The sequence below is a fragment of the Antrostomus carolinensis genome, unplaced genomic scaffold (genome assembly GCF_000700745.2).
Source record: "Antrostomus carolinensis isolate BGI_N321 unplaced genomic scaffold, ASM70074v2 scaffold13119, whole genome shotgun sequence".
Lineage (NCBI taxonomy): Eukaryota > Metazoa > Chordata > Aves > Caprimulgiformes > Caprimulgidae > Antrostomus > Antrostomus carolinensis.
Window position 1 is genome coordinate 584 of NW_010338104.1, and position 70,257 is coordinate 70,840.

Sequence of the window (70,257 nt, forward strand, 5' to 3'; positions counted from 1 at the left end):
GATGATTGGCAACAAATGTGGCCTATTTTCAAATTGGATGTTTTTATTGGTAGGTGATGCTAGAATACCTGTGAAGAAGAAAGCTTTACATAGGATATAGAACTAGAAAAAGCTTTGGGTTTTTGCTTTTATGCATAGATAATTTCTTACTGTTCATCTTGTTTTCAAGAGCTTATTAAGAGTACATATGCAAAGAAGTGGTTTCCTCAGTGGTACCATTGCAGTTCCTGGAGCAGCTGAAGTGTATTGTATGATTTCCAGCCATCTAGCATGAATGAATTGCCTGCGAATCTGCTTACGCCTGCCCTCTGTAGTGCAGTCACTACTGAGTCATATAGGCTGCTTTCTGGAGTTGTTTATTATGGATATATTTAGATCTTTGGGCTCTAGGGAAGGACCAGTTTATTGAATCTCAGCAAAATGAAATCTATATAAAAGTGTTTACAAGCAAATGTTTATTATGCTAGAATTAAGCAGTTCTTGCAAGGCATGCACTGTTAGGAACTGGGTTAATGAATGTTGGGGGGTTTTTTGATAGCTGTGAGCATATCACAAAAAGTGTGAATTTGGCCGCTAGTTAGTTTTGTACTATTGCTGATCCTTAGAAAGAAGGAATCTGAAACAAACTTACAGGAACTAGCAGTCATTGCTACATAATGCAATCAAATTTTACCTTGTGGAACACGTTGAAATGTTAAATAGACTAATATTTGCCCCTTTTACTCCTAGCAAGTGAGAAAAAAAAATCCAGCTTTGAGGTCTTAACAAAATAAAATCAAAGGAGGAAAAGTCCAGTCTTGTTTCACATTTTTTCCTGAATATTCTAAATTACTAGAAAAGTGGTAGAATGATGGCATGATTTTTCAAGTGACTGGCTTTCACATTTTTTCTTGAATATTCTAAATTACTAGAATGATGGCATGATTTTTCAAGTGACTGGGAAGAGAAGCTAACCTGAATGCTGGAGTAGTGCCTCGTAGGCTAAGTATCATCTAAGTCAGCACGTTCATCTGCCTCTTTGTGATGCACACCTGAGGCTTCCAACAAAAACAGGGGAATGGCAAGATGGCATCTTAAGCGGACTTAGTGATAAACTGAGGTATTTTTCTTCTGTACAATTGAGAAGCAAGAAAGTACAGATTGAGTTTTGGATACTGAAACTTCTGTACAGGTTATTGATGGTCCTCGAATCATCTTTCTATGAGAGCTAGTATTCCCATGCAGTGTGGGTGGTTGCACTATGGATATGTAGTCTGATTTCTGACTTTTATAAACAAATAGCATGTTTAGAGAATGCATGTTAAGATGCTACTGCAGATATTCTTGTACTTGCAGTAGTCCTCTTCCTTGTGTGCTGTTCTGACCAACCCTGGTCTCTTTTAAGGCTCTTAACTCCCTGTCTTTGATACCATATTTGAGTAATTCCTTTGCAGTCTGTGCCTTCAGTCTATCATTGCTCTTTTTATCCCACTACCAACTGTAATGCCAAACTAGTGTCTTTGTCTTGCTTTGCCTGCCTTGCTTTCAAGGGCACAGTATCCTGGTGCAGCAAGCTTTTTTTCCTCAGAATGTGTGTGTCATGAAAAAATGTACTACTTTTCTTGGATTTTGTCTGCTTTCAAAATTCCACTGAAATGCTGTAGCTTTTGGTCCATTCCTTCTCGATAGTGTTTTCTAATTATGTCTTAAAATAAAAAAACAATGAAACCTGGTTCAGATCAGAGACACTGCCTTTTATATATAGGGCTGAACTGCACTTTATGATGAATATACTGATACTAAATTGCATAAGCTCTTGACTTTAGTAACCAATGAGGTTGTGTACATCTTCTTTGTCAAACTACATTGAAGCACTAACTGGGATGCTACAGCTTCTGTAATAATGCAAAGTAGCTGTTGTTTTAATACACATAACAGTATTATGTAAGAGCTTGAGAGGATTTGAAAAACTGTATATTCACTTACAATTCTAGGATGACTTACCCTGGCAGAGTTCTAGTACGCAGAAGTTGATTAAGTCACCAGTGTTAAGAATGTAATGAGGAAAAAGTGCTGTGTAGTTCTTACACTTGTAAAATACAAACCAGCATGTTTGCTTTCTGAAAAGTGGGATCTCTCAGCTGTACAGTTATCTTCTACAACAGTATTGGGGCATGAATGTTGCACTGAATTTGACAGGCTGTTTTTTACCCTTTTCTTATGTGTTTCTGTGTTTTTCTGCAGCAGTCTGCTTTATAGTTACTGACTGAACTTAAACCAACTTTACTTGAGAGATGATAGCCTAGATATTAATAGTTTTAGTTCTTGTTGAAGCATGGTGAATTTCAGGTGTCTGCCAGTTCCTAACTAATTTAGGATGCTATAAGTGAGGATAAAGTATTGAAACTGAATAACTGTAGCTTGGGTTTGATCTATTTCTTAAGGCTTAAGTAGTTTGTATCCTAGATGGAAAATGTCAGTATCTCAAAGGTAACTTAAGTCAATTCAGTGCTTAAGTTTTACGATACCAGATGTATTGCTAAACAAATGAAACTATCTGACATTTGAGCTCAGACATAATTCTTGTTAGAAATTTATTAGAAATTATTATTACTTGTAACAGGTGCTAACAGTATGTGCACATATTTGCATCTGAATACTCATACTGGAGCTAGCATTTTATTCTTTCAGCTCCCTTGATACGGAATAAAAATAATGTTTGTGATTCTGAATTTGCACAACAAAGGTGATGTAGGTGTTTCAACAGTGGTAACTTAATAAAATTTTAAACCACTGAAGTGTTCATTGAGATTAATAGTGGAATGCTTAGAGCTCCTGTTAGTTATCTTTGCTACACTGTCTGGCATGAGAAAATTATGTGGTAGTGTTAATAAATAGACATTTGAAAAAGGTGAAACAGTTCTGAGAATTCATGACTATCAAATTGATAAGGTGATTCCTCTAAAAGAGTCCAAATTGGTGGAATAGAAATAGAAATCTGAGTTGTCTGTTTCCTGCAAAGTTCCTGCAGTAGATTTTTCTGGAAATACAGAAGTAGTGTCCTGTCTAAAAGATAGTGACACCATCATGAATCACAATAATATGAGTTCTGTCTGATATGCAAAGTATTTCTTCATCAGTTTCATATTCCAAGTTATTTTGTCGGGGAAAGAATTAAAAAACAAGGAAGAAAAAGGGAAAATGTGGTGAGATTTAGAATATTAAAGCCTTCAAGAAGCTACTCGGATGCTCCTTACCAAGCTTGGAAAAGTATACTTTTGGGCCAGGGAGTCCAACTACCATGAGTTATTTCTGTTGCTTTTAAGATGGTTGACTGAAAAGCTTGTTGGTTTCTGTGATCTTCAGACTTCTTTGATACCAGATCTTGATTGGTTACCTTTATGAAGGTCTGTAACTAAGATACTCATGTTAACTTCCTGTAGCTGAGGAGAAGTTTTTTCTTTCAATGGGAACTGTAAAACGTGGTAGTTTCAATTGAAACTAGGTTGGTTTTTTTTTTATGTATCATGACATCACAGGGTCTGAACAAAGTTTTATAACTGATTTACAGATACAAAAATAAAGTGCTAGCAGCTGTCACAGAATTTGGAGCAAGTCCTTTCCAAAAGATGTTATCGCGTACTACTTTGCAGAAGATAATTTAGGGGATATGGCTGCTTGGGGAGGTCTGGTATTCTCTTCCTCTGCAATAATACTTTAAGAACAGCTTTAGATATTAAGTGGTGTATAGCTGTAGCATCTGCTATGTGAACAAGGGTGGTGGTGTTTGTTTGTGTTGCTTTTTTTATTTGTTTAGCTACATACTGGACTTTGAGAGTAGGCACAAGAGGAAAACGGAGACAATGTGAAATTAATTGCTTCTGGAGCTTTGGCTGGTGTGAGGACTTTAAATGGTGTAAAGCTATTGCTGAGTTCTTAAATCCATAGGGCAGATTGCATTTGTCTTGTGTAATACCTCCTTAGAAATGGAAAGTGCCTTGTGAACTACAGCGATTATCAGCATGGTTATGAAAGTATCTTTGGCTTTTAACACATTTCACAACTAGAGGCAATTGGAACCAATGCCAGTGACTGCTAATGATGGGTTTGTCAGTGGATCATAGTTTGATCACTCTTAGCACATCTGTCTTCTTAATAGCTTTGGTGTCTAGTCTGTAATCATAATCTTTCTATTACTACTGCTATCTTACTATTGCTTTGCAATATAAGCCTACTTCAGTGTTGTCTGTATTTTTTTTTTTCTTCATTCACCTTCTTGTTGTGAAAGAAAAAGGAAATGTCCATTCTTGACTTTTAAAGTGAGGGGGGCTTGAAGGACCAATTCAGATCCAGTGGCTTTTTTCACTTGTCTGTATTGAAGGTAATTCTCACAAAGATGTCAACCATATAGTGGGATTTCTACAACACAGTTCTCAAATTTAAGTTTGCTCTTTACAAGTGTTCTGTGAACCACTTACCACAGCTTTGCCAACCCATGTGAAAGAGGAAAGCTTAAACTTTCCATGCTTGATGTGACTGTACTAAACTTCAAGAAAATAGAATAGTAGACAGCAATGTATAGGTCTAAAATTTTGAGAATTTCTTGTCTAAGAATTAAATGTATTCTTTAATTGATGGTATCCTGAATCATACATCATATATTTTAAGTTTAATTTTTCTCCTACATTGGAGCTGCCTCAGTCTTGCCCTTAGACCTCAAGTCAGGCAGGCTCTTGTAATTTTCTTTGCAAAATAAGGTTACTAACTTTTATTTCTTAAATTTGTAGTGCTACCCCTCCTACTCCAGCCTTTTGTTTATAGGTCCAGGAGGAATGTTGTATTAAGTTTATTGGCCTGCCAAATATTTCTGCCACTGGCTGTTCACTGTATAATGGACCTTCGAGTTGAAGGATTCTTGTTAACATTTTTGTTTTTATTTCTGGATTCTGAGAAGAGATAAGGCTAGACATCAGTAGCTCTGCCTGCAATACACTCTAAAATAATGAAACACTAATATTTCACTACAAGCTTCCCAAATGTTTAATGGCAAAACTTTATCGGCAATTGACAACTCTCGTTGTCAAAAGCAATTTTTGCTTTTCAGAGCAAAATTCTGAAGACTATTTAAAGGTAGGGAATACCATTACATTGTGCAGGTTAATTATATTTTTTTTAATGTTTGGAAGGTAGAACTACTTGATAGCTCTTACCTTGATAATTTTAGGTGTAGCTATGCTGGGTAATAGAGAGATTTGCTGATACATCTTGACGTTTTAGTAATGCAATATGAGGTGGATGCTGATGTTGTGGGAGGTGACAGTGAGGCCTGATATGAGAATAAAAGTGCATGTACACCTTGAAAAATCTCCTGTAGTGTTTTATCGTGGAACTTGTCAGGAGCAGGAGAATTTATGGGGTTTGTGTTCAGTGAAGGGGAAGATATAAAGGCTTAAAAAGTTTCAAATATTCTGAAGGAATTCAGTCATGACCAGTGTTCAGAGCATGTAGCATGCATTAGGTGTGTATGTTCTTCACTCTTGCAACACTTTGTACCTGTTTCTAGCGTGTTGGCTCTCTTACATAAAAGAAAAGGGGATTGAAAGCCCTCTTGGGGAAAGTGGATTGACATCTTGGTGAAGGTGTAACATCATTACATGTAAGTAGTGGCTCATATAGTAACAAAGATAAACTATTTTTAAAGGGTCATGGATTAGGCTGTGAAGGTTATCTTGCAGTAGGATAGCAGATAAAAATTGATAGGAAATATTGAAGAAAAATGTGAAAAATTATACTTGCGCAGTTTGTATACTGAGTTGATATTTCCTTCAGTTTGCTCTCAGATACTATTGATTTGTACAAATTGCTTTCAGAGTGAAAAAAATGCTTCAGGATCTCTGTGATCAGTTTATGTCAAATTTTGGTTTGCTGTTTCTAGGAAGAAGAGCAACATAAGTCTCGACATATAATTATGTAGTAAATAAATAATTGATATAGATGCTGTTATTCATCTGAGACGAAAGCAACAGGAGAAACAGGGTGAAACGCATTTAGTCTGTCTTGTGGATGTGTATAATATGTACGTCCACTGAAGCAGTAATCCTAAACTCCTGTTACAGACAATGACAATATGTGCTGTTAAAAAATGATTAATTTGATCTCTTTAGCTAATCTACTTTAGGGTGCAACTTGTTTTATTGTAAACTCTTATCTGTGTTGACTGAATCTCCATTTGTCATGAATGGAGACAGGAATGGTTAGTTGTCTGTGGACAGACGAGTCCCAGTGAAGATTACTTCAGCTTTTATGTCTGTTAGCCTGCTAAGGCAGGGAAGTTTTTGTATTGATAGCATTATAACATTTTGTTGAAATGGGACCTTGAATCTTCATTTTCTAAAGTCAGAAGCTAATACACACGTTAAGGTAAGATGAACTAGGCTGGTCTATAATCTAATGAAACTTTTTGGACAGGGCAAATGGCTTAAAGAGAAACTGGTGTCTCTGAAGCATGCTGTTTTTCTAAACAGATCTATTGGAGATCTATTCATCCATCTTTCAGAGATGGTTGAATCAGAGTACTATTTTTAAGCCTCTTAATAGGATGCGTGTGATAGTACAAAACGGCTTCTGCAGATCTCCATTACAGAGGCCGTTTGTTGTGTTTTGTGGGATAGGATACATGAGCTTCTGTAGAAGAAAGGATCTGCTCTAAACCTGTTTACTGGTAAATGTCTGCATTGCATAAAATGAGTATCGGGGCCATAGGTGAAGTCTGGTATACTTAGGGAAAACTGTATTTTTAAAACTATAATTAGCCACATGCATTAAATGCTGCTAATGGTCAGCAAGCTCACCAATTAGAAAACCCAAACTCTCCAATGCTGAAAAATGAATTTATAAAGGACTTGAGATAATGTGAATTAAAAGAAAGACAGGTAAATATTTTCTGTGATAAAACTGTCTCTTAAATGTTTTTCCTTAGGCTGTAGTTTGGCTTGCTGGCAAAGAAGTGTTGATTGTCACCTGCTGCAGTTTGCAGTGCCTTTATTTGGTAAAAATGTTCAAGAGGTCACATTGTAAACTGGGTCACTGAAATGATCTGTCATTAAAACTAACCTTGTTTTGGAGTGTGGTGTGTTAAATCTGGAAGTTTTACTGATGTCATGAAGGAGACAACTGCAAAGAAAGGGTCACAAAGAGGCTTCAACTTGAAAGCTGGTACTTTGTGAAACTGCACTCTTAGCTGATCCTTGAGTACTTTCAAATTTCTACTTTCTTACTCCAGAGAGAAATTGAAAAAAAGAAACTACTCTGAAAAACATTGGTATAACAACTGTGATCCTTCAGGTAGCATATTTAAATTGTAGTCGAGGTTTGTATCTATGTGCAGTAGGACAGTTTTGCACCCATTTGCTACTGTGAACCAATTCTTGATTTTGGTATGTTCACTTCAAATCATGTGTGTCTAAGATCCTTGTGTTTAGCTGTGTGAGCTTCATCTCTGACGATTTGTTTTTGAACCACAGAATTAAAAGTTAGTTGGTCTGTTATTGTGGAGACTTTATGTTAAACTGTTAATCTGCATTAATTTTATTTCAGCTAATGGGGCTGCAATATTAGTAAGCATAGCTTATCTTCCATTTCTTTAAGCTTTTATCCTGTTGATTACTGTCTGATGTATTTCTCCATGGCTTAAGCATAACTGATTTTTGCTGTAATTTTGTTGACAGGTTGATGTTTGTATGTATTCTGTCATTTAAAGATCAATCACTTGAGTTTGTACAAAGATGTTTGAGAATCTGCCAAGTGAACAAAATAATTAGGTGTAAAGTTCTCCTTATTGCTGAGTGTTGTAGTTACTTAAATTCAAACAAGTTGCATTATATTGCATCTGTCTGGGTTTGCCCTCTCGCTTGTGCTCTGACAGGGATGGAACCTTCTTGAATTTAAGAAAGAAAAGCCAAGTCAAAATTGATTGAGGCGTTTTTACCTCCCATCTTCCTTACCTCTTTCAGTAACAAAACTTTTGTTCTGCCATGCACTAAGAAAGCTCCGTCTTGTGTGCAGGTGTTGTTTTTAAATCCAAGACTTAACAAAAAGTCTCTCTTAAGGCCATCTATCCTCCTAAAAGAGTAAAGGTGTTTCATGATCTGGCCAGTTTGTAAGATGTGATGAATTCATGTGAATAGAGATGTAAGTCTTAAGGTTTGACTTAACATTCAAGAAAGAAATGGTCTGTAAAACTTGAGCACTGGAGTTTGTTGTTGGTAACTTCGGTTGCATAAGGAATGACTCGCTGGTTTGTTTGGGTTTTTTTGACAGGGCTTTTACATTTTCTTGAAATTTAAGCATCCTAAAACTGTTAAGTCATTTAGCATAAGGTATTGACTATAGGGTGTATTATGGGTAAAACAGATTTGTAAGGAGGAGTGATGTCCTAGTGACAGTTAAAAAAGTAAGTTTGTGTGCTCAAAGCAGCAAAGAGTCTGATTAGGGTGCTGTGGAGACAGCAGTTCTATAAAGTGTGTTTGTGTGAGGTGTTCTTTTAAAAAATCTTTACAGTCCTTCTAGGATTGAGACTCTGGAGTGGCACAACCATGTGGAGCACAGCTGATTAGTATCTCCCCTGTTGCTTCATACAGTTTAAGATTAGGTGGTTTACGTGTATACATGGACTGTTTTTCACTAGCCTGCATTTTGGGGGTTAGGTCAGTACAATGGAATATTGAAAAACTATAATAAAGCATTACATGAAAACATTATGTCAGTGCTCAGTAGTAGTCAATTAAAAAAAAACAAAAAACAAAAAACAAACCCAATGAATTTGCCTAAGAAAGTAGTATAGAACACACCAGAAAATATGCAGAGAAAGGTGGGAATAATGCTGAAGCCTGTGGAATAGCCTCTGTGTGAGGAGTGACAGACCAGGGCTTGAACAAGATTGAACTGAAGCTAGGAAGGGAGGAAGCTAAAACTGTGAGTTGCTTGAGGCAAAGTAAGTAGAGCATGATAGTTCTTATTTTGGAAGAGATGGTGAATGAGAAGATGCACAAATTATCAGAAGATTAAAAACAAACAAGAAGTGGTTCTTCTCACAGCGCAAAGTTAAGCTATTAAACTCCTTGTTGAAGGATGTTCTTGATACTAAAAGTTTGCATACTTTAATAAAGCACCTGGCCGGTTTCACAGGGAGGGGTAGGGTGGAATCCATCAAGCATTATTCAACACAAAGCCACTGCCCTCTGATGTAAATAAGTTTTTTTGAATCTCTTAAAGATAAGGAGAATTTCATTATTTATTGTTAGGTATGACATTGTACTATGTTCTTCCCTCTGCATCTTCTAATGGTTACTTACCAGGTAGGAGAGTGTTTGACATGGGCATTTAGTTTAATGTAGCATGCTCTAATCTAGTTTTGTACTTTCTGGAGTAAGGATGGGATGGTTGGGAAGTGGATATGCCAACCCCAATTTTGATACGATGGCATCTTCTAATGAAGTAAAGCAGCTTATGGAAGAGCATCTGAAGCATAGTGCTTAGTAGCAGAATGAAAGGGAACAGTAAAACAAAACCCAATGAAGTTGTTTGGTTTTTTTAAAGCTTGATTATTACCTTTAAAGAAAAACAAAACCCCAAATCCCAATGTTTATATGACTGTTACACTTACCCTGTTCTTTGTCGAAGTTATGAAGTTTTTCAGAAGTTTATTGATTTAATTCAAATTTTACAGGGGTGGAGGTCTCAAACTGAATTCACGCGGACTTTGTGGAAATAGACAGCTGGATAGAGAAGAGGTTATGCCATGGCTCCAGCTGAGAAAAGCAGTAAGGTGAGCTTGTTAAACATCAGAGAATCCTCTTAGGACCCCCAACCTTGTAATTGAATCCATATGAAACCAGGTTCATTAGTTTCACTGCCTGTGAAATAACTTGTTTAGCAAGGAACGTTTTTAGTCTAGTGCTTGCATTTCGACTTGAGAATAACTGATATAAGGGGCTGTTTGTTTGCCAGCTTCCTCTTCAAATATTTTCTTTTTGAAGTTCAGTTTTGAAACTGAAAATATATTCTAAAGAGCTGTGTTTTCTGTATTTGAGTTGGCAATAAGCCATCTAATTCTCATACTTCTGGCTACTTTGCACTCAAAGTGGGAGAAATGGTAACCTTTTTGATAGCTACAGATTTTTACTTAAACCTTAATCGAAGTTAAGGATGCAGAAGAAGTTTTTGTGAGGTTTGGTGTGGGGAAAAAAGGCAATGGTACATAAGGCCTTCAAAGCCAGTTTTGAATATGAATATTTTATAAGTTAGTTGGCTCCCTTTTGCATAAATGCCAAATTAACTGGTAAGCAGGAGTATGGCACAAATATGCTGAACTCTGGAGTTCTTTCCCCTTCCTTCCCACACTTCTTCCCCTTCTCCTGACTCGTTCCCTGCTGAAAATAGGAAGCCTACATGCAGTTTTTATCACTAGTTTTTTAGAACTCCAGTCAAAATATTTAACAAGACATTTTATTTAGCACTAAGAGTACATCCAACCCAAATGTTTCATTTCAGCCTATAAAACTTTGTTCATTTGTTGTAATTACAGTATTGATTGATAATGCTTTCACAAAGCTTTGCTAATTTTAACAGTCCTTATAACACCGATTTCAAGTGTTTCTTGCAAGATTTCAAGCTCAAGAACATGAAAGCCACTGAGATTCAGATAAATTTTCTTTATTGCACTGTTGAAATTCACTTCCCTCAAACATACTTGATAGTGTGACTTCAGAAATTTGTTGGTTACCACAGCATGACTTATCAAACCCTTTCCAAAAACCCCTGAAGAATTTAATAAGTAATCTGTAATAATGTGCCAATGTAACTTTAGGAGAATTACAGGATAATAATTTTGCTTATCTTTATACAAATATATAATCTTGTCTCTTTATTTTTAGGTATGCTTGGCAGTGACAATGGACTATTTATTTGCATCAGATACTCTTATATGAAAAGATCACATTTCCAAGGAACTTAAATATTATTTCATCTTCTGAAACAGAATGGCAGGCTTCAAACGAGGATATGATGGAAAAATTGCAGGATTGTATGACTTGGATAAAACTTTGGGTAGAGGCCATTTTGCTGTGGTCAAACTTGCTCGACATGTCTTTACAGGTGAAAAAGTAGCAGTAAAAGTAATTGACAAGACCAAACTGGACACTCTAGCCACTGGACATCTTTTTCAAGAAGTTAGATGCATGAAACTAGTGCAGCATCCCAATATAGTACGGCTGTATGAAGTGATTGACACCCAGACTAAGCTTTATCTTATCTTAGAGCTAGGTGATGGAGGAGATATGTTTGATTACATCATGAAACATGAAGAAGGTCTGAATGAGGATCTGGCAAAAAAATACTTTGCTCAAATAGTTCATGCTATATCCTACTGCCATAAACTGCATGTAGTTCATAGAGACTTAAAACCAGAGAACGTGGTCTTCTTTGAAAAACAAGGACTTGTGAAATTGACTGATTTTGGCTTTAGCAACAAATTTCAGCCTGGAAAGAAGCTCACCACAAGTTGTGGATCTCTTGCGTATTCTGCTCCTGAAATTTTACTTGGGGATGAATATGATGCACCAGCAGTGGGTATGTCCTTTTTGAATTCTACCAGTAATCTAAACTTAAGTACCATGATGTTGTACCACTCTGTTTTCAATTTCAAGATAATGCCATATGTGGAAGCCAGTTAACTGTCAAGAAATAAATTATAACCTGGATGAGTTAATGCTGCAGCAGCTCAGTTTGAAGGAGATACTCACACATTCTCAAAAATGCTTAAAAGTTCTTTTTATATGAAATGATGCAGTTGTATACATTGTAATTAACTCTTTATTAATAATAATGTGAATGCAATGTGTATATTTATACTTGCTTTGTTAGAGGACTCATCTCCTTTTCAGAAAAGTGCCTGTTTTTAATTTATTTTTAACATCCCCCCTTGCCCCCCAAAACACCCAACTACCGAGTGATTTCATTTGCTCCGTTTAGCCTGATGAGAATGACATTGCGAGCCCAGGCTGCTTATATGTTCTGCTGCAAGTTGGTAGGAATCAATTTTTAGTAAGTACTAATTTGGCTATCAAAGGAGGAGACAGGAAATTAAGGAAAGCTTGAACTCCCTCTTTGCCCTTTTCTTCCTTTTCTTGTCTGAGAATTTAAAGTAGGGTGTGAGTTCCCAGTTGTTTAAAAGGTAAGAGAAATAGTAATATGTAAATTAGTCTTTTTTGTGTTTCTAGGTGGAAAATGGAGTGTGCTAGATGGACTACTACAGATAATTCTCTTACTTTCTCTGTTAGGTCTGCTGCATATGCTATTAGAAGTAATTTAGAGGTTTTTTTGAAATATCTGTAAATGTTGATAAGAGTCACTGAATAGTGTCCTGTAGTCATACAGATTTCTTGTATCTGCTTCTCCAACAAATTTAAGTACATGCAATTCCAAGTGATGCTTCAAAAATAGCTTATGGTAGTTAACATGCCTCTTGTTCTTGTGTGCCCGGTACCTGATACTTTTACTGTCTTAATAACACCCATTTGGACTCTCTACACAGCTGTTTTGCTGTGATTATAGTAGTGGCTGTAACAATAGTTTAAGACTGACTTGTCCAATTTTTTCCTAATTTACCTGAGGTAAGCGATCAGCTAATTTTGTATGCTGACAAGGTATTCCTGCACACTGCTGAACTAAAATTCTTGCATTATTTTTGGTAAAAATATTTTCAGCTAGTAGGTGGACAGCAGGGTGACCATGAGCCAGCACTGTGCCCTTGTGGCCAGGAAGGCCAATGGCATCCTGGGGTGCATTAGAAGGGGTGTGGTTAGTAGGTCGAGAGAGGTTCTCCTCCCCCTCTACTCTGCCCTGGTGAGGCCACATCTGGAGTATTGTGTCCAGTTCTGGGCCCCACAGTTCAAGAAGGACAGGGAACTGCTTGAGAGAGTCCAGCATAGAGCCACCAAGATGATGGAGTGGAGCATCTCCCTTATGAGGAAAGGCTGAGGGAGCTGGGTCTCTTTAGCTTGGAGAAGAGGAGGCTGAGGGGAGACCTCATTAATGTTTATAAATATGTTAAGGGCGAATGTCAGGAGGATGGAGCCAGGCTCTTCTCAGTGATGCCCAATGGTAGGACAAGGGGCAATGGGTGTGAGCTGGAACACAGAAGGTTCCGCTTAAACATGAGAAGAAACTTCTTTACAGTGAGGGTGACAGAGCCCTGGAACAGGCTGCCCAGGGAGGTTGTGGAGTCTCCTTCTCTGGAGACATTCAAGACCCGCCTGGATGCCTTCCTGTGTAATTTCGTTTAGGTTCCTGCTCTGGCAGGGGGATTGGACTAGATGATCTTTTGAGGTCCCTTCTAATCCCCAACATTCTGTGATTCTGTGATTTTGTGATCTTAGTCTTTGCCTAAACATTTGAATGTCACTTAATGGATTCTAGCTTTGAATAGGTATTGTACTGTGGCTTTTCTGGGCTTGAAAGTACTTTCTGAAGTGTGCTATAATTAGGAGTTTTAGATGTCTATGATATTTGTGGTTTCGCAAATCCATGTTGATGCTAGAGTGATGCTTGACAAAATTATTTTTGTTTGGAGTAAAATGTTCTAGATGAGTTGGTTCTGGTTTGACTAGTGGCCAACTGGAGATCATCGCTCCTGAGTTCTTCTGTATTCTTCTGTGTCTTTTTATTTTGAATTTCCTGAAACATGAGTGTAACCGCAGTGGCCTCCGAATCTAGATGGGAAAGTGCGTTTGTTAAATATTCTGTACAGTGCCTTATGTGAATTTTTTTATTGAAAAACAGAGTAGCAGGCAAATTTTGGAGGATGATCAAAAAATGGAAGTTTTGATATTGCTGCCTGACTGAAGTTGCTTGGAAGAAAGAAGGTGTATGGGGATTTATTGGGGGGGGGGGCGGGGAGGCATTAGGAGCAACATTATGACCAAGTGGTCCAAATTGAATTATGTAGTTAACAAAGCACACTTTGGGCCTCTTAACGATAAGTGTAAGAATTGTGGCATCACAGAAAATGTTTCTTATTGGACTTTGTAAGCAATTAGGTAGGTGAACTTCTGAATAGTACTAGAAGGAAATGGTTGAATGGCTTCACAGAGGGGCAGGTCTGGCTAATATAGAGTGGATGATGCGAACAGCAGAAAAACTAGAAAAAAATAATTTATTCTAGCTGATGTTTAAGGATGCTAGTTAAGTTCTATTTCTGAGAATATTTAAATATACATCAGTGGTTAGTTTTTTGCTTACTTATTCCCCAGTATACTGTCTGTTACCAGATACTAGAACTTCTCCTATCCTAGTTGACAGACTGCAGTGCTTGTATTCTAACTTTTTTACTGGCACAGTTTTCATCACTTTGTGATGCACTATAAAATCTCTAAAGTACTGTCAGTACAATAGTTACAGAATAAAAATATCAAAATTTACTACAAGTTACCAATAAGATAATGACCTTGAAGACTCTGGATTTTCCTTTTCTAACTGTGGATAAAAAGGTAAAATACACTACACAAGGTTTCTAAATATGACTTATTTGTGTATTTTAAGTGCAAAGATTTGGGGGGGGCGAAGAAAAAAATAACTAGGGATTTCTTTAAAGCCCTCCTTCCCCCAAATGGCATTTTAAATGTAGACTCTTAAAAGAATATGTGTTTAGGAAATTTATCACTAACTATGTAATTATGCAACTGGGAAGCAGCTTGTGCAAACCCTGTTAACTTTTAAAGATAAACTTTTATGCTAAGATGAGGTCATGCTTGCAGACTAGAAGTATGTATAAATTAGGAAACATTTTCAAAAGAAGACAAATTACATCAGTTACATTTTGGTGCTAGTAATGTGCAAGGTGTATATATAGCCTGAAATAGTGGCGAAGTGCTTTGAACTCATTCAGGTAGTGGCTGAATAGGGCTGTTAATATTGCAAGAATAATGACTGACAATGGCAAAGACTGGTTGCCAGTTAGGATGAAATTACATTGTAGCTGGGCTAATCTAAAAGCTAGTTGCTCATGAGAAAGGAGGTCATACTTTCTCCAGTGCGACTATACGGTCCTGCCCCTTCATGGGCATCTGACCGCTTGAAAACCAACTCAATTTACTAAAACGCCAAATTAAAAAGCATTGCCCTGCTTATACTCTGTACATGTTAAGGTATATTTGCATTCATTAGAATATTTTAAAACTCCTACACCTGTTTAAATTTATCCAAATTTGGGGTTTTTATTTGCAAAAACTAGTGCAAGAAAAATTGATCAAGATAGATGATGGAGGTTTTTTGCCAAAGACCTTTGCCACAAACATGTCTTTTCTGATGTTTTATGAATAATATTAGAATGAGTATATGAAGGAAAAGACTTCACATTTTCTTGCTACAAAAAGCTGAAATATTCAGGCCAAGTCTTTCATTAAGTTATATGCTTAATAAATATAATGGAAAAGCTTGCTTTTTGAAAAGGTAACTGTTTCAGCTAGTTTAGGGATTAATCTCCCCTTTGTGATGCCACTTAAAAGTTTTCACACTTGAAAAGAGACTAGTTAATGTAGGTCTCATTTCCTTTTGTGTTCAAGGCTGTAGTTAAAATGATGCAAGAGGAATATTAGGCAATGATCATATGCTCCCAGGGCTTTTCAAAAAGCTGAGTGAGTTAGATAATGAGAAGTTATGTTGCTTGTAGTTTCCCATGGTTTTTTTACACTTAATTAAAATCTGTTCTAGTCAGAGGAAAGTGACAGGGCTGTTGCTGCACATAAAGTTTACTTTGTAAATCAAATGGACATAGTATTTTAGATCAGAGTTCTGTCTAGAGCAGTGGTATAATCCAGCAAACTCAGGAGTATTCAAAAGTGAGTAACTACAGATGAGGAAGAATAAAGCATGCCTCTGGTAATACTTTTCCTTTTGCTCTTCCAGCATCAACAGAGATTGGATCATTAAATAAATAGAAATCACCTCTTTCCTAGGTGATAAAGTTTAATTACAGTTTTTCAGATCAGTTGATTCTTTCAGAGGTGAGCAAATTCTATTTGAACTGCTAGGCATCCCTACAAAGTATTAAGTGCTGTGTAGGCTACAGTAATTCTGGAAGACACTGACACTTCTGATAGGTTTTTATTGTTGTATTTGAGTATTCTGTATGTGATTTTCTAGATGCATAGAAACATCTGAAAGGTAAATTCATCCTTCTGGGGATGAAAAATGGGCAAATTCAGGTTGTAAGATGGGGATTGTCCGTTTAGCACAGTTGAGCACAAGGCTCTAAAACAGTACTGCAATACACAAATGGCATTGTAGATATCACGGGTATTTAGCATTGTAGTCTGTCATCACAGAAACACCAAAAGAATGGTGGTAAGATGTTCCTCATAAGACATGGCTAACAAGAATATTATGGTTACTGTAGCTCAGTGCTATTCAACTGGCAGTTTGTAGTTCAAATCAACTTACTGCCTTCTTGGAAGTTGCAGGCTCCAACCACTTAGATAACATTCATTACTTTAGTAGTTAGATGCAGGCTTTCTTGCACAACTCAGACCTGGTTATCTTCTGACATTATGGTAAGATAGTACTGGATGTATGTATTCATTATCTAGTAATATATTTTGGAGACAGAGGTTCTGTCATGCATACCTTTCCCTTTCCTGAGTTGATGATAATGCTTTTAGACCCACTTTGTCTCTGTTGGAATGATCCCAAATAGTCTTGGTTTTCCATCAAGCATTTGTAAGGGCTTCTTACTCGCATATAGTGTTGCTGGAGTGTGTTTGGTCTTTCAAAGCTTCAGCCGTGTTACCTGGTGCTTGGGCATAGGGCTAAGACCCTGTCTGGCCTGTGTGGAGCTATTTTTGATGTTTCTGCACTTTATTCACTCAGTGAATGACTAATGTAAACATAATGGCCAGTGGGTATGTACAGTAACCTTTTACACTATAAAAATGCTGAATATAAGATTTGACAGATTTGAGTTAAAAAAAAAAAAAAACAAACAAAAAACCTGGTAAGATACTTGCAAACTGTTTGCGATGTTGAATCATTTAGCATACCTGACAGCATTTTGGAATTTCAGTATGCTCAAAATCACGTTACAGCCAAACTCGACAGAAATGAGGAGCAAAAAATCGTACAAAAGCTTTTCACTGATTGTTTTGTTTTGAAAATCTCCCTTTTTAATGTTGTATTGCAACATTTTAGAAGATTTATAGTTAGATATATTATAGAATGAGCTTGAAGGTGTAAGGGTGCAGAAAGCTAAAAGAGTGTAATACTTAACTGCTTCCAGCATAAGAGATCTTCCCCTTCTGTTTTGCTTGTGTCAATGCAGAGCTACCCCTTCTCATGTGCTGCACTCTGCTGCATGACTGGACATTTAATGAACTGTTTTTATCATCTAACTTGATGGAAAACTTAACTTTTCTGGAGGCTTAACTTCTGCCAGGTTAGCAGAGCCATTTGTTCCCTTAGCATTGAGTGGAAGAGCTGGCAAAAAGGAGGTGAAGGGAACATGCAGCTTGAACGAATTCTGGGGTAAGGTGGTAGGACCTGCCCCTCTTTTGTGTTAGCAAGTTTAGGCTAGATCAACTCAGCCTAGCTTGCTTCACCTTCCATGTGAGAGAAACTCATTTAACTGAAATTCATGAAGTATCATTGCCAGTGCATTTTTAGGACAATTTTGCTCTACTTTTCCAGCTTCACGTACTTTTTGAAGCACAACAGAAGGAGCTGATGTGTGATGTGTCCTTGTGTATTTCAGTGCTGGTTTCTCCTCCTATATACTTGTGTTAGTGGCCACGCTTTTCTGCCTTCTGTGCTGCGTATCTCACACTGCTGAAAAAAAAAATCAAATTTGAAATATCAGAAATGAGCTCTTTATCCTTTTTAGAAGGGGCAAATTTAAGGAATGGGTTGTAGAATACTTTTAGGAAGTTTCATTTTTGAGGATATTCATGTCATGTTGACAAAGAATGTATTTTTAAGTTCTGTGGCAATTTCTATGCAGGTAGTAAAATTTATTTTTAATGTAAGAGGCGTCCATTTTTAAATGTAGTATGCTAGCCTTTGATTCTGCTTTTTTCCCGCTCAATCTAATTACTTTATTAACAAGAAAATACTTTTAATGCCTCAAATTATTGAGTGTGTTATGCTACAGGTATTGGAGCCTTGTATTCAGAAGTGAAGTTATGATGTGATGGGGCTGTAATGAAGGGTGGGAGTCTGTGATCCTGACGACTTCTCAGTAAATCTGTGCTGGCTAATATTCTTGGTATATAATTTATGTTCCATTCTGGATTACTTTATGACAAATTTTAATACATTCACCAGTAAATTGCTGGGTGAAGCAAAGAATTTATCCAAGTGAAACTACAGAGGAGAAGCTGTCAAGATAGTCTTCAGTTACTACAATCACAGCTAAACTGTAACTTAAGTATAGGCATGTTTATTAGTCATCTCAGAGTGTTCATGGGAGAACTGTTTTCATAATACTTCAAACTGCTGTTATGGAGCAAAATTTCATTATGATAAATACATGTCCACAGTCAGGAAGCTTCATTTCATCTATCTTGCAAGAAAATATTCAGATTACTTATGTTCAGCCCATGACTGACTAATTTAACAACACAGATCTGGTGGGACCTAAATCAGTGGTGTAGTACTTAGTTATAAACCAGGTGCTCAAGTTTTGTGTTCATGTGTAAAGCTGTACTAAGATGTTAATTTTTATAAATAAAGTACAAATTATATGTCTTACAGCTAAAACCTTTAGGAAAGATAAATAGGTCAGAAAATATGAAAGATTTCTTAGATACCAGGAGCAAATTGTCTTCAGTATTTGTATTTTTAAAAAAAGACCAAAAATATTGCAGTGAAACATGTATATAAGCTGAATGGGCTGTATAGACTTCGATATGTCCAGTGATTTTGAGAACATGTTTTATACAGAGAAAAACTTCCTTCTGCATTTAACTAATTTATATTGGGGTTTTTTTTATTCTGGAGCAGTAGTATTGGAAAGTCAGTTCACTCAGAAAATGTTGGTTTTCTTTGCGTTTTTAATGTAGATTCAGTAACTTCTGAAATGTGGCTAAGCAGCAGAAACCAAAGGAGAAAGAATGCATTTCTAAATGCAGAATTGATGAATCAGATTAAAACAGACTATTTTGGAATAAAGGCAGTGGCATGTGTTCAGTAAGGCCTTTCAATGGTGGTGGGTTTTTATTAAAATAGCCTTACTGAAATTTGAGATACAGTAATTCCTAAAAAATAAAGAACAACTATTTGTATTTGAATAGTTTTATGCAACCAGCAAAACCCATGCTATTGTCTTCAGACAAAAATAAGTACTAGTTGCCAGACTGAATGAAAATAAGAATCACTTCCAAAAATAAGACTAGTTACTGATGATCATGTCTTAGTTAAATAAAGTAACATATATAGAACAGACTGTTTCATCAGACAGATAAGCTAATTATGAAAATAATTTGCAAAATGCCATTTGCTATTTATGCTCTTTTTTGGAGGGTTAGGGGAAGGAAGGAGAAGTTTTCTCCTAATTGTCTTGTCTGCTATGTGTTTTAATAGTAATTTTAATTGGATCTGTAGTGCTTTAAAACAAGGAGAAAACCCAGTTCTGCCTATTAATTTTGAAAATGTTAGCATTGATTGCGAATTATTTCTGCCTCAGCCTTCTGCAAGGGAAAAATAAATTCCATTCTACCAAGACAAAAAAAAAAAAAGGCTGAATTAAAAGACCATGGCATCTCTGAAAACTAGAGGTTTATTCAAAGCCTTTTTCGTGAAAGGTTAAAGAATGGAAGAACAGTTCAGTCAGTTAAAAATCAAGTATCTACAAAAGAATAATCCTTATTCTTTATCAGTACTCTTCAAACTTTACAACCGGTCCAGTTTGAGCATCTTTCAGATTTGCCAGCGGTCTGTGCACATGGTAGTGTAAAAAATACTTGCAATGCATGAAAATGCTGAAACTGGTAACATAAAATTATTCAATACTATCTTGCTACTGACTTTATATACAAGGGATACGACAATTTAAGGTTTTTATCTTATATGGGGATGGAAATACTTTTCTTCTTTTGAAACACGCGTGTATCGACAATATAACAGGCACCATTCAAACAATTCAGTAGTATTATACCAGCTTTTATCCTTTAATACTGTAGTATGTAATTTTTCATCACTGTTTTCAATAGAAGTCTCATTTTCTGCAGTGTTTGACTTGTCATTCGAATTTTTACTCTTAAACTGTGTTTTGGTTCTTCAGACAGTTATGTGAAGCTATGCTATAAATTTGAGTGTTTGTTCTGTGTTCCATAGCCTATGCTGTGGTCAGGATCTTAAATTTCAACTTGTAACAAGCATACTTACCACTGTTATCCTCATGAGTTACCAGGCTGTATGTACTCCTGAGCTTAATGAAGGTTCTACCCCAAAATTCCTATCCAAATAAAATAGTTCATGTTGGGGTTTTGTGTCTGAGTTCCAAACAGCAGTCTTCAGATATCGCTCCATTGCTGCCTAGCTCTGAACAAGCCCAGAGTACAGACATACTGATGATCTTTGCATTAGATTTTCATATTGAGTTCTGCATAGAACAGCGTGATATTGAAGTGCTGATGTGTTGAGTGTCTTTCAAGACTTATCTTCAACAGGTTTCTATGGATTGGACTTTCTTCCACAAATCTGCTCTGAAAAGGTTGTAGCAGTCATGGTGATGACATTCTCTGTAATGTCTTAAGATAGTGGTTAGAGTAATTGCCCCTCATGCTGGAAATCAGGGTCCATTTCCATCCTTCATTTATCTACGGTCTGATATCTCTGCAGTGGCAAAATAAATATGTAAACATTTGTGTCATCTCCATAAAAGTTGATTTATTTTCTTTTTTGCTTATTAAGTGGCTTCCAGTGCAAGACAACTATTCTGTTCAGCTGTTACAGTAAACATTCCAATGAGAGATGTATAAAACTTGACTAAATTTATTCAATATTACAAATCACTTCTGCTTCTCTACAAGCAGACTGTCTGTAGAAAGATCAGTCTTATAAACTAAGCAATATACACTGTGGAAACTGGTAAGCAGTTTTACATTGAAATTGGGAGAAAAAAATTTTTCCCATAAAGGTCTGAAATAAACAACTTTAATAAACAAACTCAATTTGCTTCATGTAGTTAAATGTGAATGTGTCTGTTCCACAATTAGGATGGATTTTTAGCTGCTTAAAATCACAAATTCACATAGCATATATAAAGTGTGACAAGTGTCTGGCTTCTGAGGAATGGTAGAAATTTGAGCAAATCTTATGCTATAAGGATCCACTGTGTCACATACGATATAACTTTCTGAACTCCCTAGTGCTTATTTTAGGGGTAAATCAGGAACTTTAGAAAGCAATAAATGGCTAATGGGGGATTGGACTAGATGATCTTTTGAGGTCCCTTCCAATCCCTAACATTCTGTGATTCTGTGAAATGGTGATGCCCAGCTCAGTGGTTAAGCAGTGAATATGGATGTGCTTAGTGCAGTGTACAAACCGGAACGCATCAGATGTTTGACTGCCCTGTGTTTAAGACAGGCACAGCATAGGAGCTTGGTTTCTATGGCAGTGACTTCATGTTATGTAAGGAAGTTGCGTATACACAGCCCTGGTTGTCATGGTTCTGGGAATCCTGCTTGAACAGTCCTTTCCTGATGAACATTATTTAATGGCTTTAAAAACAAAAAAAAAATTCTCTATTGCAGCTAGCTAGTTGTGCTTTTAAAAGTCCTAATTTCTCTTACTTTATTCTTGTTACAGCAATGGCAGTTTCAGCTTACTAGTACCAAATTTAAAGATTAAGTTGCATCTTGAGATCTTCACTGTGCTTTTGGAAGACCTTGATTTTGGCCACTGCCGTATACAAGCGTGCCTTCCTTCACTATACTCATGCGAAGTTTTACAGCCTTTAAGCATGCTAAATGCATGCAGCATGACAGGCCTAAATTTGACTTTTGCATCGGTTTTCTGCAGAGAGCAAATTAGATGACCCTTGGAGGGGGCAAGAGCAGAAATAAGCAGTTTCTATAGAGCCTTAAATTGCTTATTACAAAGAGTAGTAAACAACTTGAAATTTTGAAAAATACATTATTGTTTAAATCTGCTCTTCTCCTAATGAGTCTCTGTAACCATGCTCTTCCCTGTGCTCCTTCAGTTAAGAGTCTCAAATCTAAAATTGGCACTGGCACCCGAGTTCTGAGCTGTGATAAGGGAGTATAGATACAAATGTATGCTGACTCATTTTTCCCCAGCCAAGCAGTTTTGCTTACAAAGCCTGCTTCTTTATGTGGTTAAACTATCCAGTAGTAAATTTATTACAATATCTAAAGGTTTTGTCTAAAACCTAATTTTTTTTGAGCATTAACATAGCACCATAACTAATATATTATCTTACAATGGTATGCCAGGAGTGTGAAGGTGGAGGGGAGGCAGATCTCTGCAGAGTACTTTGCTGTGTGGATTGTATGTCAAATTGTATTTGTACTGAACTGAGGGGAGATTTTTTTAATGGTGCAGCCCATTTAACAGGTCTCAAAAAAGCAGTCTTGCTCTGCATGCAGATCCTGCCCATATAGTTCTGCAGTCTCCTTTGTGTTTTGTTATGTTTTGTTTCCTTTCCCCCCCACCTCTGGTGCTTGTGCAAACCTTCAGTGAACCAGTGCCTTTCAGTGAATGGGTTAAAATGTAAATAGATGTTGTCTTCTTTGCTTTTAAATATATATCTACAGCTTCTAATAAAATGTGAAAACAGTAAACTGTCTCAGCTAGGATTTTCCCCCTGAGTTGACATAAGGTATATCAAAGTCTATTTTCACAAGTGTGGGGAGATCTAAAGAAAAACTTCTGTTCCTTTAAGTTTTGAATTATTTTTCTTCCCCCTTTCCCCAGTTATTAGCTGGTCTAATAAGAGATGTTGCTTCTTTTTAGAAGCCTTGCTTTGATGAGATGTCAGGCTCTTATTTCATTGCTGCTCCAACATCTAATCTGTTGACGCGACTGTCTTGTCAAAGTTGATGCTTTTGACCAAGTCAAGGCACTCAGTTTGAGTGAAACTCCCTTTTGTTATAGGGTAAGAATGCTCTTTGGCTTTTAGGAATGAAAGATCAAGCTGCCATTGTCTGCTCTGCAGGTGGAAGTAGCCTCCCCAGCAGAAGCAATGATTCCCCTTTTGCTACACCTAGTATGTAAGCAGAAATTGGCAGTAGCAGCATGTACTGGCCAAGTGTTGATGAAAGCACTTGATCAGTTGAGTGCAAACCATCTCCATATTCCTTAGGTTCCTTGGGATCCAGAGGACAGATGAGTTTTCTCCTTATTAATAGGAAAGGAATCGCTGATTCTCCTTTACTAGGAATATTCCTGTCAATTCTGATAGGAATCTCTGATTCTCCTTTACTAGTTTCTCAAAGACAGCCGTGTTTAAAGATCTTGAATTTTGCCTTTCTCAACCAGCTGGCACTATTCTGGAAAACAAGGATTTCCAAAAGATACCATGGTTATTACATTAAATGGGTGAACAGTATATTTATACTGCTCTTTTTGCAGTATATTTTCTGAATTTGACTGAAAAATATGCAGCTATGGATCTCCAGTAGAGAAAAGTGGAGAGCACAGGTACAGGATTGGTTTTTGATTTTTTTTTTTATTTTTTTCATGTATAGAATGGCTGAAAACTAATAAATCGGGTACAAACAGTACTTCTTATATATGTTCTGTAGTCATTTAACTGTTGTTCTTTTAAATCTTTCAAAATTATATGTGGGTATTAACTCATTATTTTGGAAATCTGCTTTGGTGACTTCAGATTTTAAACCTTGAATTTCAAATTACACCGAAGGCAAGCAAACCAACATGTTCAAACTTAATTGCGTATTGGGAGTGTAGGTCACCTACCTAAATTTAGAAGAGGTGTTTACAAATAAGTAAGACTTTTAACCCTGAAGTTTATGGATCCTTTTTACAAAGAGGAGATGATTTCCCCTTTTTGCTAGTATTGCCTATGTCAAGCTATAAGTGTCTTCAAAACATGCAAAATAAAAACTTTATAATGCAAAATCTGCAGGGATTTCTGTTGTCCTGGAAACTCAACTGCAGAGATCTGCCAGTAAACTTTTTTTTTTTTTTAATTCATCCAGGCTTGTGTGTTAGAAAAAATGCTAAGGTGAAATTTTGTGGGAGGTTGAGAAGGGCAAGATATTGTTGTTACTGTTCTTACTTTGTTTAGGATCGCACACAGTTGTTGTCTGAATAATTGTGGTAGTTTGAAATATCAGTGAATAATCCACTTCTTATATACCAGTTCCATTTTTCCATGGTTCTTGCAGAGTTTATATATTTCAATTCAAGTTACTTTGAAAATTTGTTTAATGTTTCCTGTTTTGTCAGCATTTTTTTTACCACTTCCTTCACGCTTACCATCTTTTACACTGTGTTTGGTGTGAGGAGTGACAAATAATTGTATTTTATAGCTGAATTGAGACAACCCTGTACTGGTTTAAATGCAGCATTCAAGTTCTGTGTGTTCACACTATCAACATTATTTTAGTTCTTACTGTGCTGTGTCATGCTTTAATTTTTGTCGAATAAACACCTACAACGCGCTGCTTCTGATGGGCAAAAGCAAGTACAGTTTTCCTGTTGGCGCTGCATACTCCAACGAGGTCGTGTGGTGTAATCGTCCTGCTCAAGCAGGAACACTTAGAGTCAGTTGCCCAGGTCTGTGTCCAGATGACTTCTGATTATCTCCAAGAAAGGAGACTCCACAACCTCTCTGGGCAACCTGTGCCAGGGCCTGGTCACCCTCATGGTGAAAAAAATGTTTCCTGATATTTAGAGGGAACCTTCTGTATTTCATTTTGTGCCCATTGCCTCTGGTTCTGTCACTGGGCACCACTGGAAAGAGCCTGGCTCCAGCCTTTTGGTACCCTCCCTTTGGCTATCTATACATGTTGATAAGTTTCCCTCCTGAGCCTGAACAGTTCCAGCTCTCTCAGCCTTTCCTCATAGGAGACATACTCCAGTCCCTTCACCATCTTCATGGCCCTTCTTTGGACAATCCAGTAGGTCCCTCTCTCTCTTGTACTGAGGAGCCCAGAACCAGACACAGTACTACAGGGGTGGCTGAGCAGAGGGGAAGGATCAGGTCCCTCAACCTGCTGGCAGCACTTCCTAATTATTGTGATTCACAACTGTAGTGATTCATTGAGTGTTTTTTGTTTTGTTTTGTTTTTTAAATACGAACACCCATAGATTGTTGCCTTAAATGCTGGATGGCAAAACTTAAGAGTGAGCTTGACCATAACACTCCTTTTCCAGTCAAAAAAAAAAAGCATCCAAAACATCTGCAAACACCTGTGATGCAAGATCTGTAAGGCTGATCTGGTCACTGGTATGTAGGACAAAAGCTGCTGAAAGACTAAGTGAATTTTGTCACTTTTTGGGGGCCACAAAAACTGTGAGTCTTTTCTTTTTCTTAGATGTGGCTGTAGCAATGTGTACATTTTCTGTTGTGCCTTTGCCTTTAATAAGGTGGCAACTTGCAGTTAACTAGAAAGAGTCTTATTAAAGATGTTGCATCATTCAGCAGGTTGGTTGGTTGGTTTTAGTTGATGTGTGGAGTTGCAAACAAGTGATTTGGTTTAGTTGAACCGTGGCACACAGAATAGACTAGGGAGCAACGCCTTGATTTGCGAGACTGCAAATGAAGGGGCGAGACGTTAACTCTTGAATGTGTCCTCTTAATACATCTACAGACATCCAAACACTTGGCTCTGCTTCCATAAATGAGGAGAGACTTGCTATAATATGATAGTGGGGTTCTTGTGAAGATGATCCCAAGATGGCATCTGTCGTGTGACGTGATAAGGTCTGCACTAAGCCTTCCAGTGACTTTTCTCTTTTTAGTCTTCACATGTAGATGGGATTTACTTAGGCACACTATTTTCTTGCTTCCTAGTTATTAGTATACTTCTAAATCTGCTAAGGTTACTCAGCTGTGTCCTTGACACTCTGAGCTGAATTGTTTTAGTAGCCATGACTGCAGATGCAATGAAGTTGTTTTTCAGCCACAGCTATAAAAATACGGTGAGAATAAAAGCAGTGTAATTGTTTCTGTCCACTTATTTCTTGGCCACAATTCTTATTTCTTGGCCACATCAGAGTAAGTGTCTGCTATGCTGGCAGGCTAACAAAATGCACATTTGTCCAAAAGGGTAATAGGAAGCGCTGCCTGCAGTATGTAAGAATGGGCTAGTGTAGTAGTAGTTGCTCCCTTAGTGCTATTTGCTGAGAGTGTAGGAATATCTAGATAATGTGACAAGATCAAAAGGTCTTAAGCACCATTTTTACTTTCTAACAAAACTTTTTTCTGCATGTACATGATGCCTTTTTAGTAACACAGAATGCATGATCTACAGTAGCAGTGCAGTGCATGATTGATATTTCACTATTAACAAGAGTTTGTATTCTATTTTTCACAGTTGTATTAAAAAAAAGTTTAATTTCACCATTTGCAGCTGCTCTTATCTGGAAAGACTCATGGATATGGAGTGCAAAATACAGTAACTAGTGAAAGAAAAATATGCAAAATTCTCCGTTATGTACTGGCTAATCAGTAATTACTGTTTTATTTGTCAAAACAGCTAGGTTGGTATCTAACTGGACATTGTGTTGCAGCAAACAATAGTTATTTTTTTTGCATTTCGAGGATCAGTTGGATTCTGGTTCTGAAAAGGTTGTTTTTTAATTCTTTTTATAAAGTAAATATACATACATGTTTACCTAAATAACTTTTGGAAAACCAAAACATTATCTGTCATCACAAATTCTTCCAAATTGAACCACAGAAAAGTGTAAGTATATCCAAGAAAAGAAGCCATGTGTATGAAATAGAAAATTTATTTGGAGGCCACCTTCTAAAAGAAAATACTTAGAAGTTCAGTATCTACTCAGTGCAGTTGAAACTTCAAGGTTTGCTGGAGTTTCCCGTGTACGATGATTTTCTGGAACTTTAATTGTTGTCTTAGCATGATTGCCACCCTTTTTCAGGACTGTCTTAGTGTTTTAAGCTTGGTTTCTTAGAATACTGTGGTTTTCTTTCTGTTTAAACTTTTTATATGCTTATTTTTAACTTATGGTTTAATTTTATTGCTTCCCTCTCTAATATTTTTCTCTCGGCTTAAATTTAGCCGATGTATATTGCTTTATTATAGCAAATGTAATTTGTCTGTGATTATGAATGCTATGTGGACTCTCCTAAAATACTTCATGCTGAAAGGAGACATGAAACATTCTATTCTGTTTTGTTGTAGGGAGAGTATTGAACAGAATACTAGGGTGGATCATATCACAAAACAGATCTTAGGTGAAGTTAAAGAATCTAGGAAGGACATTGCTATCCAAAAGATGACTGTTCACAGAAATGTATAAATTCACATGTCTCATGTGCTTGCAAAAATGAGTTCTTGTAATCTATTGTGTGGTGGGAGATAGATTATACACCAAAACTTCCTGGCCACTTTCAAACTAAACAGCAGGAGAAAGGCATATAAGTAGCTTTACAAAATTAAAGGTACCTCTTAGGTGAAACTACCTTTCTGTCTTGTGAGGCGTTTAAAAATCCTATATTCCAGAACATTAGCTTTCTGGCTGTCAAAGTATGAAGGCACTTACTGAATCTTAAACATGGTAATAGACATATTGAATTTGCAGGTATATGTGATATGGTGTATGGGCCTCAAAATGCTCAGTACCTATAGGACTGAGGCCCTAGTAAGCATAACAGAAATCAAATAATTGTCTGAGTTAATAGCATACACTTAGTACAAATTAGAGCTCTAAAGAAAATTACCATGTAGTGTTTCTCTTCCTCTGTCAGCTAAACTATATGAAGAATGGGTTGTAACTAGCAAAATGAGTAATTGGCCTAGGGATGAATGTGTATGATTTACATTATTAAATAAAATTGTAGCCATCCCTCAGCGTTAAATGCATGTCAAGTATTTTGAGTAGGGTACACAAAGCAAGATGCAGTTGGGGAAGTAACTTGATGTGGTTCCCTCTTGCAAGCCCTTCCAGTACGGAGCTGGTGGGCCCTGCCAGCTGCTCTCCCCTCTTCCCTCAGGAGCATCTGCCTCTAAATTTCTCTCACTTCAGCTAGTTTGATTGGTTTTACTGGGTACAGATCTGTAAAACGCTAGGGTGTAAGACCCAGAATTGCCACTAAAATTTCCAGAGCATGGAGTTGTAGCTGAAGTTTAAGAGCATAGCCTTTTCTCTAAACATATATTGGAGTTAGTTACTTATTTTTGTGCAGTGATATATTTCTCAATATTTAAGCTTCCTGCTGTATTGAATGCAGCGAGACTGGTTAATTGTTTTTTTTCTAGGCAAACGCTAATAAAGATTTGAACTAAATACTAGCTTTTACAGTAAGTAGAAATCAACTAAAGGGCTTTATGCCCAGAAGTGCTTCTTTTTCATCTTTTGGTATGTCATTTCACTGGGGAACAAGAACAGTTGTTAAATGTTTTTTATTTTACACAAGCAGGAATTAGAAGGATACAAGAAGACTCCCAGAGTGTAGTAGAGATCTCTGTTAATTATGTTTCATTTGATGGATATTGTTAAAAAAATAACACCCCATACTTTGTGATGACTAGTGTAAGAAGGTAGTTTTACATAAATTATTTAATTTATTATTTAGCATTGGAAGTAGCAAAGAATTTTTTAAAGCAACACTTCTAAAGGAAAAACATATCTAGTTCAGTCTTAGTGAAATAAATGACTTTGTAATTTCTTAGTTCATACAGTAACATGCAAACAAAACTGAGAACGATTTATGCTAGTACTTAAAAAAGGAACGTGCTTTGAATACAAATCTCTTCATTAATCTGTGACTACCTGTGAAGAAAAGGGTAATGAACTCTTGTCTTCTGAGTGACCAGATTATCTCCAATTTTATCTAGCACTCTGCTGTCAAAGATGTTATGCATCTCAAACTGTTAGGCGTCTCTGAAGTCAAGAATTCTGATACTTTTTTCCCTCTAAAATTGTATAAAAGCTGTCAAACAATGAAACTCCTGTATTTTGTACATTAGTGAAATTGCTAATTCCATAAGTAATGCTGATAATCAAGAGTGCAGTAGTAAACCCAGTATGCATCTCAAGTTTTGATAGTAATCATTTGCTTCCTCATGGTTATTTTAAAATATGTACTATGTATTTACAGATATCTGGAGTTTGGGGGTCATCCTCTTCATGTTGGTTTGTGGACAACCACCATTTCAAGAAGCAAATGACAGTGAAACTCTGACTATGATAATGGACTGCAAATACACAGTGCCACCTCATGTGTCCAAAGAATGTAAAGAGTAAGTAGAGCACTAACGAACTTGGAAGTATTCATAGGATTGGATTCTCATTACCTTTGGGAGTTCCTCATACCATATTAACAGCGTGTGGAATATTCCTTGCCTGTTACTAAGATATTATGCCTGCTGCTTTTGCTTAGTTAGTATTTCTTCACATTGATTGAGTAGTTTCTTGGGCACCAGTATTGCATTTTTTTTATTCTTTGTGTCTCTTCTTACTAGGATTAATCCCATTGATATTTGTGGTCAATAGGTTTTTTCCCCACACTTGTGTGAAACTTCAGTTTGATTTTACACAATGTAACTTGCTTTTATGTGTCTCAGTTGTAATGCATTTTATAAATGAAGAAGCTGCTTACCATGGACTGGCTTCGGCCATCACTCTTGCAGGACAAATTACAAGGTGTTGCTGAGAGTACTTTGTGGCAGGGTTTAAAAAAGTAATGATACCCATAGATTTCTGTTCAAAATACAAGTTGTCAAAACCTGAGAATATCACAGCAAGTTTTGCTCATCTCCTACTGAAATTGCAACTCCAAATCAACATTCTAGGCAATCAAGGGAGAAAAATATTCTGTCTGCAAATACCATATGCCATTTGGGAGTCATGACTCATTTTGATGTGTTGTTTTTCTGCAGTTGTTCGCTGCAGGTTTTGGGGGTTTTTTTTCATATGTTCCAGTATTTCCTGAATTTCTCTACTGGTTAATGACTTCTTCAGTCCTTTTAATACATATCCCAGTTACATCACTTAAACTATTTTATAATGTTTGGCTGGGTTCTTGAATCTGCAATAGAGTATCTTTTAATTTTCAGTATGAAAGTCCAGATGCTTTTATAAATGCTTGAAAATGCATTTGGTCCAGAGGTAAAAACAAAGCAGCATCTAGGATTCTGCTGTTTGACACAGGAGGAAATTTGTTACAGCTGTGCTCATAACGACCATTCCTGTCTTCACCTATCATCTGTGTGGTCCAGGAATCTAATGCATAGCATGACGCTGTAGCTGGTTTTCGTGTCTTGTTATTAGTGTCTCGCATTTCCAGTAACATAAAAAAGCTGCCATGAGTGCTCTCAACAGCTTGAAGAGCTTTACGTACAGGAAGAGGTTTAAAACACAGTACAGGAAGAGGTTTTAAAAAAGAGCTCTTATCAGTGAATTCCATTGAATAAATCTCTTGAGATGCTGCATGCTCTGCTGAGGCCAGGACACTTATTTTTTTCCAGCCTTTTGCTTAATATATTGGCTAATGTTAATTTGCTGAAAGGCCCAAGTAGATCCGCTTTCTCTGTGCAATGCATCAACAATGTATGATCAGTTACCCAAGTCCTCCATAGGTTAGGTTTTCTTAAGGAAAAGGCTTTGGGAGTATTTAAACTTCCTGCTTGGAGTAAAAGCATTCTTGGTGGTTTGTGATGCAGAAACAAGCTTAAAGCAGGAGGCACATGTGGTATATTTTTGTGGTTTTACTACAGGTGTAGTTTAAAAAAAGTCAAATGAAGTATATAGCTTGTTCCCTTTCTGTCATAGTGTTAACAAAAGCAGAGAAATTCAAGGTTCCCATGTCTCACCTCGCCTTTCCTTTTGGTAAAGGCAGAGACCACAGCTACTAAGTATATGTGTGACATTTTTTTACAGTAGAGTTTTAAGAAGTCTGAATTAACCTTCATTTTTAATTCCATATGTCATCTCACACTAAAAAAAAAAAAAAAAAGATTACATTTGTGTTTTGTGTGTGGCCTTGCAGTTTGAAGTTGTGTGGTGTAGTATAGTTAGTGCCATCGAAAGTATTATGGGAGAACTGCTGAACTGTGATTCCACATGTTGGAGCAATAAAGTTTATTTGAAACCTTGGCACCAAAAGTGTATATCCATGTTCTGTTTGTTGTGCAAAGCCAAAAATACCTCCCCCAAGGATTTTGCACGTGTAGTAAGTGAACTAAGATGTGCTGTGCTAATCAAGTCTTCTTTCTCTGTTTATTTGGGGAATTCATGCATTTCCTTTCCAGCACTTGTAAACACTCCGTATCAACCTATTAGTAGGTTTGTAACTGCATCATCCCAGAGACTGTTTGGTTTTGTGGGGTGTTCCCCCCCCCCTCCCCATGGATACAACAGATCACTGTTCTTTCAGGGATACTGAAGAATCAAATGTCTGATAGCTACTTCAGAATAAAATATTTCTACTTATCTTGCCATTCCATATTATTGTTGACAACAGCAATAATAGAGAATTATATTCCTGTTACTTTACAGACCAGCCTGTAGGCCATCTTTGACAGTTGCCCTATAAGACCTATTAAAAACAAACAAACCAGAAAAATCATGTTCAGAATCCAAGCACAGTAAATGAAAACTGCAGTGTTTGTGATATTAATAGTTTTAACGAGTAAATTGTTTCAGTTCAGCAATATTTGGAATATCTTTGAGAATAAATGACTTCCCATCACGTTGTTTAGTGTAGAGACTTCTGAAGATCTATGTGGACCAACAACAGAAAATTTCTTCCTAATGTTTCTCATTTCAGTGGCTGCTTTTTAAATACATGAGTGCATTCTGTTTAGATTTATTTTTTATTCACAGTCTAATTACACGGATGTTGCAGAGAGACCCGAAGCGAAGGGCATCTTTGGAAGAGATTGAAAATCATGCATGGCTCCAAGGAGTTGACCCATCTCCTGCAACAAAGTACAATATTCCTCTTGTGTCATATAAAAATCTGTCTGAGGAGGAACACAACAGTATAATACAACGTATGGTTCTTGGTGATATAGCAGACCGAGATACAATAGTGGAGTAAGTTGTTGGTTTTCTATATGCAGTTTGTTTTGTGCATCTGTCATTTTTGGTTAAAGCATGTCATGAGAACCTGGGCACTTCAGTGTTTAAATATCAAGCCATTCAGGTAGCAAACAAAATATTTCAGCCTTGCTCTTTGATGGGATGTTGTAAGGTGCAAAATACTTAAGTAGACCCAGGCTTAGGACAAACTTCAGGAAAATGTGTTGGAACAGTGTTCAGCTTCCTGTGGTAGTTTGCCATCTTGAGTAAACTGAACTGCTTTGAAATCCATGCTTTTACTTGTGTTTCATATCTCATACATATTTGGAGGTGATAAATTCTAGCATTTTTCCCTTGGTATGTTTCCAGTATCCCTGAATCTTTGTTAATTTAAAATATTATTCCTTTTATTTGTGTAATGCAAAATAGTCATTGTCACTGACTGAGCTTGCAAGAAAGCTACATAGTTTCTTCTAATAGACTAAACCCCCCAAATTTCTAAAATATACCCATAATTGAAAGAGGACTTAAAATTGTTTTTTTTATTTGTTTGTCTTTAAGCTGGAAAAACTGTTACTATCTCACCATTGGCAGGGACAGGGGGAGTTTTTTTGTTTGTCTTTAAGCTGGAAAAACTCTTACTATCTCACCATTGGCAGGGACAGGGGGAAGTAGCTGTCTCACTTCTTAAGCTTTTAGCTGTGTAACAGTGGCATCCTTTCTGTTAAGAGTGTCTTAATGATGCTTACTCGCTTATGAACTTAATTTTACTGTAAATGTAATGTGACAGCCTTAAAATAATGAAAGTATTTCCTCCAGTTGTTGCATAAATAAGGATTAGTACTTTGTGGTTTTGTGTACCAGTGGGAAAGCCCACCATTGGTGCATAACATGAATAAAATACAATTTTATCCTTTAATGAATGTTCAATAAAGGAAGAACTCCTTAATTTTTTTGGATGATATTCTGAGGATATCCTCATCCAACTATAGTTGAAACTACTAGATTTGTTGGCTCTTTATATTTAATAAAACTAAGACATACTTGTCAAAAATACGCAGTTCTGCTTTCAGGCGCTCTTCCTGCTATGAGAACTACAGCAAGTTGTGTGAGATGCATGTCCAGTTTCTAGAAAACCATTGATGTATGGTTTATTTCATGTTTTGCACTTTCCTTAGGGCATTGGAAACTAACAAATACAATCACATCACTGCTACTTACTTCTTACTCGCTGAAAGGATTCTGCGAGAAAAACAAGAGAAAGAAATTCAGACCAGATCTGCAAGCCCTAGCAACATCAAAGCTCAGTTCAGGTGAGAATTTAGGAATCAAAGTTTTAACCTGGCTTAATGAGAATATTATTGAATTGCTCAAATGCTTCTTTTTTAAAAACTAAAATAATTATTCATTGCAAATTTTAATGGTCTTTAAAATGCTGTGGATGCTTCAGAAGCTGTTCAGAAAACAGTTACCAATAATATTTTAAATTCCTACCAGTTTCAGGAAATGCCTAATCAATTTTAAGTCTGTATCTGAAGTAGTAAGGTTTCACACCTGCTAGGAAAGGCTGTGTTCATTGACTTTCAGTTCCTTGTACAAACTGTGTATGTAATATCCCTGGAAAAAAATTAGTTGCATAATCCATAAACATGTTGATGGGGAATTAGCTATAAATGAGAAATCACTCTGAATGTGATGTTATGGTTGAGTTGTTAGCTTTCATTTTTAATGGGCCGAACAGCCCCTAAATCAAGCTTACATCAAACATCTGTAGGTTATGTTCTTTTTAATATCAGTTGATATGCCTGTTGTCTAAGGAAAACTGTTGAATTAATTGCTTTAATCACCTATTTAAAGATATTGGAATAATTGGGTGGTTTGTTTTGTTTTAGTTTGACAAAAACATGTTTAAAAAAACCTTATAGTAAGGTTCCCTGAGATTTTTCAACGCTTCAGCTTGTGACACAGTAAAACTAAAGGGGAAAGTGGGGTTCTGGCATCTAATTGGTATTGATATATTCACCCAGTCCATTTGCTCTGCATCCAGTTATGAAAGCATTCCATATTTGCAGTTACAGCAGCGTATGTTTTTTAAAAAACCCAAAAAACCAAACCAAACAGACACAAAGTGAATAGTATAGTTTCTGCCTCCATGTTGGTATCGGAGGATACACATTTTGAACAGTTACTTTTCTTAGACATTTGAGTTTTAATTTCCTGAATGAAGTGTTAGCTATGACTCAGGATCTGCTGATATTGAAAAAAATCTTTATTTGCCCATCTTGGCAATCTTTCCACTGAAGATGGAGGTTGTGCCAAGGAATTTCCATTAATTTTTGTTTTCTAACCTCCAGTCTCTTCAGAAGTTGCCTTTTAGGTTTTAGTAAAATATTATTGGTAACTATTATTAGCAATAATAACAATTGTTAGTAGCTCATCTCTTAGATGAGAGAAGAATATGAAGGGCTTGTGCTGATGTTTAGAGTTGCTGCCTGCCTTCAGTGTTGTTAATCTGTCTGTAGGATTTAGAGAGAAAGACAAAATAGCTTGTTCATTCCAAAGGTTTCTTTGTGCAATTTCATGCAAAGTCACATGTGAAATCATTTAAGAGGAATGCTAATAGGTACATAAATGCTATGGTGCCCTTCTGGTCCATATCCACATTTTTCTTGGCCTAATTCATAGAAGTCAGATACTACTACCTCAAGTTCAATCTAAGAAAAATGGACACTTGATTTAAATTAAAGGCATGCACTTTGGAAAATAGGTTGAAGATACATCACCTCCATTGATTGTTACCTTGGATTTAGGCTGAGATTTTGGAGGCTTTTAGAGGAGTCTCTTCTGAATACCATTCTGTCTACCTGAATAATGAGTTGCTTAACATCTTTGTCATCTCCAGATGAGGCTGCACCCTGTGTTGTGCACTAGAGCAGACTGAAATTTTGTTGCTGCAGTTAAAAAGGTCATTCACTCAATGCTCACTTATGTAGGGAATTTTATCTTATGTTGTGTGGTTACAAGTACTTTGCAGAGTTATTGTTGCAGGCAACTGAGGGTTGCCTATAGAACCTAAATGGTCTGGAGCTGGGTGTGACAGAGTTTACCTCTCCTCAAGGTTACTACTGTAACTTTCACTGCAGTTCTCTCTTAATTGATTGTCCTCTTATTTTATGTCAATTTCTTTTAAAAAAATAAATCAAAGCACAGCATCACATGTGTCTAATACTAAGTATTAGTTATAAGACAAATTACTTCAGAGGAAAACTTTGAGTTTACCTTCAATTGAAAATTCTAAAACTACAAAGTCTGCTTTTAAATTGTTTGGGGTTTTTTCTGCATCAGTGTCACTCTTTCAGTAGAAGAGCTGCTCCAGTTTTATGAGGAGCTGGAACAAACAAATTCATTTAATCTAAATCTTGCTATGAATCTGTAAAGTTGAATGGAGTAGTCGAAGCTTGCCTTATGAGTATGAATTTTCTTTTCATGACAAGGACATCTGTATAAACTCAGGAACTCTTGCCCTTAATGGTCCCAGGTAGCTAGTCCCTGTCTTCATGATGGTTCATAGTGTTTATATAGAATGACCTCATGGAAAAGACAACAAAGTAGTGCATTACTTTGATTTTTGAGACTTCAAAAGATTAACACAAACAAAAAAACCACAAAAAAACCCCCAACCAAACAAAAAAACCTCACCACTTGCAACCTGGAGCTTCTCTTCTGTCCCACTCTCCCCTCATACCTACTGGGAATAAGGAGAGGTGGGGAATGATGATGATCTTTCAAGGTCCCTTCCAATCACTAACATTCTGTGAAAGGAAGGGAGGCAAACATGGGCTGCTATGAGAGATAAACATCCTGTAGTGAGGAGGTTTATCAACTGGAAACTACAGCGCTGTTAGATACTGCATTCGCCCTTTACTGTCACTGCATTCGCCCTTTACTGTCACTGCATTCGCCCCTTACTGTCACTGCATTCGCCCTTTACTGTCACTGCATTCGCCCTTTACTGTCACTGCATTCGCCCCTTACTGTCACTGCATTCGCCCTTTACTGTCACTGCATTCGCCCTTTACTGTCACTGCATTCGCCCTTTACTGTCACTGCATTCGCCCTTTACTGTCACTGCATTCGCCCCGTTTTCTGCTGCTGCATTCGCCCTTTTCTGTCACTGCATTCGCCCTTTACTGTCACTGCATTCGCCCTTTACTGTCACTGCATTCGCCCTTTACTGTCACAGCCACAGAACTCTCTTCCTTTTTTTGCAGACAAACCAGTTTGTTCTTAAAGCACAGTAAATTCTTGAAATGTTTAGATCTCCATTTTCTGTCACTTTTGTAGTTATGTTTCTAATTTATTTAAGTCCTGTTTTTTAATCACAGATGGTTGGTTGTGTTTAGAATACCCAACATAGCACAAGTCATCAGAAAACTAGGTCAGTGGCTGCCAGCATTCCTGGAGTCAGCTGGGGCCGTAGGGAGAATGCCTGTGTCAAACCAAGGAGGACCACAGCCTGAGCTCCACTTCTTGTCTGGACAGCTTGGGTTGGAGCTGCTGGTTGTGTGGCCTCCCTCCAGGCAAAGCCCCTTACTGGAGGTAAATGGTGGGAGGGCACCAGCAGCTCCCAGTGTGCAGCTCTTCCCAGGGAATGGACGACCCAGGCTCACATGGGTGTGTTGGCAGCCGGGTCCTACTGTGAGAGGATCCTGGTGGATTTTGTATCATTGGCTTGCAAAGCAAAACTGAAGCCACTAGAACTTCAAAACAAAATCTGCAGTTAGGCTGGGTGAGTTTAAAGGCTTTAATGAAGTAGTCTTTTTCAAAGTTCATACAACTGGTAAGACAGCTGTCAATTGTTACCTGTGTAGACAGGCATCTCGCACTTCGGGATCCTTTTCTATGCAGCCACCACAGAGGGAGCCTTGAGCAAATGCAGTCCTATTGCAGGTGTTTTCATTAACTTTAAATACTTCAAAAGAACACATCTAGAATAAGAATAGCAAAGAGATGTCTGAGCTTTCTTCTTTTCTTCAGCTTGACCTCTTAACACAGCAGAGATCAGGAAGTTGGTATGATCCTTCCATCTTTGTGTGCAGACTGTCCAAGCAGATATCTGGGGTCACACTTGGTGTGAAATGTTCTCTGCTTCCTCTCCTGCTTTCCTCCTACACCTTGGTTCTAAACTGGGCTGCAAAGTCATGCAGTCCTTTCTTCAGGCACACCCAAAATATGGTTGGGAATGTCCTGTAATATGCCCTCCATATGTGAACAGGTTTCTACTACAGCTTTTCATGCCATATGCTAGAGTATTTTAGTTATATAAAGTTAGATGATTGGCAAACTTTTCAAAATTAAAGGGGACTATTTGAGAGGTTAGAAAAAATTTCTTGGTCTCCACAAGAAATGTGTGGCTTCAGCCAAGTGAAGCAACTGAAGAATTATTCAGTGTAAGGTGTTGGTCTTTTTGATTAGGCTTTCAAAATACAGAGAGAGAGAGAGGAAAGACTTGACAGTCTTTGTTCTTAATTCGTTGTGTGTGCATTATGGGAAAATTACAATATATTTTAGGATTTAAAATACAAATCATTAGATACTGTCTTAGATACTGGAGATAAGACATCAGCTGCCAACTGTAAAACTGATTTACACTCAAGTGTTACTTTCATTTTGATTGGAGTTAATGCTAGTACGCAGTCATACATTTTGAACTTTGATTTACAGTTTATTCAAGTGTTATATTCTTAAGCAGCTTGAGTCCTGCATTCATGCAGCTGAATGATTCCGGTTGCTCAGCTAAGGTCAAATAAATGTATGATCTCAATTCATGTGTGTTTAAAATTAAAGGGGATTTTGTAGAATAGAGCTTGGTCTGAATAAGACTTATTGAAAATGAGATTATATTTCTTCTGACCCAGCTTTTCAGTCTCACTCATGTTAATTCTAACCTAATTTTTATATTAAGAATACTGGAGAAAAAAATAACAGAAGCTTCAGATTAAAAGTAGTTTGCAGTACTGTCTTATTTAAGTTGTGCTTGAATCAGCTCGTGTCTTCCTGTAGGTACTGGTGGTTTTATACCTACTTCATATTATTTTCTTGGAGACACAATTATTTAAAGTTTTTATTGCTTAATTCATTTTCTGAGAGCAGTGAAATCTTAAGATTTGACAGTAACCAACATAATTTCTAAACTGTGCTTCTGCATATATGATGTTCCTTTCCAAAGGAACGCACGTTTCTGCGAACGTTTCCTTTTCCTCAGTTCCTCAGTACTGTTATTTATTTCCAAACGTGCTGCTCAGCAGGCCCATTTGTGTGGCAGTCCTTGTGCTTCTCCTTTTCTTACGTGTTCTGAAATGTTTGCCATGATCTAACTTTTCTTTTATCCTTTTTAATTGTTTATGTAGGCAGTCATGGCCAACAAAAATTGATGTACCCCAAGATCTGGAGGATGACCTTACAGCTTCTCCTCTCTCCCATGCAACTGTTCCTCAGTCACCAGCTCGCACAGCTGAGAATGTTCTCAATGGCCACAGAAGCAAGGCTCTTGGTGACTCAGCAAAGAAAGAAGATATCCCTGAATTAGCTGCACCGGCGCTTTCAGCAGTCCCATCGGTGAGCTTAAAACCCACTACGAGTGGCCGGAAGTGCCTGTTCAGAGTAGAAGAAGATGAAGAAGAGGATGAAGAAGATAAGAAACCTATTTCTCTTTCCACTCAAGTTGTTCTGCGCCGTAAGCCTTCAGTTACAAATCGTCTTACTTCGCGAAAGAGTGCGCCAGTCCTCAATCAAATCTTTGAGGAGGGCGAGTCAGATGATGAGTTTGACATGGACGAGAACTTACCCCCAAAGCTCAGCAGGTTAAAAATGAATATCGCTTCACCCAGCACCGTGCATAAACGCTATCACAGGAGGAAAAGCCAGGGGCGGGGCTCTAGTTGCAGTAGCTCAGAAACAAGCGATGACGACTCGGAAAGTAGGAGGCGCTTAGACAAAGATAGTGGGTTTACTTACTCCTGGCATAGACGGGATAGCAGCGAAGGGCCGCCCGGCAGCCAAGGAGATGGCGGTGGGCAAAGCAAACCAAGTAACGGAAATGGAGGGGCAGACAAAACGAGCCCAAGTGACAACAACAAAGGTGGGGGCAGTCCCTCCGGTAGCTCCAGTGGCAGCACCAACAACACTTCAGGTTCCACTCGGAGATGCGCTGGGTCTGGAAACTCAATGCAGCTGTCGTCTAAAAGTGCAGGGGAACTGGTTGAAAGCCTGAAGTTAATGAGCCTTTGCCTGGGTTCACAGATTCACGGCAGCACTAAATACATTATTGATCCTCAAAACAATCTGTCCTTTTCCAGTGTAAAAGTACAGGAGAAATCAACATGGAAAATGTGTATAAGTTCCAGTGGAAGCACCAACCAGGCTTCATCATTGGGCAACCTAAAATTTTTTTCTGACCAAATGTCAGACGCAGCAAAGGAATTGGAACGGATAAAGAACAGGAACTTGAAAAACAATGTGCTACAACTACCTCTCTGTGAAAAGACGATATCTGTGAATATTCAGCGGAACCCAAAGGAGGGGCTGCTGTGTACCTCCAGTCAAACCAGTTGTTGTCATGTCATATGACAATGACCTGACTTTAATAGCTCGACCTACTTGGCAGCATCATTCTTCCTGTTCAGAGCTGTGAACACCTTGTCACCGGACCCCCTTTTGTTGTCTTAAGATTTTTAAGTGGGCTTTGAGCAGTTATTTATTACACTTTAATTTTGTGTTTGCTTGATGGTATGACAATGCATGGTCTTTGCATGCTGCTAGCTAATACGTTTTTCTTTTTCGACAAAACAGAATATTTTATTGAGTAATTTTTACATTTATAATTTACTATGGAAGGTCTGGATTAAATTAAAATAAATATCTGGATCCTAATGTAAATGGAGCACTTAGAAGTTTCATGTTCTGCACTTAAAGCTTTTGAGAGAGAAGCTTTTGTTTGCTTGTGAAATGTTAATTCTTGTTCTGACCTTCTGTGATATCTAAAATATGTGATATGTGGCATACTTCTACATGTCTGAAACAGAACCAAAGCAATAATGTTTTGATGCTGAAAACTCTTCAGGGAGCTTTCAGATGTTCCAAGGCTTGTACAAAGCAAAGATGCACTGAAAATTAGTGATCTTGAAATATGATTTTAAACCCACACCTATTTGTCTTAAGCTATGATATGGATAAAGTTGTGGCTCAAAAATCAAACTGAAAAGATCTTGTTTTGCTAGAGGCAGTTTTCTTTTTAAAAAAAAAAAAAAAGGCAAGTAGATTTGTAAGGCAGCTTTCTCCCATAGAAATATGTTAATATTACAAGCAGACAATCTTCTTTTTTAATATAACAAAGGTAAATTATTAAGTCTACTTCTGAGTTTTTACATGCTAACTGAAAATAAAGTATTTGTATAAATTACTTTTTCTATTAGTATATCATGACACTTAATATTTTAGGTTTTTACCTTGTGAACCTTCTCCCCTGTCCTCTTTCTCCTCCCTTCCCTGAGATTTCAAAAGGCAATAAGGGACAGAAAACCTTTAGGTAATTGGATTCAGATTGAAATTGTTATTGTCATTGACATTTTTCTCATTATTACTCTTTTTTAAGACTTAAAATACTGCTGTTTCCCATACATACACCACTTATTTTCACTCAGTAATCATGCTTTTTCATAAAGGCAATTAAAAACAGCAGCCAGGAAAGTATTTATTTTACAGCTCTTAGCTTTTCTGTTGGGTTTCCCGTTGCCAGGGCAAGGTCTCGATTTAGAGTTTTTCTGTACAAAAGGATACTTTTGACCAGATGAATGAACTTTGTGGAATTTTATTATCTAGAATAAAATATATTGCAGATTCCTAGTTTTGGGAAGGGCAAGAATGTTTTATTTTTTCATGCTGTGCACTGGGTCTTCGAAGCAATGCTAGTGAAACTGGCGGCATTATGTAGCAGCGCCCTGGGCAGACGTGGGATGTCCAAGAGGAGTTTACACTGTTGAGCATCTTGTAACACTTGCAGAATGGTCACGTACAGCGCATTTCACATCCACCGCAGAGTGAGCAGAGCACCAAAGAACTGTGTTATGCTTGGTCATAATTGCTACAGCTCATGACAGCCCTTCCTGATTAGTAAGAGACTTTTACTAAGAGAGTCTAAGTTGCATGGGGTATTCTTACTGATGAGCCTAGCCAGGAATTTTAGATTCTGCTTCCTCAGCAAGATGAAGGATAAGCGTTTTACTTCTTTATGTTTTAAACTCTAGTTGCAGTTTAGTCGGTGTGATAGTTATAAATCAAAAGCTACAAGCATAGATGTGTGGGTGAAGCCATAGAACATATTTGCTTGAAATTCTTGCGCAGGGATCTTACCAAGGGCCAGAAATGAGATGTGTGGTTCACAGACAGCGAGTGTAACGTCCAAGTAGGAGACAAGTTTATAAAGGGCATTGGCAATAAACTTATTTGTTGCAGCTTTTTTTCAAGTCTTGTAAATACTCTTTCCTGATACCATGTACAGCCTTGGAATGGCACCTTTTAAACTAACCCCGGGTGTATTTTGTTTCCAATGTTTTTATATACAACTGTATATATGGTGCTCACTTTAGAACAGCAGTGTTGACCATTTATGCTGCATAGTTGTATTATAGCCTTATAGTTGTGTGTGGTTGGTTGAACCTTTGGGCGTACAGGTGTTCGTCTGAGTGCTGTCCTGTACCCGTTTGTTGATAGGTGAATGACTGTGCATGTGGTGTATGTTGTATTATGTTGTCACATAAAAGGAAGGGCGAGAATAACCACTACATTAAGATAATATTGGACCAAACTATTTAGAACAAGTAAACAGTTTCTTGTACCCCTTAATGTGTCTTTAAAAGTTGCATATAGTTACAGTAGTGTATAAATTAAATATTGTGGAAAAGCAATTAGTCTTGTATTTTTCTGTATGTGTGTATATAAATATATATATATATATATAAAAAAATAATGTACCTCTAGCGACTTAATCTGTATTTAAGATGTGACAATCTTGACACAGAATTTTAAGAGTAGCAGTATAAATAAAATAAGCAGAATTAATGAACAGAAATATAAAAATTTATCATCAAGAAAGAACCCGTGTCTGGGTGTTAAGAGGGTACAGAAATATCAGCAGTGTTTGGCTTTTCACTGTATAACCATTCACGGTGTGCGACAGAAACAGCAAATCCAGTTAATAAAAGTGATACTGATGATGTGCATGTCACTGCGGTTTGTTACTCCTGGTGTTCCCTGGGCGCGGGCGGCACAGGGGCCTGGCCCTGTACCCTGCTGCAGCGCTGATGGACTTCACAGAGAGTAAAAGAGAAAGCAGTAGAAATGGAAGCTTGGTTGCCTTGAAAAAATACACCTTTGTGGACACATCTTAATTTGCAAACTTTCAGTTACTTTCTTGCAAACTTGTTCATTTGTGCCTAAAAGTTGTCAGGGTTGGCATCTGCTAAAATAGCTTTTTGTTTAAAGGGAGCTGTTTCTTAGGCAGAACTTCAGAATGATTTAAGTGGTTTAGTAAACTTTACCAGCTGATGTTCTGCTAGAGAAGATTTTTGATACGCTTGGCAGCTTCCCATCTTAGCAAACCTGCTGCTGTTCTGGCAGCTCTGGGCTGCAGAATGCAATGGGTTTCACAGGCTCAGGTAAAATACTTGCTGTGCCTGTGCCCAGGTCAGTCAGACACGTCCTCTCAGCCAGGTGCATGTCTGTTAGTCATGGGAGGGACACCTCACCCACCCCTGCTGCCACTCGGGGAAAATAAGGTGCTTTACTTGCCTCAGGCTTTTCTTGGTAGATGAAGCGACTGGTTGTATACCAGGTTGCCAAATCTGCAAACTAGGTTGGTTTGGTTGGGGTTTGGTTTGGGTTTTTTGTGAAGATGTATGCAAGCTGAAGTTTCACCAGTATAGACTGAATGTTTTTAATGCAATACTCTTCTCCTTTGCAGTGTAAAATGGGTAATAGTAAAATAACCCCAAACCATTAGCGTCAGCACTGGTATCTGTCAGAAGCGAGTAGCAGGGCACGCTGATGGGGCACCAAACGATGGGCACCTGAAGCCAGAGCCAGGGTAGGACACAGCTTGATCTGCAGGCATGCTCTGCTCTGTTCCTGCTGTCACATGTAAGAGGATCCCAGGAGTTAATTCCACTTATTTACTGCAACTGCCTCACAGTGTACATGTTACAACTGTGTCCCACATTGCAGTGTTTAGGCTGCCGTGTGCTGGAGAACATCTGCTCCTGAACATTTAGTCTCAAATTAAGTACGTCAGTACAGAGCTGAGAGAACAACTGCGCTACCTAAGCTCCAATCCAGGCGCGTGCTGTCACTGTCAGCACTTAGACTGCTGTGCCTTAATGTGCAGCTCGGGTAGGATAATGCATTTTTTTGGCTGTGTTTCCCAGGTACAATGAAAAGTGGTTCAGGTTGAAAAAAAAAAGAGGGGGCAGCAGAACTTCCCAGTCTGCCCCAGCAGCACGTGCCATAGCGAGGTGCACCACACTGCCTGAGCGTGGCTGGGCTCTGGTACCTTCTGATGTGTGTTACCAGGGTCTTCTATAGGGATTTAACACAAAGTCTGTGATGTAACTGCTTGTGAAATGTGAGTAGTAACCAGCCAGAGAGGGTATGGACAGGGGGTTTGGCACATTTACAGGGATTAATGGCATTGAACAGGTTATGTAATTATGTGCAAGTAATGTGTGAGTGCTTTACACCTGGCTAGTTGGGTGAAGCTGTACCCACAGGCTTTTGCAGCCATTGCTGAGGCTGGTTAATGCAAAATGGGGTGGAGGCAGAAGCAGGCAAGGAGCAGCCAAGGGCTGTGACTGTGCCTCAGCGAGGAAAGGCGTAACAGATCTTGTACCACCCTCCTCTTCTCTAAGACAAGGCCAAGCAGTAACATCTCAGTAGGTGGTACACGCAGGTCAGATCTTCTGAATGAATTTTTCATTAGCAAGTAACTGTGCCAGCCAGTTACACAGAAATCCCAATGTGGATGGCTGGCAACAACCAGAAACGGGAATGGAATGTCACAGACATGAGCAACAACTGAGCCACTCCAACAGCCTTTCCCATGGTTATGTGTATGAGGATGAATCAGGACAGCTGGATTCCAGATTATGACTGGTTTTCAGTAAAAGGTGTTGCAGGAACAATGCCTTGATGTGACTGTACCTGGGAAAGCGTCACTGACTCCCTGAGCTGCCTGGGGCCAGCCCTGTTCCCCCCCTGAAGTCACCTCTACGGTGTTCCGAAGGACAGCCAACCACCCATCTCAGGAGCAGTGGCTGTGTAGCTGTTTGAACCTGCTCCCTGCTTGAGGCACAGGCTGTGGCTTTTTTAAAATTATTGTTATTTTTCCAGCTTAAAATTGTAATTATTTCTAACAAGTTGACTCGGTTTGGCCTATCTGTGTATTACAAATGACAGATCTCTGTAAGTCAACAACACTGAAATCAGTGACAGAGTAATGTCCGTTATACTGGGGGAAAAAAAATTCTCATTTACTTTCCCAGATGGCAGAAGAATTGTCATATGAAAAAAAATGCAAGTATAATTGATAATACTTTAGAGAACCTGAACAGCCTGGGGTTTTTGTAAGGACTTCACAAGGCTCTCAAGACTTGTCATGTCAAGCAATTAATTTCAGCAAACCCTTGTGTAACAAACATCTTCCTATTTCTTCCCTCTCACTACTCTCTCTGGAGAAACACAGGGCTGGGGGAGGCAGGAGGGAAGGATCTGATTTTCTCCGGGCACTTGTGTGCCACATGCTCTCAGCTTGAGCACCAAGGCCTGGGAGAGGTTCGGCTCAGCGCTGCAGAGCTGGGGAGGAAGGGCTGGTGAGCTCCACCATGCCCAGGATCGCCCTCGTCACACTGGTGATGACAGCTGCCATCATCGCTCTGTTTTACATCAAGCAGTGGGGTGTAGAGAGATCCCTCCTCTCTAAGGGCATCAGTCACCAGGGCCGACAGGTGAGTCACCAGGCTCTGGTGTCAGCTCCAGCCCAGTACTGGCGCACACACCCCTCCAACTCTTCGGTGAGGCACGGGAGAGCTTTCCTGAAGAAAGCACACAGTGGGAGTAGGCATGGTTCCCACTTGGCTTTGCTTATTTGAATAAAGAAGTAAATTCTCAATCAGTGCAAGTCCTTCAAGATCAATTCCTTCAGACTGAGATAGGCTAAAGTACTGAGAACTGCTTGCCTGCTTACAGAGGAATCTTTCCTCATGTAATGATTCCAGTGTTTTCCTCTTCTACTGTCCTCAAGTTCAGAGGAGGTGCTGCAGTCTGGCAAGTACAGTAGAGATCTTGAGTCAGCAGCTCCGTCTGGGCCACACAATTAGACCTTTGGATCACAACGTACCTGATGAGAGAACTTTTGTATCACCAGTAAATGATTTATGACTGCCCTTGTCCTTAAAAACAGCTTTCTTGGTTGTAATTGCTGCTGCCGAAGAGCCATGTACAACTTAAGCATTATGGATAGGTACAGGCTACTCCCACACAGTCATCTTCCCAAACAGGAGCCTCCAGGCTCATCCTAGGTTTCTTCCTAAAGCTTTAAGACCAGAGGTGCAGTTATTCTATTTCTTAGACCCAAGCATTAGGAGAACAGAGCTCCTTCCTGTCTCCACAACCCCTGTGTGAACTCATCACCATTTGCCTGACAGGCCCGAGCTGCAGCTTCAACTGTCACTGTAGGCAAGTGGCTCCATGACCCCAAGGAAGGAGACAGAAGTCACTTATGGGGAACCAGACACCTCTGATCTAGGTGACTTTGTTTCCTTTCACTTCAGTGCAGGTTCCCCTTTCCCCAGTAGCCCACTGTGCCCTTCTCTATTGCACGCTGAGGAGAACAGGCCAAGGACCTCGTATGTCAGCTCTGCACCAGGGGCTGGCCTGAGCAGGATGGGAAAATAAAGTCTGCCTTGGGGACAGTTACCCAGACTAGGAACAGACACACAGATTAAACAGCTTGTGAATGGTAGGTACTGGTAACTATCATCTTATTTATTCTGTCTAATATTTTCATCTGACAACACATAATTTTGTCAGTAAATTTCATCCCTAGCATCTCACAGTTTTTCCAGGTGCACCTACAGCAGAAAGAAAACAATACAGAGACATGCAGAAGCACAGACAAAAACATTTTCTCCCAAATGAGAAATGAAAACAGATATCAGGAATGTAAAACAAACAAACAAACAAACAAAACCCAACAAAAACCACAAACAAACCAAAACCCAGTATCAAACCAATATCAAATAATATGAAACACAGCAAACCCCCAGTAAAAGGACAAAGGGCAGCACACAGAGGAATAGGAGCTAAATTTCAGATCAGTGACAAAATATCACTTGGCAATATACAGGGAAGGTTTAAATTTCAGATCAGTGACAAAATATTACTTGGCAATATACAGGGAAGGTTTCTCAGCAAGCTGAAGTGTACACTGTTTAGGACAGAAGCGCCATCGTGATTGCGTAGCAGTTGTGATGCTAAGAGTTCTCCCAGTATCCAGAACAAATTCTAATTCCCATAAACCAAAAGATTACCATACTTCTCACTCACTCACGCTCTGGATGGTCATAATTCCTACATACTTGCTAGCTCTACATGAAGAATCCAGCTAAAGAACAGTATTATCCCCATTTATAGGCAAGGAAAGTAAGCAGAAGTGAAGGGCTTTGCTCAAGGTAAGGGCAATAGCTAATGTCACTTAGGCCACCAAGTACTTAAACCTTACTAGTGAGTTTCCTGTTAGCCTACAGAAAACAGGAGAACAGAAGGATCACAAGGACACCCACAAAGTCAGTTTTGTGGAAGTCATTACTTTTTTTTTTTTCACATGATCACAGCTGAGACACAACACAATCCCTTTTCCAACCCAGCTTCGAAAATTATTCCAGGCACCTGATGCAGTTGTCATCAGCAAAACATGCCAACTTCACGCTCACAAACTAGCACAAATAACAGCTATGACAAGCTCACAAGAACATATTCCACCAGGAACCCATCCCACAGATTTTGCTTCTCCTGAACTGTTCACTCAAAATCACCGATTAGGCAGCATGAGTAAAACTTGAACAAACATGAACTACTTCAGATCAAAGCAGGCAAGAAACTGCAAAGCTGGGGAGCTTTCATGGAGAACATGCTGGTCCCCTCCTCAAAAAAGCTTCAGGTTTGGGATCTCTGCAGCTGTGTTTCCTTCAGAGATCCCTGCTGGTTGCTCAGGGCAGAGCCTGTGCAGCCACAACCACACTGTGGCTTCAGGAACAGGCTGTGAAGCAGCAGCAGCAGCCCATGAGATACCCCTGAAACAGCAGCAGCGTAGGGGACACGCGGTGGGAGAAGCGGGAACAGAGACAGCAGCTGCAGCACAGTTTTGCTCCAATTCCCAAGAGAACAGAGTTGTTCCTTACTGGGTCACGCCTGCAGAGTTTGAGAAATGCTATTTTTAAACTCCAGACAGAATACATTATTTTGGCTTAGTGAGGGCCCTGTGGCAGAAATCTGAAATGTGCAAAGTAGGCAAATACCTTAATTATAACAACAGCAGATTTTTCCAAACATAGTACCAGCAATTATCACACACAGGTAAGTTACATCTACCAAAGATGAAGGTCACAGCAGGAGAAAATAAACTGTCTCATGGTCACAGGAGCAGACAGTGTAGGTTTTGGTCCTATTACTATCAGAAAACAATGAAACATTAAGAAAATTACCTTTTTATGAGATGCAAGAGAAAAACCCAGGTATTCACGACGTACACGAGTACTGGTGTATCAAGGGTGAAGTTTAATTGATCTGTGACTATCAGTTCATTTAAGCAAAAGTCCCATTCATACAATACTGCAGTTCAAGAGCCAGGGAAGTGATACCGAAATCTAATGTAAATTAAAAAATACACTTCATAAATTACTGATCAGCAATCTGTTTCCTACTGAATGCCTTCTACCCAGCTTTTGAAAAGATTTTAGCTGGGGCTTATTTAGATAACTAGCACGCAGGAGTATATAACACATACTTTATAATCTTTATGTTCAAGTATTTCTCAGCTCATATAGGGAACAATAATGTATTTCATTATAGTTAATTTGCTACGTGCAAACAGTAGCTAATAAGCACTCTTTGAAGTAACAGAGGATTGATTAGCTATTGTAATAAAGGAACAAAAGGGGCAATAACCCCAAAGGGACACTACACTGTGAATTAAATACCAGTCTACCTTTTTTTTTCTTTTACCAAGTTACGGTTGAAAACTCTCGCTAGATCCTGGATGCTTACGCACAGAATCTGTTTTCAATCACTTGAAGCACAGTGAGTCTGGCAGATTTCAACCAGACCTAGCATTAGCTGGAGTGCTTTATTTGGTGTTAACTTCCCCAATTGCATATGAGAAACAAAAAGAGCAGGAGAAAATGTATTTTCTGCAGTGTCAGGCAGAGAATATATACCAATATAAGCAGGTGCCACCTACTGAATAGTTGGTAGAGTGCACGCTCTGAGAGCTACACATCATCTCATAAACAAATGCTCGAGAAGTGCCCGCATTCACATGTGACTGCTTTAGTCATCCTCGTGCCTTCGTGTTTACTCCTTCAGTGACTCAGCCGCAAGCTTCATTTGCTGTGAGAGAAGGGAGAAAAAGAAGAGGTACACTAAGAGCAGTGGTAGCATGATGAATTACACAAACCAGGAAATTCTGAAAGCAGGACACTTCTGAATCCAACTGAATAATAACAAGACACAAAAAAACCCCACTCAAGTGCCAGTAGTTAAAAACACAAGCCTGTTGTGCCTGACTTTTACAAACGACACAGTTTTAACAGAGGTATTGCTTTTGCTACCAAAAGACTCTGCAAATGATGATGCAATTGTATGTTAATTCATTATTTTTGTGATGAATAATGCCTTATGCCCACACTACTGGGCCCAACAGACACAGAAAAAAACCTTTTCCTTCATACTCATGACCCGGGGAACTGCTGTAAGAACGGCAAAATGAAAAGCCAGGGGAAATTACTGCTGTACTGGAACTGTTTTCTGCCACTCCTGGGCAGCAACCGCGCTCATGACAGCGTACAGTGTAAGCTGGCATCGCCACCGCAGCTCCCGGAGGTCCCCGAGCCCTCTCTCTGGGCACGCCTGCGCACAGGGGAACTGGCAGTCACCTCATCTGCTCTCAGGCTGTTACCCAAAACAGTGGCAGTAAGCACAGACAGGGGCAGCTGAGGGGCTTCACTGGAAATCTGCTCTTACGTTTAGGACGACCTCAATACCAGGCTGGAATTAAGAATGCTGATGTCTGAACCTCATATTTATTTATTAAAATATAGGCTAGTACTCTGAGATGATAACTTCAGATAAGCAAAATGCTCACCACAACGAAGGATTGTGATATCAGAATCTCAGACACAGAGGGAATTAAAAAAATAAAAAAATATTCCCTGTTACAGCAGATACTCATTCTGAAGACATGAATGCAGTTTGCTCTCTCAATGGGAGAATCTACCTACTGGCCAAGTGTTATTGCACATTTTTAAGGTACATTCTTTAGAGACGTAAAATTTTAGTTCACTGTGAAGTCTTCGATACCGTAGAAGGGTTTTTTTTTATTTTTAGAAAAATCATAAAAGTCATTTAGGCTTAAATATTTAAGTTTTTAAGGGATCTTAAAAGGTCAATGAACTACTGACGCAACGCCGCCCCGGTTTCCCATTGCTCAAATGTTACGTTATTCAGTATTTCTGCATTGCCCATTTTTTTTTTGTGGCTGAATTGAACGAAAACATCCTGTGACATAAGAAAGAGGTAGCAGACTGCTATGGTGGTATGTGTTATTTCCAGTCCTGTTGTTAACTGTGTTTGTTTTCATTATCTTAGGACGTCACCAGAGAGATCTCAATGTGAAACCAGAATAACAACTCCAGGCGCCGAAAATATCTGCTGAGCAAGAGAAACCAGAGCAACTCTTTGAAGCTTCTTGTTAAAGAGAATGTTTCATAACACAGAATTTAGAGGCAGTAAAAGCAGAGTTCAAATTGTGCCAAAGGCGTCTCTCAAACATCACCTGGGGTTATCAGCTGAGGGTCTTGCAGTGTCTGGAAAGCTGGAAACCACCCTGAAATACTAAGAAATAATTACAGTGGCTGAAGTCCCCCAAAAAAAAGACTGAGATACAACAGTCAAAGGAAGGAGACTAGATGGAGAGCAGCCCAAAGGACAGGGTGAGGAGCACAGGCAAGGAGATGCACAGCACTGCTGGAATTCAGGAGGCCGTGAGCCGGTGTCCAGCGTGACTGCCACCTTCAAGGCAATTTGGCAGACAAGGAAAAAACAAAAGCTGGGCATGAAAAAATGTGAGTGATCATATGAAGAAACAATTTATGCAGCTTCCAACTCCTAAGCAGCTGTGTCGTTGCCATATCATCCACCCAGTGATCGATGGGCATGTGCTTCTAAGCTGAAGTTCCTTCTTTTATGCTTGTATTTGATTTTATATAAATGGCCCAGTACATACAAGGTATTAGAAAGACAAATACCTAATAATGCTATTAAAAAAATAAATTTAAAAAAAAAAGGAAAAGAGGAAACTACAAATACAGTGGACACTTTCATTCCATTTCTATCCTGTAACATAAAGACGTCAGACTGCTTTAACACAGCACTTTCTAATTTTCTTTTGCTTCTAGTCCATGCCTGAACCCATTCCAAAACATTGCTCTGCAAGATAAAACCCACCTGCAGTAACTCTTCTTTACCATTTTTATCTGCATTTCCATGCCATCTATAAGGGAAGTCAAATTAGGTTGTGATACAAATATTTATATGCTTCTCCATAGCAACAGCGCAGAAAAAAAGCCATAGCTAAATGCTGGAATGAAGATTCCTCTTCTGCATCCTGATTCACTTACTTCAATAAACGTCTGTATAAAACTACAGCATCTTAATTAAAAGTGACTTCTACCCCTATTGTAAAAACATTAAAAAGATACAGAAGACAGTAACTTAATTCAGTTCATGATTCATCAAATTCAAACCTAATTCTCTTGTTTTAGAATGACTTTTCTTAAATTCTGAGCGTTGCTGTAATTATACAGGGATTGATGAAGAATGTAGAAGACTGGAAAGGTATTTTTATTCGCTGATGTCTGCAGGGCTCACCAAAGTCTGGAAAAAACCCAAGCATGTGACTATTAATGATGACTAGATGGTAATCTGTCAAAAAATTCTGTACAAATGGACTGCTGTCATTTATTTTTGAAAGCCCTCCTAATTTTAATTGAGCTAATTCTAGGCTAGTATTCTCTTACGTTGGCAATCTTAATGCTAGTATATTGAAAATATGTGACAAACAAACAAATTTCCCAGCTTCTTCAGTGGGCCAGTAAATAGAAAAACCTCTTAGAATAGCTTCACACGCTGCCACGGCACACACAGCCTGGGCAAAACCAGTCCAAATGCAGTCACATATTTCAGGAAATGAATCATAAGCAATGTGAGAACCCCAAGAGCTGCATACTTCATTTCTTCTTTATAATCTCTCATACCAAAACATATTTTGCAGTAGCTGGCAGCACCAGGCTCCCCTAAGAGCTATCACTTCGGCAAGCAACTTGTGGTGGCACCATTAGTGAAATTCTTTGCCAAGTTCAGGCTGAAGAATTTTTTTTTTTTCTTTTACTGTGAAAGGAAATGTTCCTTTTTACTGGGAAAATATTTCTCTAGGACAACAGATGGGAAAGGGAGCATATTTTTTTCTGATACTGAGAGAGGGAACTGACAAGGCATTTTTTATTTTAAGACCACCTTTCCCCTGATAGCCCCAACAGGCCCAGTGACAGACTTGTGGGACTGACTTAACTACTCATCCATCAAAAAGACACTTCTTCGCAAGTTTTCAGTGGTATTTTAAAAATATAGAAGAAGAGGAACTGAAGAGTTCTCAAGCTACTTTTAAAACCTATTAGATACATAATGACAAATTAAAGTAGCGCTCAGCTGAGCGGTATTAAAAGCATCTGAAAACGAACCAGAGGCATAGCTCAGAAAGGAGCTGGCTCAACAAACCCTCTTCATTTATCATCCGCTGAGAATAACTAGCAAAGGGTTTATGCTTCTGTTTTGCAAAGGAAGTGGCTTTCAATTTCTTAAGTTTAAATTTCTGCATAAAGCACACATAATATAACTAGACAATGCTTTTAGTAGAAATAGCAAAAACTCTTTAATGTGGTTTAGAAACAGGCTTTACCAATTAATTAGATTTCACTATATTTCAACATTAAATTTTCTGAAAACACTTCAATAAAACATGACCGATACTTTCACACCAAAAATAATAGAGCTGCCTGGAAATCAAGCTACTCCCTTTGTGTGTTCACAACCAGAAACACAAAATAAATTTTAGTACACTGGGTATGGACTGCAGTTATCAATGACAGGTACTTCTCCAGTTAGAGGGCCTACAGAAGTCTGATTTTGTGATTTAGTACTATGAACAATACTACTTCATATATGCGAGTAGAAGAAATGGCTACAAACAAGAACTAACAGAAATATACACTACCACCAGACCTCGACTGAAGCAAAACCGCCGAGTTGCCAAGGGATTGACCACCAGCAGCGCCAGGGCTTTGTTCAAGCCGCAGCCCCCCCGGAAATCCAGGTCACTTCTGCATGGCATGAGCAGAACAGCAGCCCACCTGCATTTTCAACCCCGTGCACCGAGCCCACGGATGACAAGATGCTTTGCATCTCTCTCTGCGCAGCAGATCTGCTTTGAGCCAGAACATGGTGTGCCCCGGCGTGAAGCCTCATTCTGCCCCAGCCGCTGAGAAGCCTGCGCTGCCTTTCACAAAGCCTGTCTTGCAAATCCATCTGCGACCTTCTTTCTGCACAAGAGGATGACAGAGAGAAGCCATCATTTCTGCTGTTACTGCTGCTCATTTCACACGCACTCATAATCTCATAAAACACTCAAGTTTCCTATATGGTTTCTCTGGGACAGCCCACACGTTATCAGGTGGCTAACAGTCTTTCCTTTCCACACTTCTGGCTCTCTGTTTAATGTTGATTTCTTGCACTTGCTGAGCTCTGTGTCAAATGCCTAGAACTCTGTTATTTTCCAGTTATGCTTGGTCCTGGTTAGCCAGCCTCTAACTACTCTTAAATTTTACCACTGTGTGTGTTAACGCCAACTAACAATTCAACCACAACCTGAGGAAAACAATTTTAAAAAATAAAAAGCATTTAAAACTGAAAATCAGTGAAACCAGGAGTCAATGACTCACTGGTTTGGTGCCTTTTCATATGCATACTCAACATACACATAAGTTTGTATATATGGAGAACAGACATGTAAATAGCCATATAGTTAAATATAAGAAGATATAAAGGTAGATGTTTCTAATCAGCAACTCCATCTTCTGCTTTTCCTGTGTTCACCATGTAGAATGGCTCATTAGCAGTTTACTGCTTAATTAACATGCAGTGTTACATGGTATCCTTCTCATCTTCTCAAAATATAATATGAAAACATGATGGATATTTATTATTCTTTCCTAATGGTATACAGTCACAGCAAAGGTAGTTTCTTGGGCCTTGAGCTGTTTGCTGACAACTGCAAGAATTGTATCAACTTCATCTGTAAGTACCAGTCAGTTATGGAAGAGGCAAATCAACACCTATTTCAAAACTCAGTAAGCCTCTTCTGCAGCTAATATTTTATTCTGAGTAAAATGGTGGAAAGTTGTGGTAACTTTGGATGTAGAACCACAAACCTTCCCTCAAGGTTTCTGCATGTGGCATTTAACACTCTCTGCAGGCAATGGAGCTTAAGGACTTCAGGTTTGGGGTAAGTTTTAAGCCTCATTTCTGACTCTTGCCAGTTTTTCAGCAATCTCTTAGTTGCCATAGCTGGAGATAACTGATGCTTGTTTACAGTAGCAATAAACACCTTCTGTACCAGTATACTCCTGTTTATAAATCCACACAGCCACAATGTAACACTGAATCCTTATTTTCAGTAACTCATTCAGTACAACCCTGAAGTCTTCTTGAAAACTATTGATTTCCAGAATCCATTTTCCCCTCTGGTTAAGTAATATGATAGGAGACTTGTTCTTCAAGGCTTGTAAAAGCAATTTTGCAACTTATTTAGCAGAGCCAAGACCAATGGCCCTGTGATGCTGCAAACCAGTGAAAACAACTCTCTATAAAGAAAAGCCATACATAAGCAATAAACAGCCAAAGTGCAGATTTCTGATGAGGAGGTGAGAAGAATTTTAAACAAAAGACAACAAAAGAAACAAATAATGAACTGTGCAGCTTTCATGAGAAGGACTCTGTAAGCAATTACAGTAATTTAACTTTCTGAGGACTGAAACGTTACTAAGCACTGTAACTATTATTCTTCTTACCTCTAGGCTGTATCTGGAATATTGTCTCTAGTTTTGGGCTCTCCACTATAAGAATGACACTGATCAACTTCACCCAGTCTAGTCACAGGACACAAGATGGACAGGGAGTCAATGCACGTGCACCATGAGAAATGGCTGAGACACCTGCCAATATCTAGAAGGAGCCTAGCAAGAAGATGAAGCCAGGCTTTTTGCTGATGTGCACAGCAAGAGATTAAGAAACAAAGTGGTCACAAAGTAAGTAAGTGAGAAGGAAAGGAAAGGAAAGGAAAGGAAAGGAAAGGAAAGGAAAGGAAAGGAAAGGAAAGGAAAGGAAAGGAAAGGAAAGGAAAGGAAAGGAAAGGAAAGGAAAGGAAGATAAAAAAGAAAAGGAAAGGAAAGGAAAGGAAAGGAAAGGAAAGGAAAGGAAAGGAAAGGAAAGGAAAGGAAAGGAAAGGAAAGGAAAGGAAAGGAAAGGAAAGGAAAGGAAAGAAAAATCACTAGAAGCATAACTAAGCACTGCAGCAGGGGCCCAGGGAGGTTTTGTAGTCTCTGTCCCTGGAGGTTTTAAAGATCCAGCTGCAAAAACTGCTCAGCAACCTGATTTGAATTTGGTGTTGACTCTGCTTTGAGCAGGGGGTTGGCCTAGAGACCTTTTGAGTTCCCTTCCAGGCTGAGAGATTTTTGTTGTTGTTCCTGCAGGAATTGCGGCAGAGAAGCCTGCCTGGATTCTACAGATCTAGAGTGGGAATCTGATACAACAAATAGCAGGTAACAATAAACAGAAAAAAATAATTCTCTTTCCTTTCTTGTATGCCTAACTTGTGAGAGAATACGAAGGAAAAAGCGCTAGTGCTAATGAAACAGTAAATTTGCAAAATTAGTAAGTGCAGTCAGGAAAACTTGCAGACTCACACAGTACGTGCCTTGGAGTATTGTGCCTGATTAATAGCACTGTGAGCCACAGCAGAGAAAGCAATATCATTTGTAGTAGATTTTTTCCTGATCTACTTCATATTGTCTCTGATTTAAACTGAAAAGTATTGATACTCATTACAATATTCTTACTGTATTAGTCATCCTTTGCTGAACCTTATTTTAGTTCAGCAGATAGTACAAAGATGTGGAAATCATAGTAGAAGCCACATTAGATAGTACCACGGTGTTTTCTTCAAAAGTGTATGTATTATGTATTCTGATCCTCAGGACATTTATTTTTATTTTATTTTAGTTCATACTTTTAAAAATTCACTTCTTTCAGTGTATCTGACCACGTAGTTGCAGACTGAAAGATAAACACACAACGTTAAACAGTATGTCTGAAGGCCTAACAAGGAGCCTGTGCTCTACCCGCCCTCCCAGGATGCCAGCCCAGCTTATGCAGTTACCTCTCATCCAATATGCCGCCAGTCAATACATTTGGGAGTCAGAAACTATTGGCTCGCTATGAAAGCAATGATGCAAAAACCCCCAAAGCAACATGACCTTGATTGCACCTCAGAGCAGAGGGAAGGACTGCACAGTCCTTCCAGATCTGTGCCTGTCGGTCACACATTTCTTTAACTTTGTGACCTGGGTCAAACAGACTACACTACAGTTTATGGGTACGGTTTGTCCCAGCACATCAACAATGGTTTAATTATTTCAGGGTGAGCTATGGTAACATTTATTTTCTCAGGAGTTTTGGGTTACCAGTTTGCAGTTACTAGTTACAATCAAGAGAAAATGGGTAAAACAAACCATTCCTCCTCTCTGAAGTTCAGAAAACTTATGTGCTAAGCAGGATGCCCTGAGCACACCCTTACCCTTTGGAAGAGAAATACCCAGCACTTCCAGAGCTTAACTAGGCCTCTGGACACAACCCCCTAATTGATGGACATGCCTGACACTGAAGTGTAAGTGCACACACAGTGGAGTGAGCCAACGGTTACACCAACTGTAACAGCAGTAACAGCCTGGCTAAGAACCAGGTTGCTCAGTATTACTACACTAATTTACTTCTTAAGCTCACATTTACTTCTTAAGCACTCACCCTGCCCCATGATTCAGGAGGCACAGCTGCGAAACAGCGAAACCAGCATCTTGAAAACGCCAGCACCAGCAGTGAGGGACTTGAAGGGTCTGCAGTCAGATGGCCAACAGTCCTTCCTCCTCACACTTCTTTTTGAATGATTAAGTGCTCAGGTGATGTTAAAAATACATACAGCTCACTACAGCTTCTGAGAGAATAGGTTTCAGTCTAACATTTTCAAGACAAGCAAAGCTATGTGAGCTTCCATTTTAGGAACTTCAGGCTGGAAGGGACCTGCTGGGTTATAGACACAAGCCTCTCTCGAGTGCAGAAATCCATACCGTAGCAGTTCAGCCCAGAGGAGACCCGCTCAACATCTATTCCAGTATTCCACATGCCAAAACCCACACAGGTTTTGCCAACATCATTTAACAAATTCTATTGTACAAAAGTTCGCCTTAAACTATTTAATCTCACAAAAAGAACAGAGGAAACATCAAGAGCATGAACACATCCCCTTGTAATCTGTGCAACAGCAGGGAATAGCCTATGTGAAAAGCCAAGATGGTCTCTCAAAATGAATTATGCTCAACCCTTAGAAGAAGGCAAAAAAATACTCCGTAATGCCATCACTTTCTGGCCACAGATTTGGCCACCACTGGAACCCAGGCATGCAAAGCCCAACACCTAAGCACCCAAAGCACGAGCACCCTCTGCTCTCCCAGCAGACAGAAAGGCATGCCTAGCCCTGTCCCAAGCCCAGCTTCCCTGAATAATAACTTGGGCCCACCCACATTTCTTCACAAATTTGTTAATTTGTGGATCCATACAGAGCCCTACTCAGATCCCAGAAATCAGTAGTAACAACAAAAAAAGGTTCCTCCTCCATACAGGAAATTAATTAAGTAATCTAGATTGGACTCCAAATAAGAAACAAAGAAACCAACTTCAGGCACTATTTTTGGAAATTTCTCTCTGTGATATAAATCTGATATAAAAAGCAGATAAACACGGAGGGTGCATGACTGTGCTCTGTCCTGCTACCACACACCAACCAAAATGCCCCAAGTACAAAATTTCTGTCTGTCTTGTAGCAGGCAAGAAACTTCAGCTTAACAAATACATCAAATGACACCAAAGAAATCAAACAACTGAACAGTATAAGTAGAAAATATTAAAATATACTTGATGTATAAACCACATGTTTAGAAATTAGACTTCCGCACTAAGTGCTGGGCACAGCAAAAGCAACTACTCTTTACAAGGAGATTTTTTTTAGGAAGGAATTTGCCTCTCAGTTTATCTGGCACATTAGCGTGGAAAATTAGTTCAATTCTAAAGTTATTGTTACCACAGTATTCACAAAATAACATTTCACTGCAGTAAAGTAGGAAAAACTATTCATTGTTTAAATTATTTGGTGAAGAAGAATTACTCTCAATTCTACCTGAGAGTTTCATAGGCAAGGATTCCAAGACCAGCAACAGAAGGGACCTGCCAGGTCACCCGATGTCTTTTCCTCCCCAGTAGAGGCTCTCCTGCCCCAAGTATTGTCCTTACAGTATAATTTCCAGTAACATTTTAATTCTTATATTTCCTTTCAAAGACAAGATTTCTTCTGCTTCCTGTGGGGGCTCTGCTATTATCTGCTGTTGCCTATTCACAGCCCAGTGAAAAACAATCAACATAGAGCTGGTAACTAATTGCTAGTTGCAGTCATTTTATAAATATTCTGAAGAAATTAGTTCTGCCAATTTTAAAGTATATCAAAGGCCCCTTTGCAGATCCTTTCAGAACCGCAATGGCACAACTGACAGAACTCCTTCTTGCACCAGAGATACCTGTAAGGAGGCAAATTCCTCTTCTGCCAGGCACCTCGCTCCTTGGGAGGGTTAGGCACACACGGAAAAGAGGCAGCTTGTTTCCCCTTAATTAAACACTGGGCTAAGTATAAGTATCGATCAGCTACAGGTATTGATTTGCTTTTAAAAGTTTATTTAAGTTGGTATCTATCTGACCAGATAAAGCCATATACCTATTCAGAAAATGTCAGTCAGTCACATTAGTTATGGTGGATTTCTGGTTTGATCTGGCTCAGGAAGTTCTTGAGCTGAGCACAGGCAGAGGATGGGAAAATATTTTGGGGAAACATGTTAGTCCTGCTCTTTGCTCTGTCCTAGGCATCTGCTTATTGCCATTCTGGGGCCTGGGCTAGAAAAACCCTTGACCTCACAACTCTTACACAGATATACACACATATACAAAGGACGCATATAGTTTATTAAACTTGCCATTTTCATTTAAGATGCACAACTGGATACAAAGCATTACTCCTAGAGAACTACAAAAGATTGTCTAATAAGCATGTAGGAGAGTCAGAAGAAACTTTGAATTAGCTTGCACAGCTATTTTGAAAACTAGCAAAAGGTTGGTTTGGTAGTTTATAACTCTGCATTTCTTCAAAATGAGTAAAATTATAACAGCTGACATAGTCCTAAATTATAGGTATAACAGTATTTATAAATTGCTATGCCTGTAGTAATTTTAAACAACCCAGCAAAGGGTAAAGGTCTGGTTTCTTTGAAGGCAATGGCAAAGTTCTTGTTTACTTCAGTGAAGTCAGACTTTCCCTTTATGTGCTTCCCAGGTCATGAGTGAACAACACTTTTCATTTCTTCCAACAAATGAGTGGGAAGAAAACCTCTTTGCTACAGGTTGTTTACTGCATTTGTTCAGAACTGATGTATTGCTCGATTGGTAAAGCTCCTGTCTGTCTGTCTGGTTTTTCACTAGAAAAACAAAGTACTCCTGTGAGTTACATCAACAAGACGCTGTACTCATCAGTGCTGCCATGCTCTAGGTGCTCCTCCTCCACAGCCACTTTTCAGAGCCATCTGTATTGCTATCGGAGATCCTAACAAAATTTTGTCATTTTTTGCCTCTAATACTATCACCAATTTCTTTGCAAAGCTTTAAAAAATCATTTTGCAATAAAGAGCAAGCTATGGAAAAGTAAAACTATATAACAGCTACTATATTCAGGCTGAAGAGATTTGAATTTTTAAGCAGCTTTGTAACATGAAGACAAACAACAATCTGTAGATAGGCTGAATATTAGTGTGTACTCTGTCTGAGATCTGCTTTAGTGCCTTGGAACACCCTACACTATATATGTGAGCAATTAGACAAAAAGATTTTAGCATGAGTTTTAGATTGGGAAAAAAATGTAGGAATTATTTCTGACTACTAAATTTTATCATTTTCAAGCCTCGCCAACCCTATAATCCCAGTTTCTCTCTAACTTAAGTTTTGTGCAAAACAATACATAGAGGCCTAAGTAGATTATTTGTATTATATAAATTACATATAGATCTGTAAGAATTGATTTTAATAAGACTGTAATTTTTAGGTTTAGAACTTCATATTAAAACTGTTACCTTCTGAACAAAACTTTAATAATTGCAAAAAAGGTTAAGCATACTGAAATTATTCTTTCACATTTTCAACATGAATCTTGTGTCTATGTGGCGTTTCCATGCACAGGATAAGTCAATTTTCATACACTTTGGTAACACTCCTCATTTTTTCTGCCTTTTCATTTCTGTCAAGTATTTCAATAAAGAAATTGAAACATTTTACCCCTTTTCCTTATTTATTCCTTGCTGATTCTCTGTCCCATGTTCTGCTGTCCTAGTTGCACCCTCTCCCTTAGACCTTTACTTCCAATTTCTTCCAAATGAGAAACTGCTCTCTTCTGCATCTAAATTCACTGGTCAGCAAGGGTCAAACCTGCTGGCAGACAAACTGCCAAGAGGACTGGCCCTGGAGGCTGGCAGCTCCGCCGTGCAAAGAGAGCCGCACTCCTCCTCCCACTCCACTTCCCATGAGTGCTGGGAAGGAAAGGAAGAACAAAGTACTGCTAGCACAGCCCCACTTTGCCGCTCTGCTCTGAGGGGCTGGATCAGTCTGGCAACAAACTGAAGCCTAGAAATAAATGTGTTGAACAGATACATACTGCTTCAGTCCAGCCTCTGTTCTGGACTGGCCGCCTTCTTTTGCTTCAGTGGAAATTAGAGCTAACGGTGCCAGGTTCAGCATGCACTGAGAGATTAACTATTGTGATCCATGTTAAATTGCCACACTAATTTAATTCTATCAGACCTCAAGGCTTTGCTTTGAAATGTTTCTTATACATTGCAAAGTGCTTTTACTGAGTACCCTGGGTTACCAGTACCATCACGTTCCTATCTCTCAATTTTAATCTATCACAACAATAAATATATTATCTAGCATGCAACCACAAATATCTAAAATAAATTATCTTCAACACATTATCTGTAGCCCAACTCTGTTCTATTGCTATAGAAACACCATACAATGTTACCATTTGTCAGAAAATAGAGTTGCCTTATAAATTTTATAGTAAGATCTTTATAAAATAAGTTGTTACATCTGCCAAGCAAACCAGATTTTAAAAAAAACCCCATGTCAGTAAGTAAAGGACTCTAAATAAATGTTTAGGACATCAAATGATTTTGCATTAGTAAAGTGAATTAGTATTATCCAATGAGTCACCTAGTTAATTCACTGTGAATTTATGTGATGGTATAAGATGGAAGGTGAACACACACTTCCACAGATCCTTCAGGGCAAATCAAATACGCAAGCTGGGACAGGACAAATAATTACAAAATATTAACAAGCTGCAGAAATCCATTTTCTGCACTTTGAGCTTGATAATGTGTCAGTGCTCACATGCTCATGTTTCTTTTTTGGCACTGTAAACAATCAGAAAGCAAAGAGTGAAAATTCCATCTACCATTATAGGACCAACTAAACTGCAAAACCCGTGGCAGTCAGTTACATCCTTTCCTAAAATAATAATAATTTACAACCATAGCAAAAGATTTCTTCAATAATCTAAAGCAAACACCTCTCACATACAAAAAAAGACAGCACATCATTTTCCATATTAATAGGAGATAACAGTAATTATTAGTGGTGTAAGGAAACACATCAAAGGAAGAGTATGCCCAATAAAAAGATATGGAATTGTAGGCTGTGGTTTACAATAAGCCAGTGTAAGAGTGCATCTACAAAAGGAACACACACAGGTTCTCATTCTCTCTCTCTGACCTCTATACTGCATCTATACATATATTTAAAAATTATAAAGAAAATGCATACATACACACACAGAAGAACAAATAAAGAAGATTTTAACAATGTTAGTTTCACAGGAATGAGCAGTGTCAGTATAATGCTTTTATTTAAAGAGGCATCATGAATTAACAGGAGGCTGTTAGGTTTTGGTTTCCATGTTTTGTTTGGGTTTTTTTGGTTTGCTTTGGTTTTTTTTAATCTTAAGATTTCTCCTCCTGATGCCTTCTTTATTTGTAACCTGTGAAATCTGGAAATTGGCAAATATTGCTACCATAATGTTATGGAGAATTCACGCTTGAGATCAGCAAAGGAGTTCTTTAGCAGACAGGATACCCTAAAGACTAATTAGCATTAACCATTAATTTAATATTTATATTATCTATGCTACTCTATATGACTAAGTATTAATCTCATATATAAATAACCTTAAAATAATTATATTTCAATTTTGCAATCTTTTGATCAAATAAATGTATCCCATTGAAACTGCCAGCTGCTGAACTTGCTTCTTGATTTTGTTTGACCTGTGACATGGGAATAATCACAAATATTATTGGGAAAAATATATAAGTAACAGCTTGGCAAAATTTTCTCTCTTATGGAATCTGCAGGGGTTCAACTGAAAAGAAGAAAGAAGTCTTTGTCCTGTGTTAGTGAATAAGTGAGTCTCTTTTCTTGACTTCTGCTGATCCAGATAAATGCTCTTTTATTAGATGTTTACGCAACAAACAGGAACCTCCATAGTGGCATTAAAAATAATCTTGTTTTTGAAGCAGATATGAAAATTCTTCTGACTCTTGAGATAACCCTAATACTAACTGATACAGAAAGCAAGCAACTGTTCCCATTCATAGTTATACCAAAGCTTTAACTGTGTTCACTACTCTTTTGTACACTTCTCATGGAAACAACAGGACTGATCACTCCCAGAGAAGAACTAACTGGATGAACTAATTAATGATTTAGTCTGATCATTTCAACATCACCAAGTTAAAAACAAGTAAAGGAAACTCTGGGTGTGTCCCATCTGCAGAAGAAAAGTGTCTTCTTACCACAGGTGAGCCTAGTTTAGTCACTTAGGGTTTCTCAACTTGGCAGACAAGCTAAATTCTGGGTTTGCTCAATAGTACTTCCATCAACCCAAACCCATCTGTCATTCCTTTTCATTAAGATTTTACCTCATCACTAGTTACCAAATGTTAGCTAAAATGTGGTAAGAACAGACATTTCCATCTCCCCAAAGATGACCAAGCCTTTTTCAAGAGACAGACAAACTGATTAATTTGATAGCATCTCTCAAGTCAGAAACGGGAAGGACCAAGAGTCACAAGAAACTTATCTATTTAGCACATTTACTACTCCTTTATACACACATGTAGGAGTACTCTTACCTTTTGAAAAAATCCATCAGCTTAGCAAGATGACCATAAGAAATCCTATCCTTTCAGGGAAACAGACTCCCATAGTTTCTCAATTTATTTCAAGCAAAGAGGGCACCCACACAGAGCTTCTCTTCAACAGATACCCAGCAATCCCTGTTTTGTTTCAGGCAGCCCTGCAATAAATAGCAGGTAAATTTGTCCTTAAATATCTAGGGCTGTGTTGCTTTTTCAAGCCTTTTTTTTTTTTTAAGGTAACCAAAAGCAGTTCACAGGCAGAACTATACAAAGCTTTTGGAACCTGCATGGCCAAGTAACCAGTGACCTGCATATGTAGCACAGACATCCAAAAAGACCTCTGGTGCAGAAACTTAACACTTGTGCATTTTTATACAGAGCTAAGGCAACAGAAGTCATGGGTGTAAGCCCTCCAAGTGCTACAACTATATAAACACTGCAATATAAACAGCTGCCTACTACATACAGTTCTTTTGTCTCAGTGTCTGACCTGAATCTTAGAAACCTGGGTTTGGCGAGCCGTTCTGGCAGACGTACCATCTCCTACAGAAGAATTACCAAAACTGTTATGAAGACTTTTTAAATCCTGCAACTTTTTCCTATTTCTTTCCTATCAAAAGCTATGGAGCCAGCATGCGTGCACGTCTGCTAAACATTCAAAAATATTTTCTTTGCATTGAAATTTAAACTCCTCCTAACACATCTTTGAATGAACTATGATTGGTCACATCCCTGAAAGTCTGATGAACCCATCTGGATATCATAAGATCAATATCGCCCAAAATACCACCATATTTTTTGCCTAGCTTTTTTTAGAAATAGTTTTAGTATTATCTTAGTTTACCTGGGTATCAAATGTAATCAGCCTCTGTCCTTACATAAATTCTCTAAAGAAAGCACTTGCACTAGTATCAAAAACTGGTTTTCATCTTTGAAAGGAAAAATCCTTGGCTTTGTGATCTTGAATGTCTTTGTTGCTTTGCCCTGAGGTGGGTTTTTTTTGCCCCTCCTATTTTTTTCCCCTAAATGTAGATACCTACTCTCTGCACCTCTCCATCCTATTCACTCAACTGCTCCATTGATTCACTCTGGAGTTTTATCTGGGAGATGTTCCTTTCTGGCTTGTCCTCTTCTTCCAGAATAAGCCAATACTCTACCAAACTCTCAGTGTCTGACAAGGTAAGAATTTCTGCCCAAACAGGACGTTTTGAGTGTTTCCTCCTCTGCTCTGAAAGACCAAGTAGAGGCCATAGAACTGCAGCAGACTCTTCAATTGAGATGTGTACTATTGCAGTATATATTGCTCTGGACAGCCTTGCTCCAAGATAAAAAGGTGGAAAGTAGAGCTATGGCAGGGCCCAAGGCAACACCCCCGCAGAAATGACCTACCACATACTGCTTGTCTCTTTACACACATTCCAACTAGATTTTCCAGGTGAAACAAAAAATAAGGCAGTAGGAAAAAAAAAGAAAAGAGTATGTTCAAATATGAATGATATTATTATCATCTGATGAAACAGATAAAAATAAATTAAGATTCTCCTAAGAAAAGAAGGGAATCAGACACAAAATTCACAGTTTGGCTATGCAGCCCTAACAAAGACTCAAGAACTAAAGCAATCTCAAACAAACAAACAAAAAGCAGCAAAGCTCTAAATGAGAGAAACCAAAAAACAACGAACAGGGCAACTAAACTTTAGAATCTCCAAATGCTTCTTAGGAAAGCAAATCTTTCTCTTTTCAATCCATTTCACAGGATATATAGCCATAAGCAGTGCACATTACACCTATTACTGGGTGAATAACCTAGCAAACTACAGAGGAGAATAATACTCTGAAATGATCTCTGAAGTTTTATTTGCTGTCAATAGAAATGAGAAAAAAAAAAGTACTATAGTACCTTAAATTATAAAATATTCCGTTTCCAGTCCTGCTTTTCCATTGAATTTACATTTATTTTACTTAAACTTTAAAATACAATAAAGTTTAAAAACTATCTGTCTGAATTAAGTTCTTTTGCCAGATATTTCCCTCCTGGCTTCTCTAAACCATTTTATATGAGCTGGCATCTTAAAAACCATATTTTGGTATGCAGAGCCTAACAGCACCATTGAAACCTCCTGACAGCCTGCTTCTCAGAAGCAAAAAGATATCATCTCACCAAAAGACCCGCTCTAAACAGTTCTCTTTTGCATATGAGCTACCTATCACTGTGTGCTGCGTTACCTGTAATTCATATAACTGCACATCAGAGAGAACATACAGGAAAATTTATTCTTTTGTTTAAGCATACAGGTGTTTAATGCTTCAAATGATGCTTTCCATGTACATAAATGAAATTTGCTTTTTATGACAATTCCCTCTCAATATTGGAGACTTCAATCTGTTATTAAATAAACACAGAGCATCAACATAATATTGCTTCTGTAACACAGCAATACCAAGTCTGATACATATGCAGTGATGTATATGCCTGTCTACAGAAAGCTGCATCATATACCCCATGATTTCAAAAAGTTCCTAGCAGAATATTATATTGAGTTGACTAAAATATCTAAGTCAGACACTTCACTTTAATACTTATTTCAGGAAGAGAAGGTTAAGGGAACTCCACTATTGTCTGCTTTCTAAATTACCTCATTACATTTTGGTACTTCATAATCTGTTAAACATACACCATCCCGTCCTCTGTATAAATAATAAAAAATGGTTAACTTACAGCTTGGCAAATACACATTTCTTGCAGTTTTTACAGCATAGCATGTAATTAATTAACTACACACTAGGCAGTAAGAATCTAAAATACTCCTCATGCTAACTACATCCATGCTCTTTGAGCCTTTCTTTGAACACAAAACCTCTCACATTTCCCAAATGTCAAGTCTTGCTGCTCTTCCATAGAAGCATATGAGACTTCAAATGTAGCAGAAATGCTGGGTTTATAATGCACCACAAGAGAATGAGAGAAAGAACAGGAAATGCTCATATGTTGACTGTTGCAGACATTCAGGTTTTAAAAAAAAAAAAATCCTTCATGAACACATCAGGCCTCATTTGCTCCACTTAGTAAGCTCCCAATTTTGCTTACATATTGAAAAAACCCCTTATATTAGTGTGCCTAAGCTTCTTATATTAATTTTTCTTTGTTTAATCACTTCACAGTTCGATCATTTCATAGTTCAGCTGTTGTTTCAATGAGAAGATCTATAACAGATTTGCTGGCAGTCTGAACTACACGTAGGTTCTGAACAGAATGGCATTTTCCCCAATCTTGTGCCAGAAACAAATCTGATTTAAAGAGAAAATGCAATGGTAATGAATGTAGTTTATACTTCCATTTCAAGTGCTTTATGATGTATCATCCTATTCTGAGTTTCTTAATTCTCTAAATATCTGCCTTCCTCTCAGGTTTGTTCTTAATATTTTCACATTTTATACACACATCAAATGTCACCTTCCAGGAAGACTAACACATGCTATCCTTACGCAGTTTCACACTGCGGATGCATATTCATAATGAAGCAGAGCATGAATTCTTTTTTTTGCTGATCCAGTACCTGAAAAGTTTATCTATGTCCTATCCCCTCATGACAGACTAAAAAGGACTTGGAATTAGGTAAATAGTAAATTTGCATATTGACAAAACACTTCTGACAACTCCAATTATTAACGGGTAGCTTCCTTTTCTCCCTTCAATGCCTGTCCATATGATCATTCACATTGTCACTGATTCAAAGCAGTATCCTCCCACATATTCACAGCTGATTAAGAGTTAAGATTTTAGAGTCTTCCAGCTGCACAGCTGACACAGGACCATCAAGAACAGCTTTGCTTCTGGAAGTCTGTTTGGTAATATCATAGCAAACAAGGGGGTTACTTTTTAGATGTCAGGACCACAGAATTTTCTGTGAGGTCAGCACTGTAACTTGAACACTGATGCGTGTACCTGGCTAACTGTAGGCAAGTATCTCATTGCAAACTCTCCTGACTTGTTATCCAATTAGTCTCCCTAGTGATAGGCTTATATGGAGTATAATTATCTTGAGTAATGAAAACACCAAAATAAAATAAAAATCTCAAGGTCAAGTGTTCAAAGCACGTGTACATCCACATTGTAATAGGCATCTGGACAAGCAAAAACCAAACATAAGCCCATATCTTGAGCTGACAGGATGTATTACTACAGAATCATTATTAACTAATTCTTCTTTTAAAGCTCAAGCTAGTCTCTGAATTTTAGTGGTGGCCAACAACTGTCTCCCCTAGAATCTGCAACTTCCACAGTGACAATACATCTCTTAAAAACCTGAATCAGCTGTCTAAAGAGCAGGGGCCACAGAGGAAGCAACCACAAAGTAACTTTCCAGCTACCAGCCAATTTTAACAAAAGTTATAAATTTGCAGAGGTCTCAAGGACACTAAGTGCCTCTCCACTTTATGAACACGAGAAGCTTGGTATGAAGGGAAATCCAAACCAACACCCAAACTATCACTGAAAACACAACTGCAACTCAATTCCTTCCATCATCCAGCAAGCGGCTGCCAGATGTTTAACCAGGACATGCACACAGCTACACACAGGTTCAGGAAAGACAGAACATAAATCCTGAGGAAAGCAGGCTTTATTAGTTCTGCTACTCATAAGCAGATTGTGTATAACATGAGAACATGCAAATGGAAAAGTTTATTGTGTAAAAAATCAGTCCAATCTCCTTCACAGTATCTGCCCCCGTACAGACTTGAGAAAAGGATTTTCATTCCCTTCCCTGCTTACAACCTGCATTTGTAAGAGTTCTGCCATTTTCACTAGTCTCTTAGCACACAGATACTGATTTTTCTGATTTGTTTTTATCTTTATCTGAAAACAACTGTAAGACTATATGCATAATACTTTTTCACCCTTTTTGTCTCTGAATTCAAGTGACTTGTTCTATTTGAGAGAGCAAGCAGGTAAAGAAATTTTAGAACATTTTTTAAAGAATAAAATTTATGCGAGCATATGACAGAAGGGAACTGTCAACAACAACAAAAATCAGAGTAACTACAGCTTACTGCTGTGATAAACTTGAAAACACTCACAGTTTATAAAAATTTAGCTCTCCAAGGAGCCAGAAGAATAATATCTGCCATGGCAACCAAACAGAGCAGTCTTCTGGCACTTTCTGAATGAGCATTTAGGAGGAGATTAATTCAATACTCCGAATGATGAAAGGGCTCTTGAGATCCATAACTGTCTCCCACAAATTACCCTTATTGTACAACTGGATGTTTAGAACAGATTGCATATTATCTATATTGAACTAGAGCTTTCACAGCAAATTTATATGAAACAGATTAAGCCCACATGATGTGTCACACTATTTTCACCCACTCTTTTCAGGGCGTTTACAAAAATGGGTACTTTATTAAATGGATCATTGCAGTTTTGCAGGATTTATTTTTAAGCTTATTTATATTTGGAAGCTACTGTGAGCCTTTTCACTATACAACTTTGAAATTTCTGAAACATATAAAAGCATAAAAAGCTACAAAAAATTACATTATAGCCTATAAACAGCAGAAAGACTGCCACATAAGTGAGCATTACAGTATTTTTAATGCATTTCATGCTATTTTGAATTTACAAGAAATTCAACTGATTACACACCTCAATAAATAATTATGCATCTTCCTACTTATATGTATCAAACCACTTTTTTCATCAAATGCGGCATCTGATGAGCACCAGACAGCTCAATGAAGATAAATGTTTTATAGAAAACATTTTAGAAGAGTATATTAAACATATAGCTGCTTCATCAGCATCTAAATTACTATAGAATCTCGCCTCCCAGGATAATTTAGTATTTTGTTTACTGATCTCCTTATACTGCAAACAATCATACTGTATAACATACAAAACAGAAGAAACTTATAATAAAACAAGATTTATTGTGCGAACGCATTTACAAATTATCACAGAATAAAGGAGCTAGTCAGCTAGTTTTAGGAAAGCAGAAACATGTTTTGTCTCCTTTGAGACCACTGCAAGTTGTTCTCTGCAGTCGAGCCATGTTCAAGACAGTACTTCACTTGCTGTGTTAAGTGAAGAGCTTTCCAGTTGTTTGCAGTTATGAGTAACAGCTGGATTGCAGAGAATTATGGAGAACATATACCTCCAAATTAGTATTAACCAGTCTGATAAAACTTACTTGAGGTTAAAGATTATAAATAGCATTTATTTGGTTTTGTATTTGGCAACTGAAATGAATGAAAGGCTAACTTTTAAAAACTTCTAAAGGTCACACATATTTTGTAGTGATAGACGGGGGAAATTAGACACTTAATCCACCACCATTTCTGAAAACCCCACTTTCGGCTTTTGATCAAATTATCGTACATTATTTCCGCAAAATCCCTACCTTCTTCACAACTCAGAATACATTAAGCAGGCAACAGAGAAACAAAAAGTAAGTGAGTGTAATTACAGTTTTGAAGATCCAAGACTTGTGTAGAACTATCATTTATTTGCAAATGAGACAGTTCTGAATTTGCACTGCCTAAGTATAGAGTGTGCTCTGTACTCTGTATGGAGGAACTGTGTATCCTGAATAATAAACAGCATGTAAATGAAGGATCAGCAATTAGGTTCTAAGCAGAGAAGAAAGTATTCGCTTTGCCACTAAACAGTGAAAATAAAAATAAATTTAGGTAAAGCAACCTCACTCACTAAACATCATCTAACTTATCACAGACTGAGTTAGGAGCACTGCGAGGAATAAAAATTGCAGGGAAACCTTGAATAATGATCCAGAGCGCGAGGAGCAGAACTGTGGTTTGGCAAGTTTGTTTCAATTTATTACTTCTCACTTTAGTCCCACTTTACAATCATTATATCATTAAAAAATCTTCATTCCTCATTTTGGTATTGATAATTAATGCTGTTTAAGTTTTAGAAGGTGTATTGGGTTTTCATGGCAAGGTTTTGGTG

The 70,257-nt window shown here is 38.2% G+C and overlaps 1 protein-coding gene across 1 annotated transcript; it reads left to right on the forward strand.

The window, feature by feature from the left end:
- The first annotated feature begins 9,706 nt into the window (after positions 1 to 9,706).
- SNRK (SNF related kinase) lies at positions 9,707 to 40,533 on the forward strand. The gene is made up of 6 exons (XM_010175410.1): positions 9,707 to 9,805; positions 10,914 to 11,607; positions 29,306 to 29,447; positions 32,032 to 32,244; positions 33,408 to 33,542; positions 38,640 to 40,533. The coding sequence occupies exons 2-6, from the start codon at positions 11,019 to 11,021 to the stop codon at positions 39,856 to 39,858; spliced, it is 2,298 nt and encodes a 765-aa protein (XP_010173712.1). The 5' UTR covers positions 9,707 to 9,805; positions 10,914 to 11,018; the 3' UTR covers positions 39,859 to 40,533.
- The last annotated feature ends 29,724 nt before the right edge of the window (positions 40,534 to 70,257 follow it).

Bases quoted from the DNA above. Each gene is read 5' to 3' on its own strand.
- SNRK (XM_010175410.1), top strand. From the start codon at position 11,019: ATGGCAGGCTTCAAACGAGGATATGATGGAAAAATTGCAGGATTGTAT. The intron at 29,448-32,031 runs GTAAGTAGAGCA...TTTTATTCACAG, and splicing joins GTGTCCAAAGAATGTAAAGA to TCTAATTACACGGATGTTGC. The intron at 32,245-33,407 runs GTAAGTTGTTGG...CACTTTCCTTAG, and splicing joins GACCGAGATACAATAGTGGA to GGCATTGGAAACTAACAAAT.